The sequence below is a fragment of the Hippocampus bargibanti genome, linkage group LG02 (assembly GCF_051943395.1).
Source record: "Hippocampus bargibanti isolate YZ-2025 linkage group LG02, ASM5194339v1, whole genome shotgun sequence".
NCBI lineage: Eukaryota > Metazoa > Chordata > Actinopteri > Syngnathiformes > Syngnathidae > Hippocampus > Hippocampus bargibanti.
In genome coordinates, this window is record NC_142735.1 from 17,617,890 (window position 1) to 17,676,500 (window position 58,611).

The following is a 58,611-nucleotide window of genomic DNA, read 5'->3' on the forward strand; positions in this document are numbered from 1 at the left end:
ATAAGATTTCAGTCGCACGTCGAACGTTGACGTGATGTCTGAAGAAAGCAGACACGCACGCAGTCAATTACTTTTCAGCTTTGATGCCACACGTGTGCCTCAGTCAAAAGTCGGGCACAAAATACAGTTTCAGTTTCAATATCGTAGGCATAAATGCAGCTTCTGTTCTATGCCAGGAGTGTTTTTTTCTGCTTTTATCTTTACCGTAGATAGAATGAAATGATATGTTGCTAAATTATACATTGTTCGATGTATATCGTATCTGTTGGTCATGTCTCTGGGAGATTTGGTTTTGACATCTGTTCGTTTTGGTTATATATATATTATATATTGGTTAGTATATATTATTATTTTTTACTTCAAAATGCCGCCGCAATGGTGGCTGCCTTTACAGCGGCTCCTGTATTTTGTTTTTCTATTTCTACCTTCCTTTCATCACTTTCTTCTTCTTTTCCTTTCGGCTTTTCCCTTCAAGGGGTCGCCACAGCAAATCAGTGTCCTCCATCTTTAGAGGCTGTGAAATGTAAATTTCTCCACTGCAAGACTAATAAAGGCTAATCCAATAAAATCCAACATAAATACCTGTCTCTTAAATTTGTTTATACATTTTTAGTTTGATTATGCATTTTAATTGTTTGGGTTCAATACCTCTGAAAAGGTTCAGAACCTATAATGGTCAAGATTAACTAGATGTGAAGATTATCTTTAGTTTCGATTGAAAGGAAACACCTTATGAAGAAAACTCCTTCATGTTCAATTGGTAGAGTCCAAATAGTTACTGCTACTGCACTAACTGACTAGTTTGACTCCGCAGCTTGGTGGAAAGTGCCAATATTGCCATTTTTTCAGTCTCAAGGCTCAATAAATATCCACCCACAAGCTTGTCGCCACGGTAATGAAAGCTGGCATGGACCCAACGCTGAGGTGGGGGACTGGCATGCATGCAGAGTTCAATGTCACAATGCCACAGCACACATTGTTGGGAGCAATCAAAATTCAGCAAACGGCAAACTAGTAAGAAGACAGGAAAAGTTGATTGGATTTTTATAATCACAGCCTGCCCATGTGTTGACTTAAAATCACCCTTAATGTTGTGACGACATTTTTATTCACAGTCTATCCTTTCCGCTCGCTCATTTCCTCGATGCGGCCCTTAAAAAATGTTGCTGATAGATTAATAATGCAAGGGCACACATTTTGTTGCGGCAAGTTGAGTTCGAGGGTCAGTCACCAAATCAAAGTTTTTCTACTATTTGCAGAATGTATCATTTGAATATGGAAACGCTAACAGAGCTTTATAGAAATAAAGGGTTACATATTGACATGCATGTCTTTCCTATTCAGTTACGATAATTCAAACATCTTTAACACGATTAGTACTGGTATCTTTATACAATTTATAGTTTAAAAAGGGTTGGTAATCCCTGTTTATTGCTGGTGATTGTCACATCTCGTTGCCATCCGGGGCGCGCCCCGCCCCTCCTGTCACCTCCTCCGCCAATCTTGGGAGACGGCCCCTCCAATCATCATTCACCTGGGTTCCCACAGCTGATTGTCATTCACTGATTGTGCCTTCTGCCTATATCTGTCTGTCGCTCACTACCGTCTCCGTCGGAGTATTTTTGGTCATTGCCGTTTCCACTTCCGTGTTGCCAGGTCTGCTGTCATTTAGTTATCTTCCTCCACTCTTCCCTGTTTGTTATTCTTTGATGCATGTTCCAGTAAAGACTCTTGATCCATCCAAGCCTGTCACGCCGTGTATTTCGGGTCCTTCCCTATCGCCAAGATTCCGTCGCTCGAGTTCTGCCTCCTTGCACTCGAGCGTCGTAACACAATACTCCGACCACCCATGGACCCCGCCGGCGATGACAGGTACTTTGCCGCCCTTGTGCAAGAGGCGGAGCGTTCGAGCCAGCTGGCCCAGTCGATTGAGGAAATGCGCTACGCCACTTCCTCGCTGGCTCAACGCCTCAAGGAGATGGAAACATGCATCGCCACCCTCACTGTTCCTTCCTCCCCGCCCGTGGGCAGGCGCACTCCCCCGCTACCCCAACCCTCACGCTACGCAGGCGAAACCGAGCGCTGCGCTCAATTCCTCATGCAGTGTGCGCTCGTGTTTGAACAACATCCTGACGCCTACGTTAGCGATGAGGCTAAGGTAGCCTTCATCACCAGCCTGCTCGCGGGTGAAGCCGAAACATGGGTGCTGGCGGTACGAGAGTCCCGACCGGAGCTGTGCGCCTCGTATCAGGACTTCGTGGCCGAGATACGCCGGGTGTTTCACCATCCAGTGACGGAGGTCGAGGCGGAAGGGAGAATCCTCGACTGCGTCCAAGGGGCCCGTTCGGCCACAGAATACTCCGTCGCTTTCCGGATCCAGGCCGCTGGCAGCGGCTACGGCGACCGAGCGTTGAGGGGGGTGTTTCGTCGCGGCTTGAATTCCGACCTAAAGGACGAGTTGGCTACCCGCGACGCCGGCACCACCTTCGACGACCTCGTCGAGATTGTCATCGGCTTGGATCATCGTCTCCGAGAGCGGCGAAAGGAGCTGAGCGACCGACGGCCCGAGGTACCCCGAAGCCGACCTCGGTCGACCACACCCGGCAGCGACCGCGCGCAGCCCCAGGAGGGACTCCTTGAACCTATGGTGATAGGGGGGGGAGACGACCGCGCCAACCCGAGGGCTCGTCGCACCCGAGGCCCCCAGCCTAGGACCCACGGCCAATGTAAGTCCCCGCCGAAACGGCGTCCGTTGGGGGATAAGTCCACAACACGAGTCACACGGTTGGAGCTGGAAAGTGAACTATTTGGCCCCTCCAGCTCCCAAAGAGTGCGGGCACTAGTGGACTCGGGGGCCGACGGGTGCATCATCGACCCCCACTTGGCCGACCTTTTGGGCTGCCAACTTATAGATCTCCTTCCCCCTAAGGAGATCGTCGACCTGGATGGCCGATTATTAGCCCGGGTCACCCACCTCACGGCCCCACTTAAGCTCCGAGTGGCAGGCAACCATGTGGAGCACCGCCAATTTTTTGTTATGCCCTCCCGGAACGCGCCATTGGTCTTGGGTCTCCCCTGGCTCAAGGCCCATGACCCATCCATTTCTTGGGAGGGCCCCACCATTCAGGGCTGGAGCCCCTACTGCTACGCAAACTGCCTGCGGTCGGCTACGGCAGGGCGTAACCCCTCCCGCGGTGGCCCGCCCGAGGCCATCTGCCTCAAAGGCGTGCCACAGTGCTACCACGACCTGCGGGAGGTGTTTAGCAAAGACAACGCCCAATCCCTGCCGCCCCACCGACCGTATGACTGTGCTATTGACTTGCAGCCAGGGGCTCCATTACCGGACTCCAGACTTTACCACATTTCACAACCGGAACGGGAAGCCCTGAGCACTTACATAGACTCCTCTCTAGCGGCGGTACTCATTCGCCCGTCGCGTTCCCCGCTGGGCGCAGGGTTTTTTCTTTATCGACAAAAAGCACGGATCCCTGCGCCCATGCGTTGACTACCGGGGCCTGAACGACATCACCATCCGCAACAAATACCCTCTCCCCCTCATGGATTCGGCCTTCGCGCCCCTTCAGTCCGCCACCATTTTTTCAAAATTAGACCTTCGTAGCGCCTACCATTTGGTCCGCATCCGTGAGGGGGATGAATGGAAAACAGCCTTCAAGACACCTTTAGGGCACTTTGAATACCTGGTGATGCCGTTCGGGCTCACGAACGCGCCTGCCGTATTCCAGAATTTGATAAATGATGTGCTCAGGGACTTCCTCAATGTTTTTGTTTTTGTTTACCTTGATGACATTCTTATTTTTTCTCGCTCTGCAGAAGAACACCGGCAACACGTCCGACGGGTCCTGGCGCGGCTCCTGCAAAACCGGCTCTATGTGAAGGCAGAGAAGTGTGACTTCCATGTCCGCTCTCTGTCGTTCCTGGGGTTTGTTGTGGAGCAGGGGCAGCTCAGGGCCGACCCCGCCAAAACCAAAGCGGTGGTGGAATGGCCGATCCCAAAGACGCGCAAGCAGCTTCAGCGGTTTTTGGGGTTTGCCAACTTCTACCGCCGCTCATTCGCGGGTATAGTCAGAAGGCACTCCCCCTCACTAACCTCACGTCCACCAAGCTCCCTTTCAGGTGGACTCCCGATGCTGAGGGGGCTTTCAACCGCCTCCGTCTTGCCTTCACCAACCCCCCTGTTCTGCGTCATCCCGACCCGGAGCTCCCGTTCACGGTCGAGGTTCACGCATCCGAGTCCGGAGTAGGGGCCGTCCTTTCCCAGCGCTCTCCCACCGACCAGAAGCTACGCCCATGCGCCTTCTTCTCCCGCCGGCTCAGCCCTGCCGAAGCCAATTATGACGTCGGCAATCGGGAACTGCTGGCGGTCGTCCTGGCCCTGCAGGAATGGAGACACTGGCTTGAGGGAGCTAAACACCCCTTCACCGTCTACATCGGACCCGTCTCATTTCCACCCTGTGCCTGGCAATGCTACGTCCACGTTAGCGCAAGCCTCGTCGCGTTTGAATCGCGTCACTCGACGAGCCGCAACGTCCACGTAAACGTCCGGCCGAGACCTCCTTCCAGGTGGCCGTCCAGGGTGACCCTGGGTGACTGGCATTGCACGCCCACGTCCAGCCACGCTGTCGTCGTGCATGACGAATTGAGTCTCATCCACGACGAGCCGTGCAACGTCCGCGTCAATGTCAGTCCGAGACCCCACTCACCGCTGGATCCCGGAGCGGCTCTGGACTGGTCTCGTTCCCCCGGAGCCGGGCAGTTCACGCCCACGTCGGCGTCCGGCCGAGACCTGGTCCCATACGGCCGTACGGGGTGCCATTCTGCGCCTGGCAGTTCGACGTCCACGCAGAGCCATGCGCCGTCGCGTGAACGTGCGAGAGGGCATCCCCAGGGGCTGTCCCAAGGATCGCCTGTTCGTCCCCCCCCCCCTCTACGCACTGAGGTGCTTATCTGGGGGCACACATCTAAGATAGCCTGCCACGCGGGGCTCAACAGGACGATCCAACTCATCGCCCAACGGTTCTGGTGGCCGGGGTTTAGGAGGGACATCACCCTCTTCGTGAAGGCCTGCCCGACCTGCGCCCGTGGAAAGGCCTCCCACCAGCCCCCGGCCGGACTCCTCCAGCCCCTACCGGTTCCGTCCAGACCCTGGTCCCACATCTCCGTCGACTTTGTGACAGGCCTTCCCCCCTCCCGTGGCAAGACGGTCGTCCTCACCGTAAGTCGGCCCACTTCGTTCCGTTAACCAGGTTGCCGTCCGCCACCGAGACGGCTCAACTCCTGGTTAACCATGTCGTCCGTCTCCACGGGATTCCGACGAACATCGTGTCGGACCGGGGACCGCAGTTCGTGTCCAAGGTATGGAAGCGTTTCTGTCGGTCCCTAGGGGCATCGGCGAGCCTGTCGTCTGGTTACCACCCCCAGACCAACGGACAGACGGAGAGGAAGAACCAGGACCTGGAGGCGGCCCTCCGGTGCGTGTGCCTCCACAACCCGGCGTCGTGGGCCCTGCACCTACCCTGGGTGGAGTACGCCCACAACTCCCTGGTCTCCGCAGCCACAGGTCGGTCCCCATTCATGTCCGCCTGTGGCTATCAGCCGCCCTTGTTTCCCACACAGGAAGGCCAGGTGGAGGTCCCGTCTATCGATCATCACCTCAGACGGGCCCACAGAGCCTGGAAGGAGACCAGGGACGCCCTGTCACGCACCGCATCCCGGAACCGGCGGGTGGCAGACCGCCATCGGCGGCAAGCACCCAGCTACCAGGTCGGGCAGGAGGTCTGGCTATCCACGAAGGACCTTCGGCTGGCAGGGTCCTCGGCCAAGCTGGGCCCACGCTTCACGGGTCCCTTCCCCATCGAGGCCATCCTCAGCCCGGTCTTGGTGAGGCTCCGGCTCCCACCCACCATGCGGATCCACCCCGTTTTTCATGTTTCCCTCCTCAAGTCAGTGGAGACCAGCCCCTTAGCCCCCACGCCCGCCCCCCCACCTCCCCCCCGGATATTGGACGACGGACCAGTCTTCACCGTGCGGGAGATACTGGACTCCAGGCGCAGGGGCAGAGGAGTGCAGTACCTGGTCGACTGGGAGGGCTATGGACCTGAGGAACGTCAATGGGTCCCACGTTCCTGGATCCTCGACCCATCCCTCACCCGGGCGTTCCATGCGGCTCACCCATCCAAACCTGGTGGGCCGCCGAGAGGCGTCCCTTGAGGGGGGGGCACTGTCACATCTCGTTGCCATCCGGGGCGCGCCCCGCCCCTCCTGTCACCTCCTCCGCCAATCTTGGGAGACGGCCCCTCCAATCATCATTCACCTGGGTTCCCACAGCTGATTGTCATTCACTGATTGTGCCTTCTGCCTATATCTGTCTGTCGCTCACTACCGTCTCCGTCGGAGTATTTTTGGTCATTGCCGTTTCCACTTCCGTGTTGCCAGGTCTGCTGTCATTTAGTTATCTTCCTCCACTCTTCCCTGTTTGTTATTCTTTGATGCATGTTCCAGTAAAGACTCTTGATCCATCCAAGCCTGTCACGCCGTGTATTTCGGGTCCTTCCCTATCGCCAAGATTCCGTCGCTCGAGTTCTGCCTCCTTGCACTCGAGCGTCGTAACAGTGATGACATATGCTTTTCATCAAAATTCATTAATTATGAAAGGAATCTATCTCAATGCAAAACACTTTAGATGGGTTAATGTAATTATAATTTATGTCGCCGGAGTAATGATTCTTTAAGAAAATGATATTTGAGCATATAAGGTGGCGCAAAACATATAGACAGACAATATTAATAATACATCCATAATGGACCTACATAATCACAGTTCAGCCTTTTCAATATATGTTTTTAATTTGTGTAGTCACTCTCATTTTCATGTTTTTTCCTCCCGGGCAATTATGAAAGAATGTCAATTTTCCAGAGGTTTATAACATTAGGTATCATTCAGTCCCCGTCTCACATGAATAGCAGTGGTCCACTGTATATGTTTTACCTTAAAAACGAAAAAGTAATGGTACTGCAGGTTACTGAGTCATTAGTTCAAAAGAATGAAAATGAATGACCACCAATTTTCAACCACCCGTTGAGGCAGACGTTTTATGCAAGACCACCCCCTGTTGTAGACTGAAAGTGATGCCAAAGTGCCCACAGGCTGGTCTCCGTCAACGTCACGGATCACCTGTTTTCTGAGTTTGGACATAAGCGGTTAAGCAGGTGAAGTGAACCGTTTGCTTAAGTGCATTTGCTTATAAGTCGCTGGCATAGAAAGACAACAACAATACATGATTTGAACAAGTGGACTCACTCGTTTGGGTGCGCTGGGGCAGCATGTCAATCCTCTGCACTTCTTTTGCGTAGTAGTCCTCCTCGCTGCTTTCCCGCTCGCACGTCGAGTCGCCGAGACCCGCTCTCTCCCTCAGCAGCTCCCGAGTGCTGTTGTACAGCAACATGACCTCCGCGGGGACCGCGCCGCCGGCCGCCGCCGCCGCGGCCGTCACTGCCTCGTCGTAGTCTTCCGGTGGGCTCTGGATGCGTAGCTTGCTGAGAATCTGCCCGCGCACCGCTTCGATTCGCCGCGACTTCTGCTCGTCCAGGTTGATGAAGGCGCAAGTGTTAATGCCCTTGACCAGCGCGAAGGACAGTCGGAGAAGGAGCAACAGAGCCAAACGAGACAGCCACATTGTCCGAATAGAGGCTTGGATAGAGTCCCTCAACGCCCAAGGAGGGGGAAGGGGTGAGACTGTGGGATGAAAAAAATCTCCACAAGGGAAGGGAAACTACAACGAAAAGGCAACACTCGGACCTGGTCGTGAACGCGTGCGTCAGAGTTAAAGCTACCACGATAAACAAACACTTCTCCCAAAAAGCACATTTAAAAAGAACGCTGATTTACGTCAAGCTCGACTCAATGACACATCTCAAAAGGACAATTACACACGGTTAGTTAACTATGAAACTACAAATGTTACAGCTGTCATTGAAAAAAGTATAATAGCTGTTGAACGACTAATGACCAAACTCCAGTGTTTAAATAAGTAACGTTGACTCGAGCAAATTAATATAGGCTACCACAAAGTCCCCGACAATTTGCAACTGAATACTTGTTATAAAGATTATGTCGCCTAATTCGATTAAAAAAATACGCGTGCTGTCCCCCAGTGCCCAGCCTTCGGGAAATATAAAGAACTCAGCCCATGATAAGCTCACCTCACCTGGCAGCTCGCGTCGTGACGTCCCTTCACCTCAGATAAGCACATCAGCGGGGCCAAAGGGGCCACATAGCTGACTCGATGAACCTACCGGCGGTGTGTTTAACGACCTAAATGAAAATGGTGTTCCTCTCCAAAAGGCTCTTATTCCTCCCTCCTAAAAACTATCTCAAAAAGCTCTTATTGTCCTCGCTACAAATAAACAAAACGTCGCTAAACAAGCAGGGAAAAGTACTGATTTATGTTGTAAAACCAAAGCTAGTCGTGCCCCCTCGAACAAACACGAAAACATGGAGAGTAAGAGGGGGGAAAAGCACAAGTTGAAAGATGAATGAAAGTCCTTGTGGCGGAGCGGCTGCTTTTAGGGCAGATCAAGCGGGGTCCGCTGGTATGCGTGCAGACCTGCTGCGGGATGGAGCTCCATCACGAAGCGCGCCGACTGAACCACTCAGTCGCCGGGTAAGAAGAGCAGAAGGCGGGGCCGGCCTGGGTGTAGCGGCCGATGTGTGTGGGAAGTTGGGAGGCGGGCTGCTACCGAAAAGGGAAGGGAGTGTGACTTGTGGATAAGAGCCATTTCACTCTCACCAAAGTGGGCGTACAAACACACCGACTTAGGGACACATCGAGTTGATTCTAAAAATAACAATCCTCAAGAGGCCAGTAAATGGAGACCGTAGTTGACAGCAAGCAGCGAGTTTCATTAGAAAGAAAGCAAAGCGGATGGCTTAGCTTGGGTTTTTTAAGTCATATTGTAATCATGAAAAAACCCACATACACACAATTATACAAAACTAAGATTAATATGGGGTATTCAAAGTTAATGTCATGCAAAATGGTACAAATAACACAATGGTCGACTTTAATGAAACGAGGAAAAAAGCTAACTCGTCGCCAGGGTTTTTTTTTTGTATACGGATGTGATAGTTTCATTAAAGTTTTAATCAAATGTTTGACAAAAAATCTTTTAAAAATTGTACTGCAGACAAATACAGTAAAGTCTCGTTATATCGATATTCAAGGGAGTCCGAAAAATATCGATTTTACCGGGACTATCGATATATATCCGACCCTGTTTGCATGTAATTTTCTCCGTGCGTGCATAGAAATAGTATCGATATAACCGGGACTATCGATATATCCGGGATCGATATAACGAGACTTTACTGTAGTTCAAATGAAGCTATGCTGTGTGAGTAAAATAATTGAAAATGATGAAAGGGCTATCTGTGTCAACCAGCAGAGCAACTACCAGCGAATATTAGTGTGGTTGTACTACACTCCAGTGAACTCCGGATTTTTTCAACGTTGGCTATATGACAATAACAAAGAAGTTCAATGCGTTTCTTTAAAAGTTAAACATGCCTGGATGATAATCATTCAACATAATATGGCACGATCAATAAAGACACCCAAAAGCATTCATACGGTTCACTGACAAAAAACAAAGTTGCAAGGGAATGCAAATCTTAGTGAGGCAACGCATTTTTTCTTCTTTCATGTCACAGTAGTGACTCCGCAGGGTTGTGTGCAATGACAGCAATGGGGTGGTTGACTACATTGGAGACAAAATAATAATTACCCCCGCCCACTCAAAAATAAGATGCAGAACTAAATAAAAAGATGTGCAATTAAACAGTAGTTGATTGCAGTCTTTTCAAAGTAGAAGCTCAAAATGCGTCTTTGCATTTGACATCACTCAGCAGGCCACTTTATCTTCCAGCCATCTCGTTGTTAATTACAGTTCAGGATTTGCACAGCACTGTTAATCTGTCATGGGTGGCTTTTATTGATACCCTGCTGCCATCGCATCATACTGTCATTATAGTTGTGGGCACAGGCCTGTAATTGCTTTAAGTAGAAGGAAAGAAAGGTAGGACACGGCCTGCCTCAAGGGTTTGAGTCGCGGCACACGCACCCACCCCCACTTTTTTAAAAACGAATGTCATTTATGTGTCTGTTTTGACGTGTCTTGCTAAGGATGGAGACAATCTGGCATAGTAGTTGTGATCAAGAGAAACCAAAGCAGGTGGGGTAATGTGGGGTGTTTAGGTTTGATGTCCTGATTTTGCTTTAAAATAAAAAAGGAGAAAAGGGAGAACGGTGAAAAACAACTTTCAGTCTGTCTGCTGTATTTTTCCCCCCGCTGAGCCAAATTTAGACAGGCCGCCGCCACGTCATCTGGGCCTCTGTACTCTCTACAATCACACACAAACACACACACGCTGCCTTATTTACAGACACACACACACACACACACACACACACACACACACTCAACAGTCGCATTCACTTTCACATGTGCAGACATAATCTTACACTAAAAGACACTCATTTTGGCATACTTTATTACACTCACATGGACTCTTACATACTCAGTCACACTTATTTTATTTCTCATCACCATACTCCCCTTTCCCCCTCTGCAGACGCAGACACTCATGTCTTCATTTACATAAACTCATGACACATGAACACTTTCACAGGCTCACAATCGGCCATACTTACAAATTTGCTGTCACACTAACTCACACTCATTCAGTCAAACTCAGATTCACATGCACTCACACCTCGCCACTCATGCACACCCGCAAAAAGTCAAACGCCCTCAGAAACACTCAAAATTACTCACTCACATACACAAGACGACACATATGTATTCTCACACGCACATCCACACGAATGAAGTAATTCTCTCAAGTTACTCCTTGACACATACATTCATACTCTGTCACTCATTCACAGTAACTTTTAATTTTCCTCAAGTCAATCTCTGACATGCACACCTCCATTCACAAGCTCATGTGCATTCACAGACATTCACTCAATATCTGTTAAACATGCACACACGTCCACGTCAACATTTACCCACAGCTATAATAAAGTCAATTCTCATTGGCCACAAAAACCTAACTCCAATTCTGGATGTCAAGGGAATGTTAGCAGGGTTTATTGAAAAGAGGAAAAACAGGTATAAAAATAAATACAGATAAAACATGCTTCAAATTCCATTTAGGGGCCATTTTGCTGGCAAAAAAAACTAAAAATGAATTATCCGATCATCTCTTGGCGTAAACTCAACCGACAGTCCAACCTCCTTTTTTCGGTGTCTACAACTCGTCTTCATTGAGCAGCATGTTAGGGATACCTTTGGATATGGGGAACTGCCGCCCTGACTCAGGACACTGCAAACAGCCTTCCATCACCTCCACCTGAGGAAACACACGTGTGAATCGTATAGTCGCCACTAGAGGTCCCCAAAACAAAAAAAAATCACAAGCAACAATGGGAAAGACATGGGAGTTGATGCGATACGTCAATGTCGCCGACATGTTGAATGTGGCCGATGATTTGCTCATGAACCAAGCAAGCCAGTGGACTTTACTTAAAAAGCGACAAATTAAAAAGTAAACAGCACATGCACAAATATTTGGGAAGAACGACAACAATTCGCAAGAATATAATCTTGGCATACAAACTACTTTTCGGCGGACGAACCAAACCACACAGCGCCACGGTGGCTGGCGGACTCATTTCCGTCACCACCTTTCTTTGAGTGCAGACGTGGTTTGTTTTCGAGTGGAGTACTTTTGCTATTATGGGATCGAAAAAGACCCCACCACAGGCTAGTGTTAAGGCTAAAAAGACATGAAAGAAAATTACGATCACGCAGAAGAAGGAGATCACGGCGGCTGGCGGACTAGTTTTCGTCACTCTGTGGTTTGTTATCGAATGGAGTACTTTTGCTATTATGGGACCGAAAAAGACCCCACCACAGGCTAGTGCTAAGCCGAAGAGGACACAAAAGAAAATTACGGTCAAGCAGAAGAAGGACATCATTGAAAAACACGAACGAGGTGTGCGTTTGTGTGACTTTGCGTCCCTGTACCAGTATGCTAAGTCTATGCTTAACCATTGTTACGCGTGGCTCAGGGTGTTTCTGTATAGTCTCGGCAATGGTCTCAGGCAATAGAAGAGGTTGAAAAACGTGTGTTTATTTGGATTAATAAAAAGCAGCTATCAGGGGACAGAGGCAACTACATCAGCGACCATCACAAAGCTAAATAAAACGACTTTATTGTACAGTACAGTTAATTTCTTTAATTACAATAGCACATTTATTATACATAAATAATGTGTATTTTGTGTAGTTTTAAGGCTAATTTAGTAGAAGATTATGTTTTGTGGGGACCTAGGAACGGATTATTCTCATTTTTAATGGTTTCTTATGGGAAATAAATGTTTGGCAGATGAACTTTTCGCCTTACACACACTTTCTGGGAACCAATTACGTTTGTAAATTGAGGTATCAATTATGTATGTATGTATGTATTTTTTTGAAAAACCTTTCAACATGTCTATTCCCATAAACAGTATATTTTCATACACAATTATCAGAGTAACGTTACAAACGTCTGAAACTGTTAACACTCTTACAAACATTCAAAACGTTTTTAAATTGGTTCTACCCTTATTTACACTTTTGCATCTATGTTTACCAATTATTTTAAGTATGCGTTTGCATCTCTCAAATAAACGACTGAGTTGTGAAACACTTCATTTGTGTCTGTATACCTGTACTACAACACACTTTTCGTGGCCAAGGAGCATGGACCAGAATTTAATTGGGCATTCACTATTTGCGACATAAGACTTTTGGGTAATGGGGATGGTCAAAGAACGAATGAATCTCGTAAATCATAGCAACACTGCATAATTTTTCAGTCTAAATCCAATATCATCTGGTTTTCAAAGTGAATCATGAATAAATAAATAAATACATAAATAAATAAATAAATAAATAAATAAATAAATAAATAAATAAGAGGTTTTGAAGCAATCATAGACAATGGACAAGAGAGTACACACCTCTAAAATAACTCGGTGCACCTTCTTGAGGAACTCCTCATTGTTCTCAAAGTCAGCCACCAGTTCATTGGGCAAGTCTTGTCGCTGACCCAACTACAGAAGCAAACATTAGCCTAAATTATGTGTGTTGTTTTCATACCCTGAGTCCAATAGTTGACTTGTTTTCACCTCGTCCGCAGCTTGAAGGAGAGCGCTCCACTCAAGCTTGGGGATCATGCGGCTGACGAATTGAGCATTAAAGTCCACTTCATTCACTTTTACCTCCGTCGCCTGCAAATGGAAATGATGAGGACGTAAAGGGGACAAATTCATGGAAAAGTGACATTTAAGTGGCTTATATGCATACATATACAGTAAAGTCTCGTTATATCGATAGTCCCGGTTATATCGATATTTTTTCAGACTCCCTTGAATATCGATATAACGAGACTTTACTGTAGTGGGTGGTTGACGAGACCTGTGCTGCTGCCATAACAATTTAATGTTGTTTCATTATACTGTATCGCAGAAGGTTTATTTAAGTTTCCCTGTATACAACTGCTGTGTATTGCAGGAATATTGGTCTTTTTTTGCAGAGGATGAATTCATGCTGATAAGCAATGTATGCACTGGATGTGCAACTACCATTTGTGTTCCAATGTACTCGATGTTTTTGAACGTTATAAAATCAGCACAGTATTCCAGTACTGTTCGTTTTTTAGCCTGTGTATGGCATTTCGTATCGTGTTTACATCAACCTAGTAGACTTGCAACAAGTCATCATCTGATGATACCTCCAAATGTCTGCAAATTGAATGCAGCCCGTTTTTTTTTCCTTTTCATATTTTACGTGTCCTCGTCCGGGTCATAGTTGAGCTTCAGCCGACAGCAGCACGAATATTCAATGAAAGGGTAATTTCGTTTTCAATGAATAGATGCATGGCTTAGAACGTGGGAAATGGAGGTCGGACCAGCGATTCGAATCCCGAATCTCAGAACTGTGAAGCAGAACCCACAACTCGTCCGTTTATTGACAAGTGGCGTCGAGCTCAAAAGCTGTTTCACGTTATGTTTATGTATTTATTTTTACCTTAATGAGCAGCGGGTATCCGTTGGTGACGCCCTTGACATGAGAAGTCAGCATGTTATGCGTAAGAAGCTTCATGTTAAATCAACAACAAACAAATACAAATAAATATGTCTAGATGTGTTTGACAACGTAGGATAAATCTATAAGGTCAGAGCAGCCCGAGGCAGGATAGCATGTGGATCGGAAGTTGCGTCGCTTAAACGTTTCCCGGAAACGTTGAATTGGACAATGTTCCGGATAAAAAGAAAACCGTCAACGGATATACGTATTACATGAATGGAAATATCACCCAAACTGGTGGCAAATTTGTAAAAAAAAAAACAGCAACAACAAATGAATTAGATTCAAATAGACACATTTTTTTCCGCGAGCACTTCACTTTGCCGTGAAAATACATACACCTGCTTTCACATGCAGCATATCAACATATCAAGATGCTGATTTGACACATTTTAATATACAGTATGTATATATTTTAAACAAGTTGTTTTTATTTTTTTATATACTCAGATTTTTGTACTTTACATGTCATTCATACTGTTTATGTATAGCAAATAGCACTTGCAAGCATACGCTCATTACAAACCAACCACCCTAATAAACATGCACCCGGCACGCACACAAGCACACGCTCTGTCACGCTTTTCTGCCGCACGCACACTCATGCGTACCTCATAACAAAAAGATAAAAATGTAAAACATTTTGGGAACCACAAACACCATATCCTCAGTGGTTACTACATTCACATCCCCTCATTGCTTAGTTTAAAAATTAATGACTACAACACACAATTAAATGAATAAAAGATGTAGGAACAACTCCCAAAACAGGGAAAGATTAGATTAAAATCCCAAAAAACTGTTGTTGTCTCCAAATCTCCAGGAAAAACGAAAGTGTGATGAAAGTGGAAGAAACAAAGAATGATATCATGACACAACTGACCAAGTCAAATGGTAGCACGGCACGATTTCGGTGGAGTTTACAACTAGTAAAGTGTTTCTATTCAGTCAGGAAGATTAAAGATGAACTTTTCAATTTGCAAGTGTACAGAATTGAGCAAGGCAACACAAGGATGTATCATATGAAAAAGGGGGGAGGTATACTGCTCACTTTATGGCACAATATTAAAGCAAAGAAAAAAAGCAAACAGAAAAAAATAGTTAAATAAAAAGGAATATGTTGAGGTGACATAGCGTCACGGGTTCTCTTCAGTTTTGTCTGCCATTTCTCTCACCTGTGTACTTGGAAACTGGGTGACTGCCTGAAATGCCATTGAATTATAATTCCAAAGGAGAGGACCAAGATGGTGATATGTTTTCACACAATACAAACAGTGAGGAGAATGTGACATGAGCGTAATACTGAGGGGAGGTGAAACTCACAGAGTTCCTGCTGCATACGTCTTAAACCAAGGATACAACCCACTTTGCACTTTTGCACTTGATATACACTAACACATGTTAGTCCACTGTCATGAATGCAAAAAAAACATTTGAACACTGCTCTCACACCCTCATCTCACACATACACACAAAAGCCATCACTCTTGGCAGTCCTCTGTGCGCCACTTTAAGAAGTCCTCCTTCCTTGCATCCGGTTTGATTTGGTTGCGCATGCCTCCGAGCAGATTGGAGGTGGCTTCTGAGGCCACAATGAGCGGGCGTACCACAGTGGGCGGGATCTGGCGCAGGACGCCGCCTACTGCACCAGGAAGACCTTTCTGTTCGTGCCCGCGAGACGCTACATCGCAAAGGGTTTGAGCTGTGTCAATCACTCCCTAGAGGGGGAGAAAAAAGCAGGTTCCTGCTTCAGAACAACATTGCTAATGGAGTATTTTAAAAATGATTTGTAACGAAGAGGCATAATGACACTTCCGGGTGTTAGAAAAAGTGAATGATTGAACTGAAACAAACGTTTTTTTTTCTTTTCTGATTCCCTTCAAAAAATAACTGAATCTCGTGTGACCTGTTGATGAAGAGGATGAATTGAGAGGATGATGTCAATAATTGAACGAGAAGTTCATAAGAGTGCCAATTAGCAAACAGATGGTTTGAATTTCCACCACATCTGCTTTCAAATAAACTTCCACATAAGAATATAAATTACTGAATGCAATTTGTCTCCCTGACAGACTTCAACATTATTCACAAAGGTGCACCTGAAGTTGTGGATACTATAATAACTCATTCACTGCCAGACGTGCAAAAATGTTTCCCCTGCAGTGCCAGGGTTTTTGTCATTTTCACTCAAATTCCAGGACCCACAGAATATTGAGTTTAAACATTCAATGTAGCATAAGAAATGTTAGACTCTCTGAGTTTAGCAAAAAAAGAGTTAATTCCTAAGTTATATTGGTCTGGAGTAATATGATGTGAAAGTGGGGGTGCCTGTACAAAGGACAAATGCTGACCCCTCGCGGGAGGGAAAAACATTGCCAGAGGATCTGACCAACGCTTTATCGACACCCCCCACAAGAAAAACCAAAACACGAACAAATTCGGAAATGGCGCTCCATGTCATATTTTCAATTCCTGAATAAATTTGGGAATGGTAGTGAATGAGTTAAATATGCGCTGTGATTATAATTGTAGGTTGTGAAATAAAATATTGTGGCTAGTGGGAGGCTAGGTTTATTTGTTTAATGCTTGTTAAGCATTATGTGTATCATTGTTATGTGTTGAAAGGACCTCCTCAGAAATGAGATGGTGGAGCTAAAGGGGATATCCTTGGAATCACTAAACAATCATTATACGTATATATCTACATATATATTTTCACCCAACACTTGACCCAAATATGGTGGTTGAGAAGTAAGCCAAAATTAAACTTGTTTAAAATCACTCAGCCTAATTCAAATGACTGTAAAGTGCCCTTGAATGTTTGGAAAGGCGCTTATAAATAAAATGTATTATTATTAAATATGTTTACTAGTTGTGCCATCAGAGAACGCTCCGTTTTTTCCCAGCTGGTCGTACATGTGATATGATGACTGACCTGCGCTACAACACCCTCCTCACCTCTCTGACTGTGTCGTATGCCTTAGCGACGCCCTCTCGGAGGTCGGCGGGCTGGGCGGCGCGGCGGGGCCGACTGGAAGAGGCCCGACCCTCAGTGATGGCGTAGCGGTTCAAGGGAGGCGTCGGAGACAGGATGTCGTAAACCGTCTCAGCGGTGGCCTGTGAAATTGGAGCACACCGCAGCTGACTTAAAGGACAACCGACATCACTTTTTTGTTTCCTAACTGACATCAGAAAAACGTTTTATAGCATCTAAAATACCCAAAACACGCAGTATGATATTATTAGTCAAATGCAAAACACCAATATAAATGACTTGAAGTGTCCAAAATCTGCAAAAAAAAATGAACCCGGAAGTGGTCAGTTTCAGAAGGTCCCGCCCCCTTGTTCGTGGTGGACGTCTTGCCTTGTTGGAGAATCAAAACAATGGCTTCAGATTCGGAGAATATGCTTTCTTGTTACTCATCCAGTTATGAATATGATTCAAATAGTTCTGAAGAGGAAAGCATACATGTTTGCAATCGATTTAATAATTTATTCCGTGCCATTTTGAGGTATTTGGGCCGGGAAATGTAGCACCAAAAAGAGGCAGAAGAGGGTGACAAAGCTCCGTGTCAGGAAGTAATCAGCGTGTGGAAACGGGATGATTAATTCCTTACACGGAGCTTTGTCGCCATTTTCTGCCTCTATTTGGGGCTACACAAAGTTTTCAGACCAAACAAAGTACAGCAAAATGCATTGACGTGATGGAAGGACTGCTACAATGTGTCCTTTTTCCGGTCAGGGGCGTTCCTTCAGTGACGTCACGTGAGGACTCGTTATCAACTCAAAAACAAGACTTCCGGAATATTCAGCGCAAGTCTTAAAACGTAAAATATAGCTATATGCGGTGGAATCTTTGTAAAATAGGCTCAGTAGAAGTCATTTGAAGCCATTTTACAAATTATGGACACAATTTCTCCGGAGACGTCGGTTGTCCTTTAACTTTATTGATCCCAGAGGCCGAGCGGAAACACATGTGATAGTGTGGTTCCCGAATGGCCGCGGTTATATTAGTATACATAAATGGACAGTTGGAGTAATTTGCACTGTGATAAATGAAATATAGACGCCATGTGTTGTAGTGGTGAGCGCATCTGCCATGCAGTCAAGAGGTCTCGTGTTGGAAGCCTCAGCCTATATCTGCCCTGTGATTGGCTGGCAACCAGCCCCGGTGTACCCAGATGTGTGTGTTGCTCAGATACCTGAATGGCCTGCACCAGCCTGTTGCTGAGCTCGAGTGCCGCAGACGCCGTGGATGTGCCAAAGGAGGCAGCCCCTCTCTGCAAACCTCTGATAATCCGCCCGTCTTTTCTGTACTGTTCGATGGGGAGCCAGAAGAGATCTCTCACCCCGTGGACTGAAGAAAACCAAAACATCAGCAATAAATAAATCGTCGGATGCCATATAAATCATTTGAAATGTGCACTCACACAGCTGGACAACAGAGTGCATGGGGCCGACGCCTCCCAGGATGCCCGGCAGCTGATTCTTCCTGATGTCGGTCAGCCATTCAGTGACGGCATACTGGATTACCTTATCAACACCCAGCAGGCTGTGTGAATGGGTGCAGGCGTATGGAGTTATGGAAGACGTATGGGAATATTAACATTGTAATCACAATCGATTTTTTCTTGAAATAAAATGACCAAACCAGACTCCCTACCCCCTCCAAAAGAATGAATGCTTATTTTACTCTCAGGAAAAAAACAGCATACATATATTTCTGAACAAAATGACCATCCTATAATTGTTTAAAATGAACAATTAAAATGTACCCGTGTCGACAGCAGAGCCGCTTCAGCTTCAACTCAGAACAATTCAACTGAGCCAGACCGATCAGAATTCCTGCAAAGGTTCCCTGTGAAAGCAGGAAATGATTACACCGACAATTATTTCAATATTAGGGATGGTCATTTTAAAAAGTTGAAACGGTGTGTAAAAAACCTGTTCGATGACCACATGCTTGCCGTGGTAGTCCAGCCAGATAGGCACTTCAGAGGTGAAACGAAACTCCCTGATTGACACATAAGCGACAAGTAAGATTACAATGATATTGAGGTTAAATTTATGTTTGAGTCTAAGAAACGCTTGTTAATACCGGAAGTAGATTGGCTGGTCGGAGGAAGAGGTAGAGCCGGCTGAGGAAGAGCTCTGCTCGCTGTGGGTAGTTTCTACAGAAGATGTGAGATCCAGTCCGAGACCACCTCCTGCCTCTGCTTCGTCTGACACCTTCTGGGAGGCCTCCACTTTCACTACAGGGACAAATAATGCAATCTCCACTGCGAGACTAATAAAGGCAAATCCAATCCAATCCAATTCATAAAACACCTTCTTAGAGCCCAGACTGTGCCAAACAGTTGTGGACCTCGACAGATGGAGTGTACCTTCAGAAGCAGGATCCACAGGCAGGTATGGGTTCACAGAACAGGCTAGATTGATGAAAAAGTCCTTCAAGAAGAACAATGCATCCTGGACATTACAAAGAAAAAAAATGGAAAAATTAAAGGTAGACCACAGTGAAAATATGAACAACCCACAATAAGATACTATAGACTGCAAACACTTTTCTCAACAAAACAATGAATACACGCAATAGTATTTACCAAGACAATCAAAACTAATGCGTTGGTAAGATTTTATTACAAACTATTATATTCAGTGGTCCGTACAGCCGGTTGCTTTGGTATTTGTAACGATCAACATACAACAATCAAATCCTAATGAAAAACAGAAGTCAGATAACAACCCTTGCAACATTGTCAAACCCTTGTCAAATTGCCATTTTCCTCCCAGAGTTATATGTGGATACAAGAGATTGTACAGAAACTAGTTTGCCTGAAGCAGTACCTGATCAATGTTAAGTCTAAGTGGCAGCAAGCTGACTCGAAGGCAACACTCTGGACCACCAAGACCAGACTCAGGACATACTTGCAGAGCCTTTATTGTCAACTAATCCAAAGCAGAAAAAAAATATATATTTAGATGTCATATCGGAGATGAAGACTTTTGAGAGGCAATGATGCTCACCATGTTGGAATGGGCTCTTCGGGGCATGCTCTCGCTTGTGTAGAGGTACAGGAACTTGTTGATTTGCGAGGAGGCCAGGCGATCACGGACCTCCAGCTCCTGGACGATGAAAACCTGCCTGGAAATGGGCTGCTCTCCAACCGGACCAACCCCGAGGAACGCTGATGCTTCACCATCCTGTCCTGCCACCGCCACCGGATAGGACTCGTGCTGGAAAGACACCTTAAGACCGGAAACCATACCGATGATGAATGTCAGGTCACTGTCTGGATTTCATATTGCATGTACAAGTGGCTCATTCCGATGAGATGTCTACATTGGATATTCTTTTGTTTGTTTCCTGGTGATGGATTCTGACATTACACTGTACGCAAGTAGAGTGATACCTCGGCTTACGAACGCTATAGCTAACGAACCTTTCACCTTACGCACATTAAATTCGCAAGAATATAATTTTGGCGTACGTACTAGTTTTCGGCGGACGAACCAAACCACACGGTCAAACAGCGCTACGGTGGCCGGCGGACTAGTTTTCCACACACACCCAGTTTGAGTGCAGATGTGGTTTGTTTTCAGAGTACGTTTGCTATTATAGGACCGAAAAAGACCCCACCACAGGCTAGAGTTAAGCCTAAGAAGACAAAGAAAATGACGGCCGAGCAGAAGAAGGAGATCATTGAAGGTGCGCGTTTGTTTGACTTAGTGTCCCAGTACCAGTATGCTAAGTCGACCATTGCTACGTGTGGCTAAGGGTGTTTCTGTGTTGTCTGAGCTATGGCCTCAGGCAATAGAAGAGGTTGAAAAACTTCTGTTGATTTCAATTTACAAAAAGCAGCTAGCGGGGGACAGTGAGTGAGGGTATTATCGCCGAGAAAGCACGGAAACTTCACTCGGATATCATCAAGAGGCAACTACATCAATGACCATCAGAAAGGTAAATAAAACAACTTTTTTATACAGTACAGTTTATTTAAATACAATAGCACATTTATTAGACATAAAATTAGGTATATTGTCTGTAGTTTTAAGGTTTATTCAGTAGAAAATTATGATTTATTGGATTGGATTTGCCTTTATTAGTCTCGCAGTGGAGAAATTTACATTTCACAGCAGCAAAGTTATGAAAGTAGAAAAACAAAATACATGAGCTGCTGGAAAGGCAGCCACTCTCGAGGCGCCGTCTTGAAGTCAAAAGAACAAAAAAAAACTAAATAAATAATATGACAACACGAAGACACATAGTCATTCCTTCTTAAGCACTTTCTGTACCCTCTTTGTTACATGAAGCAGTTCCAGATGAAAGAGGAGAGGATCAAAGCATCTTTTCACCAGTGGATCAAGGACATCATGGTGGAATGTGCACATCGACAACAAGCTAAATGTGGGACCTGGGAACGGATTATTCTCTTATTTTAATGGTTTCTTATGGGAAATAAATGTTCGGCAGATGAACTTTTCGCCTTACACACACTTTCTGGGAATCAATTAAGTTCGTAAGCTGAGGTATCAATGTACATGATAAACTTGCAATTTCTGCCATAATAAACATGCATTCTTTATCATCTTCCTTACTGATATTTAAATGTATCACTAACAAATGAATATACTGGTCCAAAAACATTTAGACGAGCCATACACACCTTGGTAAGTTGTATCTCCATGAGGAGGCCGTGTTGACGGCCACTGCCTCCAGCCCATCTCCAAGAGTTCTGAGGACGAGAGGAACCGGCGGAAGAGCGAGATGGCGAGCTTCGGGCACCAGACGGGACGGAACGAGCTCTGGTGGGAGAAGGTAATGAAATGAATCAAATGATAAATAGAAAGATCCAAGTGTGTGTTTGTGTGTTCATGTTGTCATTTAAATTTTATCTAAATGTATTTTATATACATCTAGAGCTACATAGTATTTTTATAATATAATCCAAAGTCTTTCTTTCTTTTGATACATTATTTCTATTTCAGACAAACATACATTTCCACAACATGATCTACCTACTGATCTTACCTGTTTCCATGCTGGCCGTGGATAGATGAGCTCTTAACATCAAAGTCCTTGCCGCCGTAGAGATGCCACACCACGGAGATGTCCCGCAGCACCACTCGGCTTTGAGGCACAGGGAAGCGGCTCGGAGCGCAGAGAAGGTCGGAACTCCCTCGCGGTCGGGAGAAGTGGGTGTCCTTAATGCGGATGGGACCCTCGACTAACACAGTGACCACAGGCTCTCCGTCCCTGGGCTGCAAGGGGTGACACCAATGACTTTGTTGTCTTGCCTCTATAAACCACAACGGATTTGCCATTTGTATGGACGGTGCAATGCAAACAATCTTGCCTTAATTTAGGTTTTTGAAGTTCGCCAAAAGGGCGGAATTTGGTAACTTTTGAGGAAGCATTCATCAAAATGAAGCATAACTATGAACTGTATTGGTTGGTGGAAATGTGGCAAGGGATAGAAGTACAGTTGTAAAATGAGTTCATATTCAGAATGCAGACACATAATTCCTCAGAGACTCACAGCAATGCCCATGCCAGGAGCTTCCAGAATGCAGAAGTCATCGTTGTCGGTGGAGCCCTCTGAACTTTCTTCTTCTATCATCATGTCAGCCTGCGCTTCGGTTGCCGTCGCGACATGGCTCTCGTCGTCGACCTCGGAGTGCTCTTCCTCCTCCAGCACAGAAAGGTCGTGACGGGAACCCTCACCGGGGAAAAGGTAGACTGACACCGGAGAGCCTCTTGGTATGGATGGGGAGCCTGCGGCAAAATAAATACACACAATGCCAGGGGTCCATCAGTATCTGTATGCCAAATAGTGATTTCACAAAACGTCTCTGCAGAACCTGGATTTATCCTCTCTTCCTGGTGGCTCTTGTCAGTGTCTATTAAGGCATCAGTGAGATCACACTGGTTGATCTCAGCGGTTTCAGCAGCAGGGCAGGGTAGCACAGACGCGGGACTCTCAGAGAGCTAGGAAAAAAATAACATCACAAAGGGTTGACTTCACATCTTTTGTTGTCAGCTAAGTAACCAAACCTTACTGGTAGCTTCTGGCCGGCTATTTCTGTAGGCGAGGTGTGTCGAGGCGGAGGATGAAGGTCGCCCTGTGAGACGAGGTACTGCAGTATGTTAACCAGGGCAGCGCACGAATCGGCACAAGCGTGGACATGAACGACGTTGTTGGAGCAGCGGAGCTCAAACAGAGGCTGGGCCTGGAAAAGAGTTGATGTTAATTGTCTGCTATTTATCCAAAGATGAAGCAGTCTGTATCATTGCTTTATCATGATTTATCTTGGTCTCCATTTGCAGTTTTCTAAATAATGCATGATTCACTGGAAACTTTTGTGCAAAAATTTGAGGGAGCAGGACGGTAAACAAAATATGCCTTCATTTGCTTACCAGTTTGCCTGTGTTGCTGCCTTTCCACGTGGTGATAGCCAGCTCCAGGAGGTCAATGTCCAGAACACAAATATAGTCTGTGTGACACAGGAAAAAAAATGTTGCTTCAATGTCAAGTGTCTGTAAGTGCAGAATATTTAGTTCATGTCGTGTATTTGATTCCATTGCACGATTAAATTATACACCACGCTGTGGCCGTTGTGTATACAGCGCATCCAGAATGTCACCGTTCTTCCTTTTTTTTCATATTGTGAGTCTTTCCCAAAAAGGATGACATTATTTTTTCCTTAAAATTATTTGCACAACTCCTGTCAGGAACAGATAAAAAGGTTATATTTTTGTTGAGAAAGTTTTTTTTAAATAGAAAACTGCCAAAAACCCATCAAGATTTTTGTTGCAAATTACATGTGATTTTTTTTAACACATTTGCAAAAAAACATTTTTCAACATTGTCAGTATGAAGGCTTGTGTGTTGAAGTTATTTTTTTAAAATCCCATCTTGGAATGAGGATGTAAAATGACAAAATGATTTAAAAAAAAGAAGCAACAAGCTCTGCGGATACCTTGAAGCTGCACTCTGTGTGTAGATTCTGCAACATACCTTTCCTCAGATCCACAACTTTGCTATCAAGTTTGTCAGAGAGGTAGAGGGCAGAGTCATCCAGGATGAATCTAAATGAGATAGATAAGAAATGAAAACTTCACACACCTTTTTTGACTGTGATGTGAAATTCAACCAACAGAGGCTATTGTTTACCTGAGGTGGAAGGTGGCTGTGTCTACGATGATATTACTGGACAAAGAGAAGGACTCCGCTGTGAGCAACATTCGCAGCGGCATATACAGCGGCCTGGCAGACATAGAGGGACAAGGCAGCCGTGTTAAAGGATGTGAAAGGGTGATTGCGATTGGTTTAAAATGGGGATACATTTCAAATCCGCATCAGGATTTTTGCCCAATAAAAGAAGTTTCAGTGTTTACCTATAGTCAACTGCACATGTAGCCAGGTGTGTATGGAGGACAGTGATAACAGCGGGTGGGATGTATCCGAGAATCGGGTCGTCGATGACATCCAGAAAATCAACCAACTGGAAGAAAAAAAAATATTAAACACTATTACTGCACAGCCTTTTTAACCTGATATCCTGATAAGCTGTCCACTGTAGTAACTGTTGTCCCTGAAAGCGTTAAAATAGTACTTCCAGCTCTATTCTGAAGTTTTCGCAAAATTTTATGTTATTAAAATGTGTGGATCGCGACAGGTGAAGTGGTTATAGCCCGAATTGACTTCATACATAACCATGGTTTTAATGATCTACTTTAACAAGGGTTACCTGCTCATGCCAGCTATGACTGGTCTGCGTCACGTAATGTCGCATGGTGGCGCCTTGAAGTCGAAGGGCGACAAGGAATTCCTAGAAGGAGACAAAGTGACGCTCATTTGATTGCAGCACCCGATAAATGGGTGATGATACTTATTGAGTACCAAGAGGACGCACCTTGACGTTTCTCTGTGGGTCCAGAGTGATTTTAATGGCTGTGGACAACATCTGGAGTTCTGCCTCCCTGCCACTTACACTGCTGACTCCTACTTCAGTGAGGTAAATGGTTGGGTCCAAGTACTTGGGTGAAGCAAAGTTGGGAATTTCTATCCTTGGCGGAATACCTATGTCTTTGACTACAGCTGCAAAAAAAACATCAGGTAGAGTCAAGTGGAATTTGTCTTCATGTCATTTGAATAAGACTTCATTTGGATTGTGGGTATGTTGCTGTGATCTTTTTACTTCACAATGCCTGGAGCATTAAGTCATACACGTGGTCATTATTTTGGATTTGCGTTAAAATAATCAAGGAATCTTTTGGAGAAAAATAATTCTTCCCGAGCACATACCTTTATGATAGAGCTCCACTCGCTGACTCTCCAGACACAAGAAACTGAGATTTGGATCATTCTGGTGCTGTGCTACACTGAACATCTTCCCTCCTTGCAAGTCAAGCACAATTTCTCCATGACTCCGGTCATCCTATGTTGATTTCAGCAATTTAGCAGTGTGAAGTACTTTGTTTCCTGTGATTAAATATTTCTGCTACCCTGCTTACTTTCTTGTCTGTCCTGGCTTGGAGGCGGCCTTTATCAATTATGACTGTGAGGGAGAGGAGGCTGAGGCTGAGGTTGTGGTTGGGCTGTAGGGCCGACTTTGTCCTTCCCGATGGTTCATTGGCCAAGTAGAACTGAGGATCATCCTCCTCCGAGTCAGAGTCTTTAACCGGGATTAGAAAACAGGTGAATTGACAGATATGTACCAGAAGCAACGCATGTTTTACTGTGATAGATTCTCAAATACATTACAGTCGAACCTCATGACAACATACCTCAAGGGAAACAATGAATCTGTATGTCATAACGGTAATTTGATGTTACCATTCCCAATAAAATTGCTGTCAACTACAATGTATAATACAGTCTGAAACTTTATACATGTAAAAACATGAACATGTAATAACAGTATAAACATGTCAGTTAAGAATACGTTATGGGTAAACAATAAAGAAAAAAATAAGGTGTGAAAGAAACAACAGTAGCGTTACTACTTCATATTTGAAAACATTCAGTTAGTAAATGCCACCAGTCGGTCGGGGCTTTGAAATGTGGACGTTATGGGAGTGAAAACATTTCAAACCGGATACGTTCAAATGAAGTTCAACTCCTTATACCAAACACATCTCACCGAGTTGAAAAGCCGACTTGCAGAGTTGGAACTCGTCGTGGTGTTGGTAAGTGTGAGTGGGGCTTTGGGCTGAGGAGGGACAAGGGGGAGGCGGCTCCCACATCAACAGGTCATTGTTGATCCTGCACAAAGGGGTACAGTTTTACTAATGATTGTAGCAAGAATAACATGAAAATAAAAATCAATAACTTGGAAGGCAAAGTTTTAGCGCAGAAACGAACTTCTGTTTCTACAGTGCACTTGCAAGTTTCCTCGGGGGGGCTGTTATGAATGAGAAAATGTATCACCGCATTGTGTTTATTATAGCCACAATTTCCCATGTGTATGATTATTATGAAACAGCAAGTGATGTAAAAAAATTCTTTGCATATGTATTAGACCTAAAATGTTTCAGATAATCAAGTTTTATTTTAGCAGATGATGGAGACAACAGCACTACCTGTTGTAGATGCTTTGGAAAGCTTGCTTGCTCGGTAGAAGGATGTAAGCTAGCGGAAAACAAATATCCACTGCACACTGAGACTGAGCCACACACTGGGCCTGAAATTGTCTCATCTCCTCAGGATCAGCGGGGATCACCATCTATAGAATCGGCAGTAAAGGAGGGATTGTGTCAGATGGGAATGTTTGACAGGTTACGTTCACTGGGGGGGTGACGCACCTCCTCGGTCTCAAACATGGTGCGATTGGAGGAGAACGGGGAGCTGGTTTTGTCATTGAGTTCACAGTGGCTTTCAAAGAAGGCAGCCCCCAGATCTCGGGCGTTCAAATTGCCCAGACCCTCCGCTGGTCCTTGCGTCTCACCTCCTCGTACTCGTACTGATAGCCTGGCAGATGAACATTTCAAGTGGAGAATCAATAACATGATTTGATCAACAAGAATGACTTGAAAAAACACTGAAATTTGTTTTTCTGTGTGACTAAGTAGTTGGGCGGCTACGGAGACAAACTAGTTGAAGGTAGAGTCCATGTTTGCTTTTCAATAATTAATATACACCCAATTTACATATCTATGAAAAATATCCTCTTGCTTGGGGTGGTTGCCGCTGTAACAGCCAGGTGATGTTTGCACAACTTGGCCAAAGAATGAAACCTATCTCCGTTCTCCCTAACACGCACAGTGGATGCTGCACATACGTTTGTGTAAGCTCTCAGTCGTACAGGAATGGTCCATCGATGAAAAGGTTTCTTCAGCCGTCATCTGTACTTCTTTGAAGGTGTCGGACGTTTCGCTTCTTGTCCAGAGAAGCTTCGTCAGCAAACTAAAGTCTCACTGGTAGTTTCGGCCCTAAATATATATCCCTACTGTCCAGACGTGGCGGTGCCGGACTCTGCTATGATTGGTCCCTGCTCTCAGGTTGGGGGGAGCAGAGGACTAATTTCTGCAGCTCCAATGATTGCTTCTATTGTCTTGACTGACGACTGGCCTGATTGCCCAATTTGCTCTGGTATCACCTCATCAGCATGACTAATCCTATGTTGCCTAAGCAGTCTATTGTACGAACGATCCATATTGAACCTCACCCCAACATTACAGTTAAGGGAAGGATTTTGCCATTTTATGAAAATAGTTTATTTTACTCCCCTTTCAAACCATCTATTTTCTTTCGCTAAGATTTTAACTTCATTGTCGTCAAATGAGTGGTTGCTAGCTTTTAGGTGCAAATGTATTGCCGATTGGGGCCCACTAGTATTATCCCTGCGATCTTGATAACGTCTTTTTTTGAGAATTTGTTTCGTCTCCCCAATGTACTGCTCTTTACAATTTTCATTCTTACAATGCATTGAATAAACTACATTACTTTGTTTTTCATTTGGCAGCCTATCTTTTGGATGCACTAATTTAAACTCAGTGTTTATCGGTTTGAAATAAGTAGGAATTTTGTGTTGCCAAAGGACTCTGTAGTTTTTCAGAAACTTCTGCAATGCAAAGTATTGCTACTCCTCTCCTTTTAGTATCTTCAGAATTGTTGGTTTCATTACCTATTCTTTCCTTTTGACATTTGTTAAAAGACCACTGAGGGTAACCACAGTTTGTGAGTGCTCTCCTGATATGTTTTGACTCCTTTTCTCTACCTTTGACGCTTGTTAGTATTAGTGTAGCCCTATGCTGGAGGGTTCTGATAACTCCTAGTTTGTGTTGTAGAGGGTGGTTGGAATCGAAAAGCAAGTATTGGTCAGTGCGAGTCGCCTTCCTAAAGACTTCTGTTTTTAGCGCTTTAATGTCCTCGTGAGTAAATTTAATGTTGGTGTCTACCGAGTTGGTTCGGGGCCGCCACAAAAATGGACAAAATCCAACTTCAACGGACAGTTAGGACGGCGGAAAAAAAATCATTGGCACCGCCCTACCCACTCTTGAGGACTTGCACACTGGAAGAATCCAAATCTACTGGACCCTCTGCACCCTGCCCACCACCTTTTCCAGCTACTCCCCTCAGGCAGGCGCTACTGATCCATGCGCACCAAATGCAGCAGACATTTAAACAGCTTCTTCCCCCAAGCCATTAACTCTTTGAACAGTAGCCCAAATGGAACTGTATAGTGCCTCTTTGCAATTTTTTGATGATGATACTAGTGCAGCGTGTTCGACCGGAAACAAATTCCTTGTATGTTCTACATACTTGGCAATAAAGATGATTCGGATTCTGATTGAAGGATAGCAGAGTCCAGCACCGCCACGTCTGGACAGTAGGGATATACTGTATATATAGGGCCAAAACTACCAGTATGACTTTAGTTTGCTGACGAAGCTTCTTGGATAAGAAGCGAAACGTCCGACACCTTCAAAGAAGTACAGATGACGGGTGAAGAAACCTTTTCATCGATGCTGCACACAAACAGCATAATGACTGGCACGTTTGTCATAACTAGTTTGTTTTTGACATAGAAAATAGAATATGCAAGCCCCAGTGTAAAGCATTATTCACTCTGGAAAACAATGATGATGACCACTCACTTGGGCAGAGAGTCATGGCTCTTCTTCACTCTGATAAAGGGGAAGGAGCCTCCCTCCCAGCCCTCGTATGAGCCTGGGGTGAAACAAAATGCTGGCGTATGGGCAGGTGCACTGTACCTCATGTTAAGGCCAGTGAGTGCAACGAAAGTTAAACGACTGATGAATAAATCAACTCACCATGCAGGTCAGTAAAGGAAGCTTCCAGGAGCTGGGTGAGACTGGGAGCTAAGGGCTGAGCATGGTTGGGCTGCGTGCTATGTAGGTCCGGCGCTTCCTGATGCCTGAGCTCCAAGTCGGTTAGCTCCAACACCAGCGTCTCCTCCCTCACCGCCCTCTGGCTCACGGGCTGACGCTCAGAGGGGGGCCGCAGGTCTGGAATGGGGATACGAAGTCGGAGGACAGCGTGCGGGGCGAGGAGGGATAAGGAGGAGTACAGCTCACTGCTCTGCATCTGAAAGAAGGCAACAAAATGAAGTGAAACAACGATTTTGAGCACACAGGCGTAATTAACGTGAGACTGATCCCACCTGGAGGTTGTCGGGTACGGCTGGCTCTGCGGGACAACAGCTGAAGGCGTTGTTCAGTGTCCTCAGCCGACTGAGGATGTCTAGGTCCAACTCGCTGCTGAGATCTTCCAACTCCACGCGCACCACGCTGTCACGTCGAACCACTCGCTGTTTACCCTGCGATCATATCCAAGAAAATCATTTTGTCACATTTCCTATATTGTAAATGTATTTAGCCTGTGTCAAATATGGGCCTTTATTCTGCTGTATGAATGATGACAGGTAGGAGGTACACAGGTTAATTGTAACTACTGCTATCAGGCTGAGGAGTATTTCATTGTTCAGCCTGTCACAATGCGTTGCTGCAATAGATATCTGAACAAAGATACATCATGACAATATGGTTGGAAATCATTGTCATCATGTGGTGTCTAAATACCTTTCTCAGGTGCTTCTCGGTGAGGCTGTAGTGCAGCTGGGCACACGGTCTGGCGGCAACGCCTACTGTGAATGTATTGGCTTTCTGGAACTGGAGCAACTACAAAAGAGGTGTACCAAAATGTCGATTTCAGCTTTATTCTTCTTTCTTTCTTTTTTATTTCTTTATTTCTTTCATAACTTTGCTGCTGTGAAATGTAAATTTCTCCACTGCGAGACTAATAAAGGCAAATCCAATCCAATCCAATCCAATCCAATTCTTGCTATAAATTTAGGACTCAATTTTGACAATATAACTACTTTATTAATGCAACATCTCACCTTTTTCCACTAAACGGAACTTGCTATCTGTGTAAATGTTGCACACATATATTGAACATTCTTTTACCTCACTGTACTGAGGTTTGCTGTTTTCCCAGAGGCACTCCAGCATTTCTAATCTGCTGAAGGAGACATCAGAGGTCACCGCTCGACTGTGGCGTCTCCCGCTGCGCATCTCACAGGAAACCTGCACCGCTGCCCCCGTCACTCTGAGGGGAGACGGAAAGTTCATACCACGGCAAACGCAGAGATGCTTCAACATTGCTCATCACAGGAGATAAATTGCAAAGAAATACATAAGGGAAAAGCAACAACATACAAAGACCATAAAAAACGGACATTTATTTACAGTACGTGTTGTTTGTTTTATGGCAATCTTTTTTTGTCATTGCAATTACTTAACTGCAACTTGAACTGCCCCCATTACTTTCTGTGTAATGCTTCTTCCACATATTGATGGATTCTGTTTATTTCTATTTTCAAACCATGGTGAAAATGAAGACTCCCACTCGCTAGTCGAGCACATTTCGGATGTCACGTCTGGTGGAGAAAATTTGCTCACAACTTGTAGGATTGGCTTGCGGCCTGGTGTCTGGGGACTGCTTATTTATACAGCCTGAACCCGCTCAAATGCTTTAAACACATGTTAAATTACAATACACACACAATTATTTTTGGTGGAAATCACTTAGTGAATATTTATTAGCATTTTCTTACATGTATTATTAATCTGAAATACAGATAGTTGGTATTCATAGGGTGGCTCCTTTCCGATTCTCCTTGAAAAGTCACTGTACTATTCATATTTATATGAGTGCAAAAAAACCTGCTTTCAAAAAAGGCAATTGCCATAAATTGTGCTATAGTAAAAGTATAATTATCCCACAGAAAAATGTACAGAATGTTCATAAAGGGGTGAACTGTGTGATCGCGAGTGGAACTGAATTATTCATGTTTTCCTACCTGACATGCGAGTGAGGGCAAGCCTTGGCAAACCCGCCTCTCAGGTGGTGAAAGTCTCTCTCACCGAACATGCTGTCCTTAAAAGAGGCAAGTTCTTGGAAGAACACCTGGGACATCTGAGACAATGAGGAGATGCCTTCTAGCTTGGAGGGTGGGTCCTCATGGAGCATGGTTAGGGTGAAGCCACCGAGAGTCAGACGCAGCAAGGCATCGGGCTTCAGTTGTTCTCCGTTGCCACTCTGAGAGCGTCCTACACAGGGGTTTGGACAGTGGGGACATGATGTTATGGTGGTTAAATATGGAATATGTTGCACCAATTGAAAAGAGAAAAAAATACACATGTTCAGTGTTTGAAATAACATCTTCCCGGAGGCCGGGGGCGTACAACTTTTACATCGGGTGTACAAATTTCAAAACATCTCGGCCCGGGTGGCCGACAACTTCTTCAAGTAAAAAAAAAGCATTCGTTTGGCAATTTGCAACCAATCAGAAGCATGTTTTGGGCTTCGGACTATACCGTGACTGTAAAGAGTACTTGAGAGTTTTGAAAGAGGAGTCCATGTGGCATTTAGCAGACAATGCAACACAAACATTGCATTGTGCAACATGACAACAAACGACAACTGGAGCAAAATCTGCAGCACGGGATATTTACCATAAATTAAGCAAGGGAGCATTTGTGGTCGGTACTTCCTTAATTAAAAAAAAAGTCCTTTATACTTCGCAACAATGTTTTTTTTTTGCGATTAGCCGTCTTATTGTGTTTCAAGTTGTGAAAAATGGGTCAGGAACGTTTATGGCCGGGCAGGCTGCTTTTCAGAGTTGTCTGCCCGGGTGTCCGCTAACTTTTTGTCATGAGTTTCAGACACTGCGTGTTGCAGTACAGTACCTTGGTAACTTATTAAAAGTGCTATATCACTGTTTGACTATATTTTTTTTCCATATACATTTTAAACTAGATATATGAACCTTCTGATCCTCACTTTGTTATAACAGTCTCTGTACTTAGTTGTATTTTATTTTCCTCCATGGATGACAAAAACACATCCAATCAGCAATTTTGCCCCCCCCCCCCCCCCCAAGTACTTTTTTAAGTATCGGTACTCCTACTTCAGTACAAAGTGAGAGCACAATGGCCACATCTGGTCGTCGGTAGAGTTAGTATTACCTCTGATTCGATGACTGCCCTGTGGTAGACTGGAGAGACAACCTGCTACGAGGTAACGTCTGGAACAGCTCATGAGCCCCTAGGATGAGGAAGAACAACTGGCTTTTATATCAGAACAGTTTTGCCAATTTCTGAATCTAAATGTTGAGCTTAAGTCTTGTCTCTCTCAACAGTTACAATACGATGTGAAATCCTAGAATGAGCCCAATACTTTGGTGTTTTTCGAGTGATTGGATATCCGGTGTATGAGACCATTCTGGTGTTGCATTTTGGCGCCCAACGCCAACCTGAACTGTACCTGTGTGGCCAGTGATCCAGGTTGAGTGAGACTGGCCAGACTGTGCGTGGAAGAATCCATATCACTGTCTGAAAGCTCACTACCCGAGCGCACTGATGTCACACTGCTGCTCATTCCCGAAGGGCCCATGGAATAGAACATTTCTGCAAAGACACAAAATTTAAGACATGACATAGGCGCAAAGCTATTTTACAATAAGAAACTGATCAGTTCGACTTAGCAATGATTTGCACATGGCTTACTGCCACATCTGCCTATTATTTGAGCAGTGAGTACACATTATGTGAGTGTTTGCTTTCCATACCTCCATTTTCCAGAGTAGAGACGTAAGGTTCCAGGTCACACTCGGCATCCCAGTCCCTGCCTCTGATACTGGTGCCCAACTGCTTACTGAGGTCTTCTTCGATCATACGCAAGTCATCCGAGTCTAGGGGGCGGCTGCGCGTGCCACCTAGTTTGGTCTCAGACTCTAGAGGGAAAGTGAGACCAATGAAATGTGTGCAATTTGGAGATCTGCATATGTAGGTTGTTGCATGTGTTGCATGTCGCTGATCACGCGTCACTTAAAACAGACAAGGAATAGTTAAAAAAAAGAATGAAAGAAAGCATCTCCGAATACCTGTTTCTATGCAAAGAGCTGCCAGCAGGTCTGTGAGATGTGTGATCTGAGCCGGGGACAACAGCATGTGGACACAGCCCACCTTCCCATCCAATTCAAACTGGTCACCGAACATGACACAAGTTAATGTGCGAAAGCAAACGGCATCATGTTTTAGCCTAAAGCAGTGATTACCAACCACTGAGCTAAATTACCCAATTTACTCAATTTGCGGCAGGACTATGACTCCTGTGCATGAATGATTCAGGAAAAGGACTGAATACAACTATACACTAGGCCCTGTTCATTTCTTCACTGATCTTAAAATGACAAACATTAGAATACTCTAGTTATAAGTGGCTCAGTTTTGACTGGTGGTGCACTTTGCGATTTCTCTAATGTAAGACAAGACCTAAGATCAATGCTTCCTCTAATTGTCCATACTGAGCATTCAACACAAACTCCTTATACAATGGTGAGCTAAATTAGACACTGGGATGGACACCAGACCAGTATCATACCTGTCCAAAACCCGAGTAAGTTATATGATGTAGGTATGGAACATGCCATTGAAAATGTCATTGAATAGAGATTTATGTATGACACAAATAAAAACAGTCCCTTGCAATAAACCTTCATTTGAGGGGCTCATAAACTACACCTAACCTCAGACTTCCTGAAGTGAGCAGTCTTTGTGTCGCCTGTAGCATAACATTAGTGGCGGATGTATTTGTGTCAGTGTATGATTCAAATTGTAGTAGAACTGAGTTTGCACCATTGGTTGATCTACAAAACTATCAAGGAAGTGGGAATTGTGTGCTGTCCTGTTTGTAGATTAAACTGGGGTGGAAAGGAAATGTAATGTGTGTGTTATGCACACCTTTGGTCCGGGCAGCATGTCGTTCTGCTTAAGCTTGACTGTGGTCTCGATGAAACCGGAGCAGCTACCGATGAGCAGCGGCTGTGACAGGGGGACCTTCAGGGACTTCCCCTTATCTTCATTGTCACTTTCGTCCTCCTCTGTCTCGCTGGCAGTGGCTGCCTGTTTCTCCTCAGGCTCCTCCTGGTCGTGGGCAACACAGCATTCAGTGAATGGCTGTTTCCAATGCTACGGATCTGCGAGAATTTCTGATCATTTTTTAAGCAATTGTGAAATAAATAATATATCAATAATTGGCTTGCACAGGACTTTATGGAGTTTTAAAGGAAATATAATGATAGGGATGCATAGTCCAAGTCTATGTTCTATTTCAATGGCAATGGAATGTATTGCTGGTCTGTAAAACGTACTACACTAACACAGTGGTAAAATCCTAATTACACAAGGCATGTGATTTTTTTCTCGGCGAGACATCAACCAATGTGTATGTTACTTCCGGGTTGAGAGAACGCTGGCGCATGTGGCTGCCGCTGCTTACACATAGAAAAAAATATCCTGTGACTGTGTCCTTGAGAGTTTTGAAAGGCGCTTATAAATGAAATGTATTATTATTATTATTATTATTATTATTATTATACAATTATATCGTGAACTGATTAGCTGCACACCATCTGCAGTCAGTTGACTGTCTCGCATACTGTATCTGAGTGTTGTGTTCGGGAAAACTTTTTGGGATTTCAATTATAACTTTTTTCATTGGTTAATCTGCGCTCCAACATCCAGAAGAAGTAATCTTTACCTAGTCATCATGGCGGGCGGCCACCCATTTTTTTATGCCGCCCAGCAAATTTGTTTAATTTGTTGCAAATCTGTGCTATTGATAACCAATAATCTCAAGACCACTTCCCACCAAAGTCCAGAGCAAGGACAATTTCTGTAACCTGCTCCGTGCCCATGTTGTCAAAGAGGAGCTGAACGGCACTCAGCTGGAGGATCTTGTGCAGGAAGGCGGGTGGCTGGTGGATGTCGACAGGCACGGCAGTCTGGTTGGATGGGTCGCGCACCGCCTCGTCAAAGTACTCCAACCTGGAAAAGATAAAGACAAGCTCTCCAGGGAGTGATTCTGTATTCATACATGGAACCTGAAGGTTTTTTTTTAAATGCCATAATTGCAAAAAAAAAAATAATAAATCAATAGTCAAAGAAGGGCTTGTTCAAATATTTTCACTAGCATAGCATTTTAGTTATTCAAGAGACACAATTAAGACATTGTAAGTTCAAACACAAAAATGTTAGACTAACAGTGTGGAATCATTGAGGGTAATCGTGTATTTATTTATCAGTCAAAAGCCATAGTTAAGCAATATACCGTGGCAACATTTCACCTTTGAACACTGTCTTGCCTCACAACCTTAGTACAGAACAAACCCCTTTCACAAATACTCTCTCAGGTTGGACTGTTAAATGTTTTACCACACACATGGAGCAAACGAGCAAACAACAAGCGGCGGCCATAAATGTACGCAATGCATAAAAAAGAAAACAAACGTGTTGACAGTGCGGCAGCCTTGTTTCTTTGACGATTCCTCATTTGAATTTGTGTGCCACATTCCGATTGTGTTTAATGTTTCACTTCACTGAGAAACAACAGACAGCGGCAGCAGTGACATTACAAACCAAGTCTGACTTCAAATGTTTTAACATGGATGCGCTTTTGTTCGCTCAGCTAAAAATACAAAATAGGCGCAGCAACTAAAACAACTAAGAAAGAAACAAAGAAAAAATCCATGAGCAGAAATGTCATCTGAACAGGTGCTTACATTTTTATTTTTAGGGTTCACATTTCTTAAGCACATAAATACACTTTTTTAATGCAAATTTCTTTCTAATCTAGACATTAGAAACAACGGTGATCGATTTTCAGGCAATGTTAAATTTTTATGAGATGGTGAATTTGGGGAGGTTTGTAAAATTAAACAAAATTCAGAAACAGCAACATAATGCACTACGTGTATGAATCCGGTTAATACACACTTTTGAACTGAACTTCTAATATTCTACCACAATATTCTCATTTCTTGAACTGCCCCTTCATATGCGCATCTCACAATAAAACAATAGAACCACATTATCTCTTTCAGTCAATCAGTGAAAATAAGGGAATGATGAACACCCAAATTGTATCAAAATGAAACAATTTGTCATTTGTAAACTTGTAGACGTCAATTAAACACTATTTAAAAATAAGCACTACATACAGTTGACATGAAGAAGGAAAAAGGAAATCCATCAAATAATACACATGTATGACAGCAGTTTACCGTTTGATGTGCACCTCTAAGGCAATGCCTGTTTCCAGGTGCGGGGGTTGGTGCTCAATGCGCACAATGGTATCCAGGAGAGTAACTTTAATACGTCGAAGGACTGCGAAAACACCCCAACAAAAAAGATGAACAGTTGTGTGTGTTCGGACAGGGGCGGGAGTTGAAACCCACCCGTCTCTATGGTTTGTGCAAACATCTCCAGTCCTTCGAGCGGAGCTGGTGGTTCCTCGGATGTCTCCGGGGGGTCCTTCAGGCACTCCTGGGCCAACTGCATGCTGGAGGTCATGCTGGATGACCAACTTTGCGAGTCCCAGGTGCCACCTGTGTACAATGCCACCATGATCCAACATTAGGTACAACTGTAAAATCAGAAGTGCTACACAGTAAACCAGTAAACATAATATAATACAGTATAATATAACAAAATAGAAGATACAATAATACACCACAAGCAAAAAGACAGAGGTGATACACCTGCAGTCCTGTCAAAGCAAAAGGGTAAGAAGGGTTGCATTGTCAAAAGCATACCACACACGGTTCACTCATACAGCTAGTTGCTTTTTTAAATTGTGCAAAATCATGCATTGGTCATTTTGCACTACAGCCAACTCACTGATACGGTACTTGGGCCTGCATGTTATCTGGAGACCGGACACTTCCAAGGAGCAATGATCAGTGAGCAGAGCTTGCCAAGGGATTGTCACAGTGATGCTGCTCACAAAGCCATCCACTATCTCCAGGGGAGCACCAAGGTTCTCCAGAAGTCCATTGACTGCCTGAAGAGATGAGAAATGGGAAACACACACACAAATGGAAAAGCATGCTGGCTTATCATTCACATAAAAAACTATGTGACTACAGCTATGAATAGCGTGGTGAGGAATTTGTGTTTGTTTTGGGAAAAAATTAATATGACTGCTACTCCAAACCACAACAGATGCAGCTGTAACAAAGAGCTTCTAGATACACCAGTCCCACTTGTACAGACCTTTTGGGTTGCCAATATATATAGCAATCTATATTGATTATTATGGATGGATAGATGGATGGATGCATGGATCGATGGACGGATGGATTCGGGTGGGTGAGTTCGGGTAGGTAGGTAGGTTTCTGATTTCGATGACGTTTCCGTTGTCACTTGTGTAGAAATCAATCTAAATAGACATGGTAGACGGAACGATAGATAAGAGTGAGCAACGGTGCTCAGGTGTTTTTCCTCGAAGAGAGCATGACTGTGAATATAGTTGTTGTTGAACTGGTGGCGGAGGCGTTGCGAAATAGTCAAGGCAGAGTGGGAGAAACAAAACACACACACTCACGAAACACACAATGTGGTGGCTGGCCACCCTGCGAAAAACGCACCCACACATCGAGGTTGATCTCCTTGATGACCCCGCTTCCATTGTACAGGTCCAATCCCAGTTGCTCCAAACTTAGGCGCTCCTGCAAAAAGTGGCCGAGATAGTGCTGGAGGAGGTACCGACAGGCCCGCTTCTTGATGGAGCCAGACCAGGGGAAAAGCCAGCGAGACATAGGCCCGGCGAGAGCGGGGGAGAGGGGGCGAGAAGAGGCGGCGCAGGAGAACGAGTACGACCGCAGTCCTCTGGAAACTGCATAACAGGCGAACGTGAGAGGGAGCAGAAGCAAGAATGAGCCGCCTCTAGCTGCAGGGTGCTAAGGAAGGGGCAAATTGTAACTCCACGTCTTCCAGGCTCGACATAAAAACTCGAGGAGGAAAAAAAATATCCTTTGTGTGCGACAAGACTTCCCCGAGGACTACGACTCGATTGTTAGGCCACTGGTCCGTCGAAGTGTCGGGTCATGTTTTCGATGCGTTCGGGGTCGCAATGGCGCGACAGGTCCTGATGGTTGGCGTCTTTCTCTCGGTTTCTGGGGTTGTTTATTGTCATCATACGCCAACTGACGGTATGGCGAAGACTTTTCGTCATCGTGACGCAACCCGGAAACGGGAAGCGTAAACAAATCTGCGACGCCATCTTTGTAAGGGCATTTCGAACCAAAACTTTAAGACGAACGAATTTATCATTCACACCAATTGAAATGGAAATAAATTGACGATTAGGCAAATAACCAAATATACCAACTTGAATAATATAAGACTATTTCTCTCTGTTCTGGGGTGGGATGGTACAACCACAAACTTATTCAGTTGTATAACTTTTCGACCTCTAGGAAGCTGCTGGTGGAATAGCAGGTGCTAAGATAATGTCAGCAGATATGAGTTTGTTTTTAAAAACGTACATGGTAATTAGAAAATGGAAACTAATGTATTCACTTTTATTTTATTATTGTTACATTATTTATTATTACTATCACGTTTATGTTCAATTCTTATTATGTGTGACACTTTGTTACAGCTGCAGGTATTTTTTCCCACTCCTTCCAAGTATAATTGCTTTGAAATCTGAAAAGCTACCCCTAAAAGATTACGGGCTTGTAAAAATAGATATATATATATTTTTCCAAAATATTGTTCATTTTCTGTGCTGTACATTCTTTTTTATAATATTAGGGAACCCACTTTTAATTTTTTACAATGCTTTTCAATGTCTTAAATTATTTTGATTATAAATGCTTTCAAATGTTTTGTTAATGTGAATTTCCTGAAATAAATGTAATTACCTTGTTCATGAAATATGCTCTATAAATAAAGATACATTGCCTTTTAAGTGTTCTGGAAAAAATGATTTGAGCACGGGGCCGATTGATTATTAAGATTCAGAAAACTACTGGTACATACAGTACAACAATTATTTTCTTCCTTCATCAATCACGATAAAACACGACTATAATCACAACACAAACAGCAAGATTTTATGTGATATTTATCTACAAATATAGAGCAGAACTGCACCCAAAAAATGAGGAGCAGTAGCCATGGGCTCCTTTTATTAGATATTATTCACCAAGATACAACTTCAATTGTATTCCAGATAGGATGTGGATTGCAGTGTAATCTGGGATTTGGTGACTCAGTGCTGAGTGGTGTGAAACGATAGGGGACGACCCAGACGCTAAACCATATTGTCGAACCCGGCGTTTGTGTGTGTGTGTGTGTGTGTGTGTGTGTGTGTGTGTGTGTGTGTGTGTGTGTGTGTGTGTGTGTGTGTGTGTGTGTGTGTGTGTGTGTGTGTGTGTGTGTGTGTGTGTGTGTGTGTGATTACATAAGTCTACCAATTTTGTGTGAAACTTGTAGAATACAAGATTTTCCAAATCTGTAGGTTGGCCCCAAAAGGTGATTTGTCAATGAATGTCTGGTGTGTTCATTATTATTCAGTTTCTGGTATGATATTTTGACAAAAAATAATGTATTACAGAAAAAGAACCATCATGGTCTGTTGTGTTTTACACTGTAGAAGAATGCTGATTTCTTTTCAGTCGGACAAATAAATGGAGAGTGAACGTTGCCAAAAGTGTGTTCTCACTCATCCAACACCTTAACTTTGTTGTGTGGGGCATGCCTAAGCTCCTCTCCTCCAGTCTTTCTCCCATCAGGATTACCATACTGTCCATTATCAATCCCCAAAATCGCACACTGACAGTGCGAGAGTGGCAGTCGGGCCAAGGAGCTTCATGGAGGCCCACAGGCCATCGTGGTACTAGCGAGTGGAGCTGTCAGGAACGCTGTGTTGGGATTGGCACGTTGTTGAATGCAAGGTAAAAGGAGGCCAATGAACTTTTATTCTATTTTATCCTCTACTCCATTCATCTTTTTAGAATACAGTTGAATGCTGCTTTCTAAAATGTAATGCTATCTACATATACAAAGAGAGAGAGATACACTGAAAAGACTGAAAATTCTTCACCTGAAGCATCTTTTCCAGATGTTTCCATGGTCAGCCATCTTCTCCTTGGAGCCTCAAGTGCCAGGCCATCGCACCAGTGAAGAACTGGTCACCAACACACTGATGCTCGAGCTGGGCGCCATGGTGAAGCGCACTGAGCGCATCTGCTTGGAACGGGCCGCCGAGTGCCGTCGTCGACGCCGCAGCAGCAGTTGCACTTCGGCTGCAACGGCGGACTACAGCTGGTTGGCCAGCGCACCCAACCCGCAACCTTACCAGTTGGCGCCCAATGACCTGCTCGAGTTGCAGGACCTCTGTGCCAAGGTGCCACCCGCCCAATGCGGTCCTGTTATTGTCAGGTGAGAGGTAAACAGTATTCGCTAGTCGCTGGTGATTGGGACAGAGCCCTGTCGTGAAAAGGAAAAAATAATATGAGGACTTTAGGCTTCCCTCACAATGTTTGTAATTGCCTTTGTAGCTCGTTTGTGTTTACTGTAAAATTATTTTATGACTGATTAATCTTTCCATTACTTTGGTCAACAGCAAATTTCATTCACAAATGGCTTTGTGTCACCAAATGTATTTTTGATATACAGTAGGTTTTTTTCTTTTGAATTTTACTGTCAAATAGCCTCAAAAATAATATTGATCGGACCGTTATTGAAATGATTCAGCTCCTCACCCATCTTATTAGAAAATTATTAACTTTTGTCTTTCTATGCAGATGATAAAGAATATATGACAGTGAGGACTGTCATATTGTGTGTATACAACGTATCATTTGTGTTTAATGTGTTGTTGCTTAAAGGACAACCGACGTCACTTTTTTGTTTTTTAACTGACACCAGAAAAACGTTTTATAGCATCTAAAATACCCAAAACATGCAGTATGATATTTTTAGTCAAATGCAAAACACCAATAAAAATGACTTAAAGTGTCCAAAATCTGCCAAAAATTGAGCTGCGAATTGGGCATTTTCCGAAAGTCCCGCCCCCAGTTCGTGACATCACGCCAAGACATCTTGCATTGCTAGTGAATCAAAACAATGGCTTCAGATTCGGAGAATATGCTTTCTTGTTACACATCCAGTTATGAATATGATTCAAATAGTTCTGAAGAGGAAAGCATACATGTTTGCAATCGATTAAAGAATTTATTTGTGCCATTTTGAGGCAACATTGGGGGAAAATCTCTCACCCAAAAAAAGAGGCACAAAATGCCGACCTCCTGTGGCCACCTCCGTTTCCACGGGCTGATAAATTCCTTATATGGCGCTTGGACACCCTCTTGTGGCCTTCTGGCGGCTTTTGGGTGCAACACGAGGTCCCCAGACAACACAAGTACAGCAAAATACATTGACGTGATGGAAGGACCGCTACAAAGTGTCTTTTTTTACGGTCAAAGGCGGTCCTTTAGTGACGTCACGTACAGACTCGTCACCAACTCAAGAACAACACTTCCTGAATATTCAGCGCGAGTCTTAAAACGTAAAATATAGCTATATGCGATGGAATCTTTGTAAAATACGCTCAGTAGAAGTCATTTGAAGCCATTTTACAAATTATGGACACAACATGTCCGGATACGTCGGTTGTCCTTTAAAGGGTTGTCATTCTGGCAGCAGTCCTAGCATTTTAACAGTAACCGAAATGGTAGCTTTTCGTAGCGATTGCAAATACTCAGGAAAGAATAATGATGCACAGCCGTGTCAATCATTGGTCTGGGAACTCTACTAACATTTTATTCTGCGCATGCTCTTAAAAAGGCTTTACAATTTCCGGGTATCACATGATCAGCTCGTTTCGCAGGTGACATCAATCGGTGAAATTTCGCCAATCATGTCTTTGCCTCTCACACACGTTTACACACGCACACTCAACAAGGGTAAAAGCACCGCAACACTGATGCTAATTGGTGTTAGCATTAAGTTGACAGACGAAAAGGCTGAACCATTTCCTTATTTCAGGTTCAGGAGGTTGGTGTCCAAAATGGAGCCGGAGGTCAACGAAGTGCCGCGTTTGTTTCGATCAACACTACACGACTGCCTGCAAGAAATCGCTGGAGGAGAAGGAGTGAAACACAAATTGCTGATGAAGCACCAGCGCAGTAAGAGCCTCTCCTTCGTCACATTCCGCAGCAAGTTCCGAACGGGCACCTTCTCCATGGGGAGCGGCCCGAGGGGATCCAGGGCCGACTTGCAGCAGCAGGTGGATTGGTCAGATGAGGAGCCGGAGGAAGAAGAAGACGGAGATGAACGGGAGGAAGAGGCTATCAGGGCTCGCGTCAGGAAAGGGAGGAGCAGAAGCATGCCGGACATCGCACCTTTGGAACAAAGTGCGGAAGGATGAGGATGATGAAGTTGATGAAGATGATAAAGATGGAAGGGTGCTATAAGATGGAGAAGGATCAAAAATACAATTGGCACGGTAGGGTCATAGTATTAATTGTAAACACGTGAAGGTACGTTGGACTCTCGACATTTGTGAAGAAATAGATTTCAAAATACGTACATGTACAGTATTCAAGTAAACATTTCCAGATGATTTGGGGGCTGGGTCAATATGCCCCCATTTCTCATACGTAGTGATATAATAACATGTGTAATTTAGTAATGTCATAATTATGAATTTAAATGACAACTGATGAATGAAATCTGTATTGTGCAAGCTTTGACATGTCCAACAAAAATAAAAATACGTATCTCAAAACCTGATATAAAAGAAAAAAAATCTCTCAGTCCAGCTTTCAAGCGTGTTCATATAAACACAGATAAATTGTTTTAAAAAAGATCAATATAAAATCAAAATACAGCATCAAATAGGTTCAGAGTATGTAATCAACAATATCATTATAAACAATGAATAATTAATGTGGCAATAAACAACATTAATGCATTTGAAAATGAATTTATCTGTTTATATGAACACGCTCAGCGTAGATTTTGTATATACTGTGTATATACGTAATTTGAGTATATCTTGTTTGGATGTTATAACCAAGCGTAGCTTTGTTATCATTTAAGAAATTAGTTGTCTTTTTAAAGACAGACTATTACTTTATTGTAGAATAGCAGATGATGAGATGATTTTGCTACCAATGAGATTGATGTTACCTCAGAATTTTATTGCTGTATGTGAAAGATAAGCGATGTATAGTGTAGTACGAAGGGGAAACATGAGCCTATGTCATAAGATAAGAAAGCTACAGACAGAACTATCTTTTCGTAGACTACATGTCGAGCTAGAAGAAATAGATAGTAAGATGGACAGAAGAATGTAGAAATGAAACACAGAATTTAGAATCAGCATTGTTCTTACACAATCAGGACACACTTGACTATCAACACTCAAAATCAGTAAATGCTACTTTCAACATACAAATCAACTTCATCGCATTTCAGCACACACACGGCACATCACGACCTCAGCAACACACAACACGCCGACACACGACAATATCCGAACAAAACACGTTCAGATCACACACAGATCAATACAATCTCATCACATGTTCACAACATAGCATTACAACCACACAGAAGCCACACACAGAAAAAGTAGGACACAACCACCAAGTATTAAGCAACGTTTACACTTTCACAGAATGCCAAACCAATACAGCTTGGCAGATACACAAATGTTTCACAAAACAATCTTTTCAGACAAGACCATGCTGACAGTCAATTTATTCAAGCAATGAATGACTATAAAACCCAAGGAAGCATTGGCATGAAAAGTGCAGACTTCTATAAAAAATCCATGACAAACAAACTGCAGTCAGTAACATCGGGTCAAAGGCCACACGATGCCAAGTTAATATGATAAACAGAATGCCGAGTGTCAACATAATTAGCAAATTAATAGATGAAAAAATCAAGAATGTAATACAAAAATAGTAAAAATTCAGCACAACTTCAACAGATAAACGTAATTCCCAGTGCACACGTTAGTTTGATGAAAGCCATATCCAGTAAATGACTTTGCCACTAGATTCATCCGTTTTTACTGCTTTAAAGACAAAATGTGATGTCGATTTTACGTAGAACTGTGATTAGCATGATGTTACGGATATTTAAAGCTTGTTAAATGATTTGATTTTATTCAAAGTATTATGTGACATTAAGAATTGACAATGAATGTAGGTTTTAAAAAAGCATTAAAGGTAGAAGTAATTATGATTACTGTTTAATATGCAATGATCTATACATTATCATGTAAGTTGATTACAACCTGTTCTTGGTTTACAGAATTTAAAGACAAAACTGTATCGTCAAAATTTCTATCTCATAGATACGCATCATATTCTTTTTAAACTTGGCATGCTTAATAGATAAATGGAAATCCATTTATGAATTTAAACAAGATTACTAGCACACTTCTCAATTACATTCACAACACAACAACGCACTAATACTCATAAACAACTTCAATTCAAACATTGCAATAACATAGCATACACATATCACTTTACCTACAGCAGATAAGCTATTAATATATACTAACTATCAAGTAAAAACATGAATCTCATCACACAATAACTTCAACTCAAACAGATTACATTCATAAATCATTCTTATTCAGTAATTCGACATGTGAAATTTACATGATCTTTTGATAATGACATGTTACTTAGGTATTTTGCTCAAAACACATAGTTACAGATAATTCGTATCAATAATAGTGACTCACAAATTCTGTTTGCTCAGATGCTACAGTACTTGAAAACTAAGTTTGCTATACTATGTTCTTACAATCTTGCTAGACAGATTAACAAATCTAAAGACATATGAGTCAATGTTATGCTGCAAGAACTTCATAATGATATGGCAACCAGTAGTACAATTCATAAGCAGTGATTCAGCAAGTCAGTCATACTTAGTAGTCACAGTATATCAGAAAAATTAAAATTACCCTACTTACAATATTGTGCACCAATTTGACTCTAGCATGAGTGCAAAAACAAGTTCAGAATCTGTTAGTCAACTTGGTCTGATTTCACACTAATGTCGAATAATTCTGATAAGATATACGGAAATCAAGTGTATTCATCATTGCAATAGTTTAAGGTCACATTCAGTCATTACAAGAATTCTAATGAAATAGGCAGTTGAAATCAACTCAAGATGAGTGAAATATTGATCAAGTATATTTAGCACTATTTAGAAGCTCTTTTCCAAATCTGTGTATTATCCAATAAATATTTCCAATTAATGAGATGCAGTGCTTAAAATCTAGTGATAGCATGAAAGATCTGTTTATTTAATAATTTCAAATAATATCATTGTAACTATTCAAATCAACTTTAATCAAAAATATTAACATGCAAGATGAAAGATGCATGTACCAAGCAGCTAGAGGTGCGTTGACTGATTACATGCCAGTGATTAATATAATCTGAAATGACTAACTAACTTTCAAAAATTAAAATCGTAAATCAAGTTCAGAAAACATCAAATATGAAATCTATCGGAAACTTGAGCACTGATACAATGCAATACAATTTCAAGCTTACTCATCATCATTGCACGACTCATTAATGTCATGCACGCATGATCATGCCGGGATATTACTTGTCAATCACTGCGCTTGTCGGATCCATTGCCCGATTAAAATCAATCGTTAGTTTCAAAGTCCTACTTGATACATAACTTTTAATGTAATGCTAACTTAACTATACGCAACAATCAGTAGAATAAGTATATAGTATAGATAATAGAGTGACTAAGTATTGCATAGCTAGGAAGATCCCTCTAATTAGATCAGTTTCAGTAAGTAAAGTGTTGAAGTAAGAAGGTAGGGGGTAAAATCACCCAACAGGTCTAAATTGTGTATGACGAAACAGTTGTGAGTCTAGCAACAGTATAGATGAATAGTCGGTAGTACTTAAACGTCAAAATGTACATACCTTGAAGATTACAGCTCGTAGCAGACTGAATCAATGAATAGCATTTATTAGAATTGCACGTCTAGATTCAAGAATACATGATTCTACTAGATCTAAGTCACATTAAATTGCATTACTTCCGATATTAAATCTAGACATGTAGAACAAGCATTCGAATCTGCATCCTACAATTTCATCAACACATCTCCCGTTAAGACACAGCAACTCCATCAGATATCATTCTACTTTTACTAGCAAATCCAATTCTTCACCAACGGAACTTGTAGCATGTTCAAATGAATCTACGTGCACAAACATATACATGAAGCATTGCAGGCAGGACATAAGTGTGATTAAACTAGTAGGAAAAGACAGAAAGTCATATTACGTACAATAGCGATAAATACATTCAGTGACAGTCTGACGAAGATGGATGTCAAGACTGCAGTCAATGTTAGCTACAACTGTGGACAATCCTAAAGATGAGGACAGAGATGCATGCGACTTGAGCGAAGCCAGGAAAGGAAGCAAACGGCATGTAGTTTACGTTTCAATGGTCACATATGAGTCAAGTAAACAATCATAGTGCTTCACAAAATGTCATAATTGAGGCAGACAATCAAAGCACATGTATAGACAAGTGGCTTACAATGTACTATACATTGAATGGTATGCGAGCATTTAATGATGAAATTCAGAATACATTCAACTTAACATGCTCAGTGTGCTTCAACTTTGCCATGATTAATGATACTATTCAATGACAATTAATAGAATAATGTCTTGCGGAACAATGACAATTTGGAATGTACGCATTACTTCATTAGTGCTCACTGTGACTATAGTTACCAGCAAATATCGAAATAATGTTGTATGAAACTAGGTATACAATCAGCAAGTATTAGTCTTGTACATTATGTTGACCAGAATAATCACTATGCTAATACCTAAATTGTCAATGTAATGAGTAAGATGTCATTAGTAAATAATGAAAGAAGTTATAGAAAAATATACGATCGATGACTATGTATCCTTGACATTTACTGATCGTATTTATGGAAAATATGTTCTAAAAGTAATTAGTACTTAACTGCTAGTAATATGAATGTCGTACAAGGCTAGTTACTTTAACAAGAAGTAAGTAACTCTGTTTCATAAACCATGTTGTTTATCTCAATATCCAACCTTCGGTGCTATATCGAGTAAGGGCAGTCTGACATGCCTCATGACATCAATGGGCACGTTTCTTCAACGACACTTGCTCTGTAATGCAATATATAAGCTACTATAATTAGTCTTCAAATAATACTGACTCACTTACGATAATACACACGATTTAGTAATTAATAAAGTACAGAAGCATGTCACTAATGCAGCTCTGAGTCAGCTTGTGCACTTATTGAGCGATGTAGCTTTGTTATGTCCATTATCAATGCACACTTCTGTTGTGTCTGTCTTATTACAAAGAAATGCCGAAACGATATTTTGCTCATACTATGCATGACATTCCATAATTCACTGCTAAAACATCACGGATTGACATTGTGATTCGAATTGTTGCATTCATCGAAAATGATACAGCACATGCATTTGTATAATGAAATAGATGAATAAACTTTGCCTGTAATATATTTGAGAAATGTCATCCATACATAATGATTCGTTCGATATGGCAACATAGTAATGCTTCATGCATATATTGCATGACCCAAATCTAATTTAAAGTGGCATTATTCAAAGTGAGAATGTATCAGCGAAAAGATCTAAGCTTCAGCATCGTAGATCATGATGAAGCCAGTTAAATGTTCAAAGAGCTCTGGTTATATGGCTAAATTGTGAATTGCAGTCAATCATGTGTCTTCAAGAGTCACTAAAGATCTAGATAGAGACAAATAATATCATTATGTAAAAGATATGAACAAAAGGGAATCTAATCGGAATGATAAGATAGTCATAATTGACTTTCTGAGCTATTCAGAGTGATTATATCTGTCTGTAGATTCACAGAAGCTTACATTCAGACACATCACTTACATGACTAGTTACAAACCAACTTAGCATCATTGAGTGTACTAGCTGCAGTCTTGCAATATTAGACTAGTACTTTTAATTCTAATCTAACTTCTAATTTACTTCAACAGTATGATGCAATGTGATGAGAAGACAAATCTAGTTATGTATGTAAGTAGTGCAATTCAAACATCGAAGTTCAAGAAAAGTAAGACGTGCAAAATCAAGTATGGGAAGTTTACAAAATGATAAATTCGTAAAACTACGCTAAGATGAGTCGAATATATTAACATGATGTGAAAGATCTAGCAGATACATGTGAAAGCAAACCAATCAGTCACACTATGATGCAAAGATGAGTGCTATGAGGCTTAATTAAGAATGGACTAAGTATATTGGATGTATAACTAGGCAGATATTGCTAAGATCGTAAATGCTCAGTGAAAGTCAACAAATGTGATATGATATTAAAGTCTACTGTATAAAGATTAAATTGAATGAAATTGTATTGTTAATATCAGTTCATAATTAGATAGACTAGTGAATGTCACAGTCTGCTTGTTTGATTAGCTGTAATTGATGTTACAAGTACTGCTACAGCCATCTTATAGTTGATGATTGTCAGACTGATCTATATTGATTTACATGCGTGTGAATTCATATGTCCTGTGATGTCAAGCATGAATTTTTGACGTATTGGTGAAGATAGCAAACTAGTATTATGTCCATCCAAGGAAGTAATTGTGCAGGTAATGCATGACAGTAATTGCACAAGCAGTTAGCGTGTAGTTGCAATCTAAACGTTTGCATTGCTACTCGGTTGAGTTCTGCGATAGGTGGAAAAGTATCTAAATTATAATAACGAAAACACGACAGTACTGCGACTATACTTATTTAGTATTTGATACACAACTGCACGTACATAAAATTGCCGTGATTGGCAGTCGTACAGAGTCCAGCTGAGATCACAACAATGATACAAGTATGCTAACTACAGACACATTTGCTTAGATGGCGCGAGTCAAGGTAAAATGCCGATTAGAGTGACGAAGAAGTGGTGGAAGGAAAGCGAAAGACTATAATGGTAACAATGGAGTTGATGTAAAGAAATTGTATAAGGTGTAATGCAAGGTCCAGTTGCTGATGTAATAGGGAGAATAGCATGCAGTTGATTCAAATCGACTCAAATCAAACTTTGTTAGTTACATTGAGTTCAAGTTGTAAAATTGATTTCTAAGTGATTGTAATTGACGAGTTTCGAGCATTTTTCCAGTAAAGAGCAAGTGTTCTCAATACATAGTATTTTCCCAGTGCTATTGTTGGCATGTATGGTTTGTACAATTGACTATCTTGGTTGATAATTTTGACATGTAGTTATAAGAAGTAAGGAATGATGCAGATGATTGGATAATTGCTAATAAAGAATGTATGCAAGTAGATTGTCTTGTAGCGATTGAAGTAGTTGACATGCATCATTCTTGAATAGAAGATTCAATACCTGCTATGGATGTCACTTGACTTGGAGGAAGTGTGCTTTTGATAAGTAATTTTAAAGTGTCAGCTGAAGTTCAGACGTTGGACTGGTCCACGGACACAAATAATTAAACGATTATATGATATTGGTGATGAGAGGCAGAGGGTCGAAATTCTCAAAACAAAATAAAACACACGCAAAAGGATTTTCCCAAACGACGATGCATTTATAATCAGACGTGTCCAGGCTTCACTGACTAAAAATTACAAACCGATTACGAGTGTTTAGCTTTGGCCTTTACCTCGCAGCTATCTTGATGGGCTGATCAAACACCAAACATACAAAATATATAGGAATCAGCTACTTACATAATGCTTAAATTACTCCGAAGTGTTAGACATCAAGACGAGTCTGTACTCGAAGGCCGTCACAGCTGATCGCAGTTTAGCCGGCGAAGGCTACCGTTAGCAGCAGAATGCTAACATGTCGTCTGTTATACAGTGTTCTTTAGCTCGTACTTATTCGACTAATTGTGAACCACTATGATTAAAAAACAGGCATAAAATTGTAACCATTAATCAAACATGACTCACTTGCTGAAGGCTACACCATTTTCCTCTCGAAGTTATTGGGAAAGGGGAAAAGTAACAAGTAGACAAACATCGGTGCGAGTGACGATCGGGTATTTCCGGTCGACGTCACTGCCACGTTGACTTAACATGACGTCCAAATGTCACGTAGTGATCAGCTTTTGCCGCCAGGGACCGCCATATTCATATTTACCTTTGTGGCGTTCGAACTGTTTGGCAAAAGGGTTTGTGACCTGGCACGCAGTTGAATCAATGTCTCACTGGTTAAAATATGAAACATTTCAATAATTGTCCCGTTAAAATATGTTTACAATAAGACGAAAATACTTTTAAAGTCATGCACCTGTGGAAAAATCATTCATTATTTCATTAATCTATTCATTCGTTCATTTGTTCGTTTATCCATCCATCCATCCATCCATCCATCCATCCATCCATCCATCCATCCATCCATTCATTCATTCATTCATTCATTCATTCATTCATTCATTCATTCATTCGTTCATTCATTCATTCGTTCGTTCACTCATCCATCCATCTTCTGACCCGCTTTATCCTCACTCGGGTCGCGCCTATCCCAACAACCAATGGATTATACTCAAATACTTTACAACACTATCTAATTACAATACTATAATAATAATAATAATAATAACAATAATAATAATAATAATAATAATAATAATAATAATAATAATAATAATTATTAAATATACATTTTATTTCAAACGCCTTTCAAAACTCTCAAGGGCACTTGACAGTCACAGACAAGCATCTTCTCCTTCTTTTCCTGTCGGCTTTTCCCTTCAGGGGTCGCCACAGCAAATCAATGTCCTCCATCTAACCCGGTTTTGTGCATCCTCTTCTCTCACACCAGCTACCTTCACGTCCTCTTTGACCATATCCATAAACCTCCTCTTCGGTCTTCCTCTCGGTCTCCTGCCTGGCAGTTCAAGGCTCAGCATCCTTCTCCCTATATAGTCACTCTCTCTCCTCTGGACATGTCCAAACCATCTCAGTCTGGCCTCTCTGACTTTCTCTCCAAAGCCTCTAATATGAGTTGTCCCTCTAATGTACTCATTCCTGATCCCATCCAACCTGGTCACTCCCAAAGAAAACCTCAACATCTTCAGCTCTGCTACCTCCAGCTCTGCTTCCTGTCTTTTCTTCAGTGGCACTGTCTCCAGTCCAAACATCATGGCTGGTCTCACCACTGTTTTATATACTTTTCCTTTCATCCTAGCTGAAACCCTTCTATCACACATCACACCGGACATTTTTCTCCAGCCGCTCCAGCCTGCCTGGACACGCTTCTTCACCTCTTTTCCACACTCTCCATTGCTCTGGACAGTTGACCCCAAGTACTTAAAATCCTCCACCTTCTTTATCTCTTCTCCCTGTAGCATCACTCTTGCACTTGGATCCCTCTCATTCACACACATTTATTCCGTGTTGCGGCGAGTGATCTTCATCCCTCTCCTTTCCAGGGCATATTTCCACATCTCTAGTTTCTCCGCCACCTGTTCCCTGTTCTCGCTACAGATCACAATGTCATCTGCAAACATCATGGTCCAAGGAGATTCTTGTATAACATCATCTGTCAGCCTGTCCATCACCATAGCAAACAAGAAGGGGCTCAGAGCTGACCCCTGGTGCAGTCCCACCTCCACCTTGAATTCCTCAGTCACACCGACAGCACACCTCACAACTGTCTAACAGTCATGATACATGTCTTGCACCGCTCTGACATACTTTTCCGTCACTCCAGACTTCCTCATGCAATGCCACAGCTCTTCTCTGGGCACCCTGTCGTACGCTTTTTCCAGATCTACAAAGACACAATGCAATTCCTTCTGACCTTCTCTGTACTTCTCTGTCAGTATTCTTAAAGCAAACACTGCATCTGTCATACTCTTTTTTGGCATGAAGCCATACTGCTGCTCACAAATGTTCATTTCTGCTCTTAGTCTAGCTTCAACTACTCTTTCCCAGAGTTTCATTGTATGGCTCATCAACTTTATTCCTCTGTAGTTAGTACAACTCTGCACATCTCCTTTGTTCTTAAAAAATGGGCACAAGTACACTTCGTCTCCATTCTTCAAGCATATGTTCACCATCTAAGATCTTGTTGAATAACCCAGTCAGGAACACCACCGCCACCTCTCCAAGACACTTCCATACCTCGATTGGTAAATCATCAGGCCCGAATGCCTTTCCCCCCCTTCATCCTCTTCAGCGCCCTCCTCACTTCATCCTTGCTAATGCTTGCTACGTCTTGGTCCACAACAGTCACGTCTTCTACTCTTTGTTCCTTCTCATTTTCCTCATTCATCAATTCTTCAAAGTACTCTTTCCATCTTGCCATCACACTACTGGCACCTGTTAATACATTGCCATCTCTATCCTTAATCACCCGAACCTGCTGCAGGTCCTTACCATCTTTGTCTCTCTCTCTCGCCAGGTTGTAAAGATCAGTCTCGCCTTCCTTGCTGTCCATCCGAGCATACAAGTCATCATAGGCCTCTCGTTTGGCCTTTGCCACCTTTACTTCAACAGTGCGCTGCATCTCCTTGTATTGCTGTCTACTCTCGTCCGTCCTCTCAGTGTCCCACTTCTTCTTTGCTAACCTCTTTATCTGTATACACTCCTGCACCCCCCCATTCCACCACCAAGTCTCCTTATCTACCTTTCTTGCACTCGATACACCAAGTACTTTCCGACCCGTGTCTCTGATTATGTTCGCTGTAGTTTGCCAGTCATCTGGAAGGACCTCTTGCCCACCCAGTGCTTGTCTTACCTCCTTCCTAAATGCCATGCAACACTCTTCCTTTTTCAACTTCCACCATTTTGTCCTCACTTCAGCCTTTGGTTTCTTCATCTTCCTCACTGCCAGCGTCATCCTACACACCACCAACCTATGCTGTCTGGCTACACTCTCACCAACCACTGATTTCCTTTAGATGGCGCTGTTGACACAAAATGTAGTCTACCTGTGTACTTCTGCCTCTACTCTTATAGGTCACCCTATGTTCCTGTCTCTAGTCTCAAAGAAAGTATTCACAATAGTCATTTGCATTCTCTTAGCAAAGTCAACCACCATCTGTCCTTTAGCGTTCCTCATCTGGAGTCCAAACCTACCCATCCATGTCCATTGAAGTCTCCACCAATTACAACCCACTCACTTCTCGGGATGTTCTGTATGACTTCATCAAAGTCCAACCAAAATTTCTCCTTCTCCGCCAGCTCACATCCTACTTGTGGGGCATACCCACAAACAACATTGAACATCATGCTTTTAATTTCTAGCTTCAGACTCATCATTCTATCTGATACTCTTTTTACTTCTAAGACATTCCTAACAAACTCCTCTTTTAAGATAACCCCAACTCCATTTCTCTTTCTGTCTTCACCATGATAGAACAACTTAAAACCTGAGCCTAAGCTTCTAGCAGGGTCTGAAACTCATAACAAAAAGTTAGTGGACACCCTGGCAGACAACTCAGAAAAGTTTCTGGCCCGGCCATAAAGTTGCCTGCCCGATTTTTCACAACTTAAAACACATAAAGACGTCTAATCATCCCCAAAAAATAAAAACATTGTTGCAAAATTTAAAGTTTTTTTTTTTAAATTAAGGAAGTACCAACCACAAATGCTCCCTTGCCTAATTTATAGTAAATATACCTTGCTGAAGATTTTGCTCCAGTTGCCGTTTGTCATCATGGCGTACAATGCAACGTATGCGTTGTATTGTCTGTTCAACTCCACTTTCTCAGTGGCTTTCAAAACTCTGAAGTACACTTTTCAGTCAGGGTGTAGTCCAAAGCAGGCTTCTGATTGGCGAACGTTCGTTTGGCAATTTGCATACTCGGCACCGGCAGCCGCTGAGAAAGCGGAGTCCACGTGGCTCGTAGCGTTTTGTTTGTAGCTTTTGCTTTATTGAATAAAACAAAAGTTTGATTTGAAAAAAAACAAAAACTTTTTTTTTCTTGAAGAAGTTGTCGGCCATCTGGGCCGAGACGTTTTGAAAGTTGTACGCCCGACGTAAAAGTTGTATGCCCCGGCCCACCGGGCAGACAATATTTCAAACACTGCTTCTCGCCTTGCTTCCTTCCCACCTGGTCTCCTGGACACACAGTATATCTACCTTCCTTCTCTGCATCATGTCCACCAGCTCTCTAGCTTTACCTGTCACTGTTCCTACATTCAAAGTTCCTACTCTTAGTTCTATACTCTTGGCGTTCCATTTCTCTCTTTTCCTACGGGCACACCTCCCTCCTCTCCTTCTTTGACCAACAGTCAAAGTCCACCGACACCCTGAAGGTCTACAGTACCAATGGCGGCCGTTGTTAACCCGGGCCTCGACCGATCTGGTATGGCATTCAGAGGTTTGATTGGCATATTTGTTTTGGCATTTTTTTTTTTTACGTCAGATGCCCTTCCTGACACAACCCTGTGTATTTATCTGGGCTTGGGACCGGCACAATAAGACACTGGCTTGTGCCCCCTTGTGGCTACATTAGTCACAGACAAGCAGAGATACAATAATACATAAAATACAATTATAAATAGAATATAATAAATAAAATACAATTATAAATAGAAACAAGAGCTAGGGCTACACAGAAAATCCAATTTTAGATAGGTGGATTTTGAGGTGGAATTTGAAGGTGGGAAGAGATCGATGTTACGAATGTTGGGAAGAAGTGAGTTCCAGTGTTTGGGGGTGTAGCAGCTGAAAGCTCTGTTCCCCATCATGCTGAGACAGGTAGGGGGGGCACACAGAGGTAGATGGAGGAAGAGGATCTGAGGGAGCGAGAGGCAATAGAAATGTGAAGAAGGTCAGATAGGTATGGGGGGGGGGCAAGGTTATGGATAGCTTTAAAGGACAACCGACGTCTCCAGACAAGTTATGTCCATAATTTGTAAAATGGCTTCAAATGACTACTACTGAGCGTATTTTAATAAGATTCCACCGCATATAGCTATATTTTACGTTTTAAGACTCGCACTGAATATTCAGGAAGTCTTGTTTTTGAGTTGGTGACGAGTCCTGACGTCACGTCACGGAAGGAACGCCCCTGACTGAGAAAGGACACACAATGCATTTTGCGGTACTTTGTTTGGTCGGAAAACTTTGTGTTGATCCGTGTTGATGGCGAGATTAGAAGGAAAACACTGAAATAACGCGATGGTGAATCGTTGTGTGTTGCACTGAGACAACTATTTGATATTCGCTGACAAAAATTTCCAGGAGACAAATCAGCCCATTTCCACGGAGCTTTGTCGCCATCTTCTGCATTTTTTGGGTGCTACATTTCTGTCCAGATGCCTCAAAATGACACGGAATAAATTCTTTAATTGATTGCAAACATGTATGCTTTCCTCTTCAGAACTTGAATTTGAATCATAGTCATAGCTGGATGAGTAACAAAAAAGCATCTTCTCCTAATCTGAAGCTATTGTTTTGATTCTCGAGCAAGGCAAGACGTCTTGGCGTGACACCACAAAAAAGGGGGCGGGACCTTCTGAAATTGGCCACTTCCGGGTTCAATTTGAAGTAGTTTTTAGACACTTTAAGTCATTTTTATTGATGTTTTGCATTTGACTAAAAATATCATCCTGCATGTTTTGGGTATTTTAGATGCTATAAAACATTTTTATGATGTCAGTTAGGAAACAAAAAAGTGGTGTCAGTTGTCCTTGAAGTGTATAAAGAAGAATTTTTAAGTTCATTCTTTATTATACAGATACAGATATATTGTGTATAATATTAATCTAAATACTTTATTTAAAAAATCGTTTATGGTTATATGGCTTACGCAAGAATTTTAGGATAATGAAAAATTTTGGACAAATAATCCCAATGATTTAATTTTTAATTTTCAGCCAAACAAGAAGTATTTATATCTGCTAAGGATAGGAAAGAAATAAGTAGACTGATTCAGAATTTTGTTAGGCTGCTTTCTTTTACTTCCAGGTACTGTACGCGCACATATAATCATATGCATAAAGAAAGATAACAACCAGGAGGCTCTCCAATGTCTTCTACTGGTACCTCCATCCTCTGTTTAACTTGAACATGCATGCCCGCCTAGACCACAAATATGCCCTCACCTGTTTTAGCTCCTCGACCCACTCGTCAGCCAGTCAGCTACGCTCTCCTTCACCTGTATACCTTTCTGTATTCTTTGCAGCAAAAGATTCAAAACATATTGTTCCTCCTTCCCCCCTCATTCTTCACCGTGCTAATCTTTGGGTCTGATTCATATTTTTTTTCATCCTACAAACAACTTGGGTTGAGTTGATCCCAAATAGCCCTACGTTGGTTTTATTTGACCATAGCCTTATTCCCCAAGCCTTCTCGGAGACATTTAAATGTACACTGGCAAACTTAAGGTGATCCTGTAACTGTGCCTTGTTTGGCAGGTGGGCCTCATGGGCACTCCAAGAGTTTCTTGGTCACTGTGGTCCCAATTGACCTCAGATCCTTAAAAAGACGTTGTCATGTATGTTGAGGCTCCCTCAATGCCCTCATGAGATTGGAAAGTAAGAAATTGATTCCTTGAGCAAGTATGTGTTGTACAGTCCACATGACAGACAGTCCAGTACACATGACATGACAATGGTTGTAGGTTACATATTCACAAGGTTTATAGGAACTTTAATTGTGTCTCGGTTTGCAGGGTGGCCGGGGTGGACCCCAAAAAACCAGGCAGGAGGGTATTTAACAAACTGTATTAAACAAATTGTATTAAATAAATGAGCAGGAACAAAATGTCAACCAAGTCATCTGAATAAAAAGGTCCAAAGTATCAAACAAAACCATGAGTAAAACATGACAAGATGAAACAACCCTGACAGGGTGAAACAATGACCCGACACTGAAGGGTCGTGCCGGGAGTCCTTGAAACTGCCATTGATTAAAATGACCAATACCTGTGCAGCTGCAGCAGGGGCCCTACAGTGCCACCTGTTGGCCGCAAACCGAAATGTAACAAATTGTGGGTGAGTTATCAGGTATCAAATATATGAATTTATAAGCATTTAAAATATATGCAGTATATCTACTCTGACTGGTAGCATAACCATGATACAAATGTAAACATTTGAAACCAATAATTTCTCATAGAGTCCTATCTTGAGCATCATGTGACCTCTTTTCTCACTTGTGTATTCTGCCGCATGTCTCCCTCATCCGCTTTGGTGTTAGTGCATCTCTTGGCCCTCGCTGCTTTCCTGCCTGTATTTTTCCACATTGCGCTTGTATTTTGCTAAAATACTCCAGCCATGATTTTCTTCCCCTGGTTTGTAGTAGCAGCTGTGTTGAAGCATGTACCTAACGTTATCTGGCCGACTAATGCGTGTTGTTTGATGTTATCAGTTCTATGAATGTATGTTTGTGTGTGAGACAGATAGAGAGAGGGAGAGAGAGAGAGATAGAGAGAGAGAGAGAGAGAGAGAGAGAGAGAGAGTGTGTGCGAGAGAGAGAGTTAGAGAAAGAGCCACAAAGAGAGAGAAATAAAGTTTGTGATGTAGTGATAACAGTGAGCAGAAGCTTCAATCGTGTACGTAGCACTGGCTGATCAAACAGGAAATGTCGAATGTGAACACAAAGGCCTTTTTTTGTCATTGACAGAACAAACTAACAGCATTATCTCCAGCACAAACACGGGCCTCATCTGTCACGGTCCGTCGAAGGACATCGACCTTGAGTTCTCGCGCTCGGGCAGCAATGATGGGAAATGGGATTTCACCCGTTTCACAGAATTAAAAAAAAATCTACTAGGATTTTCTTGCATCACCATCTTTCTACACACACACACACACACACACACACACACACACACACACACACACACACACACACACACACACACACACACGCATACACGCACACACACACACACGCACACGCACACACACGCACACACACCATACACACACACACACACACACACACACACACACACATTACACACACACGCACGAACACACAAAAAAAAAAACTGTCAGGACAAACACGAACACCAT

The 58,611-nt window shown here is 42.8% G+C and overlaps 4 protein-coding genes across 6 annotated transcripts in view; 1 reads left to right on the plus strand and 3 right to left on the minus strand.

Moving 5' to 3' along the window:
• tgfb5 (transforming growth factor, beta 5) overlaps positions 1 to 8,756 on the minus strand; it is a 15,314-nt gene extending 6,558 nt beyond the window's left edge. Inside the window, exons 1-2 of one of the 2 annotated variants that reach the window (XM_088989722.1) lie at positions 8,226 to 8,756; positions 7,319 to 7,753 (exon numbers count right to left, since the gene is read on the minus strand). In XM_088989722.1, the coding sequence (XP_088845848.1) occupies positions 7,319 to 7,694 (376 nt within the window). In that variant the 5' untranslated portion in view covers positions 7,695 to 7,753; positions 8,226 to 8,756. Of the gene's footprint in view, positions 1 to 7,318; positions 7,754 to 8,220 lie in introns of both variants that reach the window. The other variant, XM_088989723.1, reaches the window with a different exon arrangement.
• Positions 8,757 to 11,147: 2,391 nt separating this feature from the next.
• On the minus strand, positions 11,148 to 14,464 carry trmt112 (tRNA methyltransferase activator subunit 11-2). The gene is made up of 4 exons (XM_088989726.1): positions 14,158 to 14,464; positions 13,257 to 13,358; positions 13,089 to 13,181; positions 11,148 to 11,431 (listed from the first exon to the last, which is right to left on the minus strand). Exons 1-4 carry the CDS (start codon positions 14,230 to 14,232, stop codon positions 11,330 to 11,332), a joined length of 372 nt encoding a protein of 123 aa, XP_088845852.1. The 5' UTR covers positions 14,233 to 14,464; the 3' UTR covers positions 11,148 to 11,329.
• A 130-nt stretch (positions 14,465 to 14,594) lies between these two features.
• atg2a (autophagy related 2A) lies at positions 14,595 to 39,310 on the minus strand. Of its 2 annotated transcripts, XM_088989724.1 has the most exons (42): positions 38,179 to 39,310; positions 37,430 to 37,592; positions 36,988 to 37,137; positions 36,814 to 36,916; positions 35,434 to 35,578; positions 34,493 to 34,675; positions 33,634 to 33,733; positions 33,319 to 33,483; positions 33,015 to 33,157; positions 32,717 to 32,795; positions 31,549 to 31,798; positions 30,653 to 30,794; positions 30,266 to 30,364; positions 29,848 to 30,003; positions 29,498 to 29,771; positions 29,321 to 29,393; positions 27,026 to 27,191; positions 26,804 to 26,946; positions 26,365 to 26,486; positions 25,736 to 25,896; positions 25,527 to 25,659; positions 25,135 to 25,319; positions 24,970 to 25,050; positions 24,617 to 24,723; positions 24,393 to 24,485; positions 24,237 to 24,307; positions 23,636 to 23,712; positions 23,278 to 23,448; positions 23,080 to 23,206; positions 22,758 to 22,993; positions 22,250 to 22,479; positions 21,885 to 22,023; positions 20,245 to 20,466; positions 20,065 to 20,166; positions 19,602 to 19,686; positions 19,316 to 19,469; positions 19,162 to 19,231; positions 18,993 to 19,075; positions 18,648 to 18,769; positions 18,420 to 18,574; positions 17,176 to 17,334; positions 14,595 to 15,935 (listed from the first exon to the last, which is right to left on the minus strand). In XM_088989724.1, exons 1-42 carry the CDS (start codon positions 38,347 to 38,349, stop codon positions 15,699 to 15,701), a joined length of 6,027 nt encoding a protein of 2,008 aa, XP_088845850.1. In that variant the 5' UTR covers positions 38,350 to 39,310; the 3' UTR covers positions 14,595 to 15,698. The 2 variants fall into 2 exon arrangements, with proteins under 2 accessions (XP_088845850.1, XP_088845851.1); XM_088989725.1 differs by lacking the exon at positions 38,179 to 39,310 and having other exon boundaries at positions 37,441 to 37,579.
• A 913-nt stretch (positions 39,311 to 40,223) lies between these two features.
• On the plus strand, positions 40,224 to 43,588 carry LOC148901747 (protein RD3). Its single transcript, XM_089017536.1, has 3 exons — positions 40,224 to 40,494; positions 40,662 to 40,981; positions 42,590 to 43,588. The coding sequence occupies exons 2-3, from the start codon at positions 40,662 to 40,664 to the stop codon at positions 42,969 to 42,971; spliced, it is 702 nt and encodes a 233-aa protein (XP_088873662.1). The 5' UTR covers positions 40,224 to 40,494; the 3' UTR covers positions 42,972 to 43,588.
• Positions 43,589 to 58,611: the final 15,023 nt, after the last annotated feature.

What these genes read in the sequence shown, in the direction of transcription:
- atg2a (XM_088989724.1), bottom strand. Translation starts at nt 38,349, where the DNA reads ATGTCTCGCTGGCTTTTCCCCTGGTCTGGCTCCATCAAGAAGCGGGCC. An exon ending in CTCTACTCTGGAAAATGGAG is followed by an intron (nt 33,158 to 33,318) that starts GTATGGAAAGCA and finishes GTGTCTTTGCAG; the next exon opens with AAATGTTCTATTCCATGGGC. An exon ending in TTCCAAAGCATCTACAACAG is followed by an intron (nt 26,487 to 26,803) that starts GTAGTGCTGTTG and finishes CCCTTTGTGCAG; the next exon opens with GATCAACAATGACCTGTTGA.
- LOC148901747 (XM_089017536.1), top strand. Translation starts at nt 40,662, where the DNA reads ATGTTTCCATGGTCAGCCATCTTCTCCTTGGAGCCTCAAGTGCCAGGC. An exon ending in TGCGGTCCTGTTATTGTCAG is followed by an intron (nt 40,982 to 42,589) that starts GTGAGAGGTAAA and finishes TCCTTATTTCAG; the next exon opens with GTTCAGGAGGTTGGTGTCCA.
- trmt112 (XM_088989726.1), bottom strand. Translation starts at nt 14,232, where the DNA reads ATGAAGCTTCTTACGCATAACATGCTGACTTCTCATGTCAAGGGCGTC. An exon ending in TCCTTCAAGCTGCGGACGAG is followed by an intron (nt 13,182 to 13,256) that starts GTGAAAACAAGT and finishes TTGCTTCTGTAG; the next exon opens with TTGGGTCAGCGACAAGACTT. An exon ending in TGCACCGAGTTATTTTAGAG is followed by an intron (nt 11,432 to 13,088) that starts GTGTGTACTCTC and finishes GTGTTTCCTCAG; the next exon opens with GTGGAGGTGATGGAAGGCTG.